This window comes from Gobius niger, assembly GCF_951799975.1.
Source record: "Gobius niger genome assembly, chromosome: 4".
Lineage (NCBI taxonomy): Eukaryota > Metazoa > Chordata > Actinopteri > Gobiiformes > Gobiidae > Gobius > Gobius niger.
The window spans coordinates 9,199,046-9,271,134 of NC_136855.1; the positions used below are offsets into that span (position 1 = coordinate 9,199,046).

At 42.9% G+C, this 72,089-nt stretch overlaps 1 protein-coding gene across 1 annotated transcript; it reads left to right on the forward strand.

Annotated features, from left to right (window-relative positions):
• Positions 1-23,183: 23,183 nt before the first annotated feature.
• Positions 23,184-51,691, forward strand: hsd11b2 (hydroxysteroid (11-beta) dehydrogenase 2). Its single transcript, XM_079555042.1, has 5 exons — positions 23,184-23,592; positions 40,945-41,157; positions 44,888-45,073; positions 47,581-47,718; positions 51,115-51,691. The coding sequence occupies exons 1-5, from the start codon at positions 23,316-23,318 to the stop codon at positions 51,531-51,533; spliced, it is 1,233 nt and encodes a 410-aa protein (XP_079411168.1). The 5' UTR covers positions 23,184-23,315; the 3' UTR covers positions 51,534-51,691.
• The last annotated feature ends 20,398 nt before the right edge of the window (positions 51,692-72,089 follow it).

Here is a 72,089-nt window from a genome sequence, read left to right on the forward strand (position 1 = left end):
CCAATTCGGAGGCTTCTTATCATGGTGGACGCTGACGCACATCTAGTTTGGCGTTAGACCTCTTACTAGGGGTGTAACGGTTCACGGGGATGTATTGAACCGTTTCGGTTCGGCCTGTTCGGTTCGGTCCACTTGCGTACCGTTTCGGTGTATTATTTTCATTAAATAATCTAAATTTATTATTAGCGTCATATTAAAGGAATAGGCCACCGTTTTTACATACTAAGATATGTTCTCACCTCACTTTAGACGTGTTAATATATCCCCGTCTGGTCTTTGTCCGTGCGCTCTGCCATGCAAATGGAGCACATACGCAGCCTCTTCCACATGTCATATAGCTCCAAAAAAGCTCACGATAGAAGCTACCAAGCTCTTCCACGTGTTCCCTATTTAAATAAAGTTACGTGAAGTGTTTTCATGCGAAGTATATTTACACAGAAATGTAACATGTCGATTTTATAAGCAAATAAAAAGGGGGACTATATTGTGAGGCGTAATGATACGAGGAGCACAGCGTCCGCGTAGTAACTCCTCAAGACTTCCCCCGCTCACTTCCGTCAATAACCTTTAGGAGTTACTGCGCGGACGTTTTGCTCCTCGTATCATTACGCCTCACAATATAGTCCCCCTTTTTATTTGCTTATAAAATCGACATGCTACATTTCTGTGTAAATATACTTCGCATGAAAACACTTCACGTAACTTTATTTAAATAGGGAACACGTGGAAGAGCTTGGTAGCTTCTATCGTGAGCTTTTTTGGAGCTATGTGACATGTGGGAGAGGCTGCGTATGTGCTCCATTTGCATGGCAGAGCGCGCGGACAAAGACCAGACGGGGATATATTAACTCGACTAAAGTGAGGTAAGAACATATTTTAGTATGTAAAAACGGTGGCCTATTCCTTTAAGTGCCGCGGAACAAAGTTCCTACGCGAGTTTCCGCACGGACGCTATTGAAGCTGCATGAGTAGCTGAAGGCGTTGAAGGCGCTGGCTTTAAGTATTTGATTAAAAGTCTTGAGCCTCGCTACAATATCCCATCACGTCCGCACTTCAGCCAAAAAGTTATACCAGCGCTCAGAGCCGTTTCTTCCTATACGCAAACAACGCAAGGTGCGTAGTGTTGCTTCACTGATTAATCAACGCGTTGTTACGGAGACAGGCTCTTCCAGCGCGCACTCACTCTCCGCCTACTTCGCCACATATAACACCAAAACGGAGTAGTCTGCTGAAATGAATGAGCAGGAGAGACCGACCGCCTTCCCCCTGTCTCTTCCAAAGCGCGAGTGCTTCTCCGCTCGTGTCCCGCTCGGCCGTCTGTCTCCCGGTGCTTCGCCTCATGCGCGGCTCCTCCGCGGCTGCATCATGTCACCCGTGTCCCGGGCGCAGCTCTCATGTTTTCTCTGCGCGGACTCTGGGCCTCACTCTCATTTAAACTCTCATCTTATTGTGTCTGGTGAGTCTAGAGTATCCGGACAGTAGTTTGGCGAGTAGACGAGAGTAAAAAGCCGTTCACTGTGGCCTTTTTGTTGAGTTGAATCCACATGGTTCTCATGAGCGCAGTTACTTACAGTAACTCTGGTTCTCTGAATGTGCACAATCTAAAACGGATTGGGCGACTCACAGACTAATTCTCAGCGGTAAGACAGAGACAACAGTCAGGAGCAGGTTTCAGTTAGTTTTAAATCAGCGGTTCCCAATCTGTGGGTCAGGGACCAGAGGTGAGAGAATGGGACCATTTGCCATTTACTATTTTAAAAAGGGAAATAGACTAGTAGTAGTCCTAAATCCCAGTCTCACAGTGGTTTAGTGGTTAGTGGTCCTCACACAGGGGGTCGCTTTTATTTATTTTATGCAAGAATTCTATTGTGTATTGGCAGCTTTTCAAAAGAAACATTTTGTCAGTTCTTATTTATTTGTACCGAAAATTAACCGAACCGAGCCCTCCAAAACCGTGAACCGAACCGAATACAATTTTAGCGTACCGTTACACCCCTACCTCTTACCAATCTGCTCGTTTCGGAAGGGCCCTATCATTACGGTTAGTGGCTTGATCAGGGTTAAGGCAAGGCAAGGCAACTTTACTTGTAGAGCACAATTCATACACAAGGCAATTCAAAGTGCTTCACAGTTGAAAAGAAAATTAAAGAAAACAGATCAAATCAATAAAAACATCAACATAAAATGAATCAATTACAGTAAAAGGCAAGCGTGCAGATAAAATACTTTCAGATAAATGCATGGGCAACAATAACTGTTTTCAGCCTGGATTTGAACATTGTCAGAGTTGAGGCCTGTCTCACATCCTCATAAAGACAGTTCCAGATTTTAGCTGCATGAAACTTAAACGCAGCCTCACCATGTTTATTATTGACTCCGGGAACCACCAGGAGGCCCCTCCCTGAAGTTCTCAGGGCCCGAGATGGTTCATACGGCTCTAACAGGTCAGAGATATACTTCGGCGCTCAACCATGAAAAGACTTGTAGACAAGCAGAGCTGTTTTAAAGTCTATTCTCTGAGTGACAGGAAGCCGGTGCAGAGACTGGAGCACTGGACTAATATGGTCGTATTTCCTGGTTCTTGTCAGGACTCGAGCAGCAGCGTTCTGGATGTACTGTAGCTGTCTGACAGTGAGCAGGCCGTTACAGTCGTCTAACCTGCTGGAGACAAATGCATGGATAAGTCTCTCTTAGTCTGGTTTTGACACTATTCCTCTGATCTTAGCAATGTTTTTCAGATGGTAAAAAGCTGCTGATGTTATTGCTTTGACGTGGCTGTTTAAGTTCAGGTCTGAGTCCATGATTACTCCTAGATTTCGAATCTGATTTTTTGGTTAAGCTGACTGATATATGTATGAAGATATATGTATATGTATCACTCTCATGACTTGTGATTGGTTGATATACCAACTTACCTACAGAAAAAAAAAATGCACCCGGGGAACATAGGTTTGCACCGGCATGCAGGAGCTTTCCTCTGGGAGGGAACAGGTGCGCACAGAGCTGGCAGTCGACCGTCCAGACCGAACACAGCCCTGCGACGGGACATGCTTCGATCATTCCCCCCTCGATCAAACTGGCCAGAACACAGACCAGGGCCTCGCTCAGACCCAGGTGAGTCCCGGTACATGGCAGCGGCCATGGGTGTGAGGCGGGAGAGCCATCCGCACAAAGTTTGCGCTGCGGCTACTGTCTTTTGTGTTAAAAACAAAACAAAAATACCATGAGCATCTCTGTGCCACTGCTGCCCATGGTTCTCGTGTCTCTGATCTGGGCTGAGCTTCAGCGCTCGGACCCGTCGCGTGGAGCATGTTGATGCAGCGCAACACTGAATCAAAGTCTGTCCATAAATATTATCGCTGTAGTTTTCATGGTTAAATCACCAATGAGGATTACTGTAGGCCTATATATGCAATGTGGCAATGCAATTCATGCTGTTACAAACTGTGTTCCTGCTATTTAGTGTTTCCTTGAAATTGGTGTATACTGTACTGTACCTTCTGACCTGCAGGATTTGAGCGCACCGTGCACTCACGTCCAGATTGATAAATGCCAAAACAGGTGGTGATTTTTCCTACACCTCACATTGATAAATGAGGGCCAATGACTTGGTGTTCTCGATAGCCTACTTTGCTTTTTCGACAAATCTTTGTGGCAATATGTTCAAGAGGTTCAGAATAAAATGGAAAATGCACCTAAAATGTGACTTATCAAGTGCATATAGAAATGGGGAATCTTTTCGGGAGTTACTTGGAAAGGGCTATTGAGAGTTACTGGTTGGAGATTGCTGCTTTAAAACAACTCTAATTACAATCGCAAAACTTGATTGAAAATTACAATTTCATATTCGTCCCAGCCCAATCGTCATTGTAAAGTTAAACGATTCTACATCCTGGCCGACTGCTCCCTGCGGGCACAAAAAAGCCTTCATTACCTTGACCGCGCATGACATACTTTCCATCGCCTGAGGTATTTTGAAAGAATTCTTGCATTCCCTCCAGCTTAAGTGTGACCATCGGTGCAACTACAGTCTGAACAATCTGACCCTTTTCTTCACCTAAAAAAATATCCAATTACAACAAAAACAACAACAACGTCATGTGGACTTCCAAGAACCGTGCATTCAACCATTCCCTTTCGCAAAGCAGTCAGTGCTCGGTCACAATGCAAAGTCAACCTGCCTCTGAACCCGATAATGGGCCCTTTGTCCTGGTCCCACTGTCTCCAGTCTCTTTAAACGCATCAGTAAAGGGCTCATTAGGACGTAGCGTGACATGAAGGACCCAATTGGAAATCTGTCAAAACACAGCGTGTCCGCCGTAAACAGGAAGGCCCACAATAGCGTCGCGTTCGCTTAATTTAACCATTTTTGCGCTGTGGAGCGGGCCGCCCGAGACAGAATCTGGGTTACAATGAATCTGGGCCAGCATGTCTGTGGGTTAATAGGTTTCTTACGCAAGTGACGATGGAGTGACTGGGATGTTGGATGTGTGTAATGTCAGAAAAAAACACTGAAAAGTGCAGTGTGGCCTACTAGAGCTGCATGTTTGAAGAGCCTCTGATCTTTTGTCTGGTGACCTTTCTCCAGATCTTGAAACCAGACCTTGAGGGGACAGTTCTAGAGCGGGTCGGTTAAACCCCGCCATTCCGACACCCCCCACTCTGACATTGAGGTTTAATTGTCGAGGTTTAATTGCACACCGGCAACGTCCTCCCATTCCGACACACAAGATAATTATTAAAATACGAGGGCCGACCAGAAGTAACACTAACTTTACCTTAGCCCTAACCTTAAGGATAAGATAAGATAATACTTTATTGATCTCACAGATGGAGAAATTACATTCGATGAGAGAGCATCCCGGCAGCAGCACCCATTCAGTGCGCACCACTCTTTTCTTTCGAAAGTTACAGAAAAAGTAAAAAGCAAGTCTTAAGCACATACACACACATTAACACATAACACATTTTTTGGATGATACACAGTACGTGCGGAAAGCACGGTGGAATTTTTTCGTCGATACAGAAAAGGGAGGGGTGGTGGGGGGCTAGAAGTGGTGAGGCGGACTCAGAGGGAGGGGGGGTCGGATAGGGGCGGGACATTTCGTGTTGTGCAGTATGAGGCATTCTCTGCAGAGAAAACCTTGAGATGTTTATGTCTGTGTATCAGCCCGGGTCAGTCCTATCAGTCCTTTCCCCCGTGGCTTGGCCTTGGTGTGGGATGTAGACATTGCACAGGAAAGATAACGGCCCAGCTGCTCTCCTGTGTTCCATGGAGGGTGAAATTCAGATTTTAGCTTTAAGTAAATCAATGTGATTTTTCACCAATCTTCAACATTATTCAGACATCCGCAGCCGGTAGTGGCCTTCTCAGTCCATCCAAAGTTCTGCAAAGCCCCGAGATCTGTCCCAGGACCTCCCGAGACGTCTCCCCTGACTTTGCCAAGATGTAATCCATCCTCCATAATCCTTCCTCGTAACGAGAAGAAAGGTCCTTAATCAGTTCCTCACTTTTCGCTACTTTCCGTTGTAACTCCATCATGCTGGCGCTTACCGCTTCAAAACGTTCTTTAATTTCGGTTGACAGCCGCGGGGTCTCCTTTTTTGCTGCCAATTTGCCAACTTTGCGATAAACCAGGGCAACTCCTAGTCCAATCATCAGGTACCCTGTTACCATAAGCCCAAAAAGATTGATGTCTTCGACATCTTCCACCGAGAGGGGGGCCAGACATACAACCTTCCACTTGTTCCAAGAGTCGATCCCATACCCGGCCGGAAATGTCCCCTCTGGACAAGTAGGCTCCCCCACTGCCCCATTCTTTGTGAAAAAATCTTGTCATTGCGTTGAGAGACCAGTTGATCAATTCCATGGTTAACCGGTTTAGGAGCACAGCGAGCAGGGAGTCCAGAGAAAAATGAAGATAAGTCAGACAAGACACTAGCAGCAGCAGATAAAAGCGGGGGCAGGAGAAGTCAGAAAACACGTCCGCTCTCGACAGAGGACAGGCAAGAAGGATATATATATATATATATATAGTATAGTTTATATATATAGTTTACTGGCTTTACTTTGTTTCTATGTTCAAATAGTTTCTTTATGTCCGAAAAATAATGCTTAAGAATAATTTCCCCATTGTCTATATGTCCATATCTATGTCAGTTCTTCATTCATATTCATGTTGTGGGCATGGTATAAGGAGCGTGTGGACGTGGTATTGATATCTGGAGCTCCTTCCTACAGAGTGCTGGCGAATGCACTATACAGCTGTGATGACAGTATGAGTGGTTATGTGCGCTGCTTACCAGCTGTTCTTCCACAGTTTTTTAGAGATCGCCTGCTCTGTCTTTGGGCTCGGGTTGGATGCGCTCTTTTGCCCGTGCAGCTTGCGCCAATCAGTCAGTCGACTTCTGTTTCCCACCCGGTGTCTTAGTGCTGTCAGCTGTGTGTGGCACAGTGCACGGTCTTCATTGCATCCGGGCGCGACATGTTGGTTCCGTCTGCCGCGGGGGGAGGGAGGTGAAGACAACCCCCCGAAGCGGTTCTACAGAGCACATATTGGGTCATGCTTTGAGGCCATACCATCTCTGTAGAACGGTCATAACCTTGATTCCACAATAGCTTATAAATACTCTCACCGAGGAGGGTCTGCATCATTATTGTAAGGAAACAATTACCTTTGCAGTGACATGGCTACTTAGTATTTGAAAAGCAGAAGGATGTAGTTCAGCTCCCTATTACAGCTGTTTGACTCGATTCTACCAGAATCCTGCCTCTGCTCTAAAGGTGACATGGTATTTGAGTCGTCTTCTGTACTCAGTGGTTGGAGTCTCGAACGTTTCGCCTCTCATCCAAAAGGTTTCATCAGCGAACTAAAGGTGCGTTCACACCAAATGAGGCCAAGCATCAGGTTTACATTGAAAATACATGGAGGACGCGCCACAGGCAGCATCAAAATATCCCGCAGCGAGTCACGCGCCTCCTGTGCGGCGCGTTTTGAAGCTTTTCGTGTGTGTTAAGCTTTTGATGTGCCTCCAGGGCGTCCAGCACGGCCCACGCTAGAGTTGGGAAATGTTGAACTTTTTGGAGAAATTTGCGAGCGTCGACCAATCAGGAGCTTTCCCCAGCAGTGACGTACGTTGTAGCTGAGCCACCGGGGCAGATCCAAGAAAAAAAAGATGTTATGCTGGCCCGCAGATGTCAACAAGTACGGAGGATTAGCTGCATTGTGAACCGGAGCGTCGTGTGACAAGCGTCTGACTTCAGGTAAACACAAGCGCCTAACTACGGGCTTTAGGCGTGTTTTTGACGCCCGAAAAGCGCTTGGTCTGTACGCACCTTAAGGTTCCGTTCAGCCCGCAGCCTAGATAAAGACCAAAAGATAAAAAGGTCTTTATCTAGGCTGCCTTTGGTCTTTTATGAGCTCCGGGTGCTTCTCCGCCTTTCAGATTTATACAATCAAACTGTGAATGCCAGTCAACGCCAATAGAACTTAAATATTGAACGGGAGTTCAGGAGCTTGACCGCCTGATGGCAATGGACCTCTTCAGTCTCTCTTCAGGCAGTAGTTGGAAGAGTGTGTGGCCGACTCCAGACACCGGCGCTTTATTATAATCAGAAGGACACTGCCCCATGTGTTCTGTTCTGTAGACCCCACTACTCTCTGTAGGGTCCTATGACTGTAGCTGCTACACTAGACCGTGATGCAGAGCGTCAGCAGGCTCCCCATGGTGCACCTTCATTCTAGGGTGGTTCTGATACTGAAACTGGTATCAGATCTCACGCCGATACTAGAGATTTTTCAGGTATTAGTATTGGCGAGTGTCTAAACCAAAACCTATCGGGTTTGTAAAAGAGGACCCTGTACAAATGCAGCTGTGCCACTGCAAATGCTCACATCACCTGAAATACTGGCTGCGGTGGCTCTGTAGACACCAAAACCTCCCAGATCCACAGCATTTTTACCTTATTTCTACACCCCATGAGCCCTTGCGTCTCAAAGTCAGTCACGTTTGGCATGTTCAAAATCATCCTGAAAATTAACTTACCTTTCTCTTTCTTTGGGGGTTGACCTGTTTAGAAAATCATCTATAGACATGTTCAAGCAAACCAACCAATAAGGTGGAAAATTGGGATTGGAAGAAATGGTATTGGAAGAACACTAGTTCATCCAGCTTTCTCAGGAAGTAGAGTCTCTGTGAGGGTTTCTTCACAGAGGTCTCTGAGTGGGGTGAGACTGCAGAAATATAGAAAGTAGCAGTAAAGCTGTACATTTCTTTGAGTTTCATGTTACAGCGTCTTATTGGCTTTACATTCATTATGAGCTTAGGCCACTACAAATCCATGACCTGCTGCTGATCTTACAGGCTTATGAATGTATAGGTCAGCTGCCAATGATCCAGTACATTGAATCGCATCAGTTTGTCATGTAACAAAAACCACCTTTCTTTTTCTGAAGAAGGAAACATCCTCACATGAATTCCAAGCAAACCTTCTCTACACCTGCGTAACTTGCGCTCGCTCTTTTCACTTGCGTACGCCGGCGTGTTTGTTTTGACGCACAGAACCGAGCTTGCCTCAGATAGCCGGGCAAGATTCCAGACTTTTTGTTTCGAGTGAGCGGTTGCATAGGTGCAGTGCTGTAGTGTAAGCTCTGTGACACAGTGACCTAAATGTGAGGCCGTTCTTGCGTGTCCGTCACATGGCCAGCCTCCTCGACCCTCATGCTCTCGTAATGAGGAAAACTGCTGGTGCTCAGGCCAACTTCCCGTCACATACAGCCAGACCGTTAAACAATTCATTATTTCCCAGAAGTGATGATGTAAATGCTGTGAACTGTTTAGATACTGCAGTGTTGTATAATAACTGAATACAAGCTCAGTGACCCCCCTGTCTACAATAAACTGGAAGGGACAAAAAAAGATGTTTATGACTTTAGATAAACATCGGAAAAGAAAATTGTTAAGCCGTATTATGTAATAACAGCTTACAATGCAGTAAATGTCCGCTTCATTGTGTCATAAAACCATATGAATTTGGCAACTTTGCATTATTAAGCAATTTGTAATGCATTGGTAAACGCTTCATTCATAATTTATAAAGCGTTTGCACATCATTGTTTACCATTTATAAGCACCTAGAGGGAAAGTTAGGAATAGGCTTTGGGCATTGCTTTATAGATTTTGAACATATTCTTGGTCTGAGCAATAAAGGTATTTACAACTTATCAATGATTAACAAATACTGGAAAGCTAAGTAAAGTTTAAAAATCATAATTCTTTACATGGTGCACAGTCATCAAAGTGTCACATGGGGCGACGGTAGCTCAGATGATCTGATGCAGCTCTGAAAGAAGTTTGTATGATCTTTTTGCTTAAGAAAGTGAGTGTCCTCAATGTTCCTAAAGCCTGTACACATTGACTGGACTAACTGTGATCACTTTCCGCAGGCATTAAAAGTCAGTAGATCATTTGTGCCAAAGTCAAGGCCTTGCATGTCATTAACAACAGGGTCATTTAGTTAATGTGGGCTCTCCTGTTCTGGTCAGAAGTTTCACGGCTGAGGTTTGGACCAACTGCAGATGAGCGAACTCTTTCTTGTTCAAAGACATGAAAGGACTGTTGCAGGAATCCAACCGCGAGGACACAAATGATCATGAATGATGAATGATCATTTCCAGCTCTCCTTTAGTCATCATAGACCTGAGCTTAGCAATGTTGCACAGCTTAAAGTAGCAGTTCTTAAACAGTTGCCTAGAGTGTAGTTTTAGAAACATGCTCTCATCAAAGACCATCCCAAGATTCCTGAGTTTTGCTTTGGCTGTGAGGTTCAAATTGCCTAAGTGCTTTTTAAAGCAGTACTAAGTAACGTGTTTACCTTAATAAATCCTTTCCGTAGTCCCTGTGGGGGTAATACAAGTGTTTATGGGATGATTGGAGGGTTTTTCATCTCCCTCTGGTGTCTCTGACCAGAAAACCATGTTTGCAACTTGACTGCCACCGGACCAGAGCCACCAATACACACTAATGGAATCACGAAGAAGAAGCTAACATGCTAACGGGCAAAGCTAACTGCGGGCTAACGTCACTTTAAACAGTATTTACAGCCAAGTTTGAGTGAAAATAAATATTTCCATTGTATAATTGGATGCACAGTAACCCTCTCCCCCTTCGCCTTTCCTGTCGCTGTAGTATTTACTCTCCAAGACAATTAATAAGTTAAAAAATCGTAACTTGCTACGACACCTGCAGTTGCACTTATGGCCTCTAGGGGGAAGAGTTACTTAGTACTGCTTTAATAGTGATGGCTCTGTCTAGGGCACATGTGTCAAACACAAGGCCCGCGGCCCGCACCCTTTGTAGAGCAAGTCTCGAGCCCATGTGCTGAGTTATGGCTTTTATAGCAGTACTAAGTAACTCATACCTCTAAAGGCCATAAGCGCCACTGCAGGTGTCATAGCATGTCACGTTTTTTTTCTCATTAATTGTCCGTGAGAGTAAATACTATGCTGACAGAAAAGACGAAGGGGGAGAGGGATATTGTACATCCAATTACACAATGGAGATATTTTTTTTACGCAAACTTGGCTGTAAATACTGTTTAAGTGGCGCTAGCCCACAGTTAGCTTTGCCCGTTAGCCTGTTAGCTTATTCTTGATTCTATTAGTGCATATTGGTGGCACCTACCCGGAGGCTGCAAAGTTGCAATTGTGGTTTTCTGGCCAGAGACACCAGGGGGAGATGAAAGACCCCCAATCACCCCACTTGTATGACCCCCACAGGGACTATGAAAAGGATTTATTATGGTAAACAAGTTACTTAGTACTGCTTTAAAGAAATGCCAGAATGCTCATTCCAGCCACTAGGGGGCAGATAAAATTTAAAAAGGAAAGAATTCCACACGTGTCCAGCAGAAGACACAGAGATCAGGATATAAGCATCTTATTATAGCCATGTGGTAATATATGCACAATATATGCCCCTGTGACCCGCCTTGGGGGCTGAATTTCGGCCCACAACCCAAACGAGCCTGATCTAGGGCAATCATAGGTTTCTCGTTATTTTCAGAGTTCAGTTGAAGACGATTGTCACTTAGCTACTGCTTTACTTGTGTCAGGCAATTAGTTAGTGGACTCAGTTTGTGGACCTCAGGTTTTAAAAGAATAGTACAACTGGAGGATATCAGCAAACGCCCTCCTGTCCGCTCCCGAGCCTCCTGCGGGACTGTCCTCCCCTGGCCGCCCGAGGATGTCCCATTCCCATGGATCCCAACAAGATCCCCCTGACTGAAAAGTGTCATAGATATTAAGAGACTCCAGGAATGATGCGAGTAGAGAAGAAACCAGCTTTTCCAACATATTGGTCAGAGGGGGATGTTTAGAGATTTGGTAAGTTGGTAAGATCTGCATGGTCAAGGTTTACTTTCTTGAGTTTTGGTTCCACATTGCTGGGCTTGAAGGAGCTCGGAAACACACCAGAGGAAAGCGTGAACAATGGAAAAGGAAAAACCTCAGTGTCTGACAAGTGCGACAAATGTACGCTGCAGTGTCTTTAGTGGGAGCGCAAACTGGGGCACTCAGAGGGAACCTGCACAGACACCGGGCCAACATGCAGAGTCACAATGTCCTCGGAGCCACAGCCGTCCGAGCGCTCGCGTCATGTGTCTAAACGTGTCATGACGTTTAAATCTGATTATGATTTTTATTTCCTTTCTTCCTCGTGTTACATTGTTATCATTTCAATCAAATTATCACTGAAAACAGAGGGATCACAAACCGCAGAGCAAACCATGTTTTGTCTAACACGCGGGCGAGAGCATCAGATCGTTGCTAGGTTAATAGAATGAAAAACAGTTTGCTGAATCCCACGGGAACTTAACATTATTGAGAAGGTGCAGCCCTTATGTAACTGCCGCTGATAATGGCAACGTTCACGTCAATAAAGATGAAGTCACTGCTTTGAAACAGAAACACAGTGAAAACAACAATTCAAGAGTTAGTGCAGCGAATGTCCGCCGTGTTTTTAATCAATTCAAGGTGAGACGAGATGCTGCAGGTGAAGACATACAGAGGTGCGAAAAAGTGAGTACACTAATACCAATAATACCACCCAATACCACCCAAACATTTACATTTGATCATACTTTTATTGGCCATATGTAAACATTCACAGGAGAGCGTGGAATAAGTAAGTACACCCCCTGAATCTCACTGAACTGCAACAGTTTTGTAAAGAGGAAAAGTCCAAGATTCATCCTGATCATTGTGAGCGTCTAATCTGCAACTACAGGAAAGCAGTTATTGCTGCAAAACAAGGGTCAGCCAGATATTTAATACAAGGGTTCACTTACTTATTCCATGTTGTTGTGAATGTCTCAGGGTTTTCTGCAAAATATCTTCATAAACTTGTGAATAAATTCTTCTATTGATGACATCACGTTGTCCAGGCCCTGAGGCAACAAAACGGCATGATTCTCCTGCTCCAGACTTCACAGTGAGGAGAGGGTTTTGATGTTGGTGCTTTTCCATATGTCCTCCACACATGACGCTGCATTTTCCTCCCAAAATATTCAACTTTGGCTCCAATAGTCCACTGAATATTTCTGGAGCATCCAAGAGCTCTTTCACAAACCAAAGTTGAATAGTTTGGGAGTCATGTCACAATGTCATGTGTGGAGGACAAATGGAACAGCACATCAACATCAGAACCCTCTCCCCACTGTGAAGTCTGGTGCAGGAGAATCATGGTGTGGGGCTGTTTTGCTGTTTTGTTGTCCTTGATGATAGGACCACGTGCTATCATCAATGATAAAAAATAAAAAAGTTTATCATGATGAACTTTCTGTCGCTGCAGATTAGACGCTCACAATGATCAGGATGAATCTTGGACCATTCCTCTTTACAAAACTGCTGCAGTTCAGTGAGATTCAGAGGGTGTACTTACTTATTCCTCCCTCTGCTGTGAATGTTTACATGTTGTGGCCTATAAAAGTATGATAAAATATAAATGTTTGGGTGGTATTAGTTTAAGCAGACACTGTTTAATCATTTCCGTGATTTTGATGAAGATCAGACCACATTTAGTGACCAATTTAGGCAGAAATGTGAGAAATTCCAAACGGTGTACTTACTTTTACTCACCACTGTAAATTGGTCAATATTGAGATTTTTTGCAAGTTTTACAATGGCATAAATTTAATTTGAATGGAACAGACCGAGTTGAAATTGTTTAGTAATAAATCACATAAAATATCACAAAATATATTGTTGTTGCAGTATTGTAACACCCACCAGCTGAATATTGCTTGGCTGCCTCTACAAAAAGTGAAAAAAACAGCTCCTCCTCCTGATGCTCCTCTGTGTCTGTGAGAGCAGCATTAGCATTAGCATCGATCACTGCGAAACTACAAGAGGAAACTGAAAAGAACAACATGACAGAGATGGCCTTTATTTCAGTCACGAACGACATGTTTTATGGATGCTTTAAAATGCTTTTATTTTTGTGTGATATGACTTTGGCATAGAGTAAAATGGGTTTTCTGTGTTTTCACAGCTCGATGAGGACCTGGTTTCTTTGTTTAGTCCCAGATTTTCTTTGTTTAGTCCAAGTTTTGTATTGTTCCATTTTAAACCTTGTTTTGGACAACCTTGTTTAGTTGCTGATGTAGGAATAGCCACCATTTCCCCCTATTGGGCCTAACTCAGTTGTTGAGTTTTAACATTTTGATTTGAACAATGAATCAAAAGTCTAAATAAATCTTGTATGACGTGTAAAAATGTAAGGTACAATGTTGGTGCAGGTCCGTGATGAATAACACAAGCTTCCCCTGTTTGAAAGACACCACTGCTCTGGGATGAGGAGTCCCTTGAAAAAGAGATTCTGAAAGGTCAGTGGGACTCTTCTGTCGAGAATAAAATGAATAAATTGGAAAAAGTCCTACTCTTCTCTTGTACAGCTGCTTCCTCTTCTTTTGGCGAACATCAGCACTTTCCGACTGTGAAAAGTTTCACGCGAAGGACCATCAAATCACTTGGAAGTGATAAGTACACATTTCCTGTTGGCTACGTAGAAACCTTATGGCTTCTCAGTAACGCTAATCCCCTACAAATCTGTGAAAAATGAACATGTCAGGGGAATAAGCTTCCCCTCTGACAAACACACAATCACAGCCCGGTGGTAACTTCCAGCGGGAGACGAACAGTATTTTAATTGTACAAGGAGGTCTGATGATGTAAAAGCTACCCAAATAAACCCCACACTGGACAAATTGTTTTGACATTTTGCTGCCCTCATTTCCACTTGTAAACTTCCTTTCTTTATCCAGTGCTTGTCTCGAGTCTCATGATGCAATTATAGCAACTATGATACTAGTAATAATCATTGAGCCTAACAAGATGTACTGGCTCGACAATGGTTTATTTCAAGCGTGATGTAGCAAGCCATTTTACCCGCACCTTGCATAATGACAGAAACACTGGCTAACAATTGACTAATTATATTTAAAGATTAGCACGAAGAGTGGAAGGAGTGCAGGCCGCTCACTGCAAAGTCACGGAGAAGCATAAAGCTGGATTAGGTTACCAAAAGGTTTCCAAAGCTGTGAACATTTCTCAAAGTACAGTTAAATACACCTTCCAGAAATGAAAAGAGTCTGGCATCACTGCAAACCTACCAAGACATGGCCGTCCCCCTAAACTTACAGACCGAACAAGGACAGCACTGACCACAACTGTTGATGAAGCCACATGGGGGATACAGCAAACACGTGGAAGAAGGTGCTTTGGTCAGATGAGACCAAGATGGAACTGGATGCAAAATGCAATGTTTGGCGTAAAAGCAACATTGCACATCACCCTGAAAACACCATCCCGACTGTCAAACATGGTGGTGGGAGCATCATGCTCTGGGGGTGCTTTTACTTCAGCAGGGACAGGGGAGATGGTTCCAATTGATGGGAAGATGGATGGGGCCCAAATACAGGGTAATCTTGGACGAAAACATGTTGGACATGTTGAAACTGGGGCGGAGGTTCACCTTCCAGCAAGACAACGACCCTAAACATAAAGCCTTTAACAAAGAATATCCATGTGTTAGAAAGGCGGAGTCAAAGTCCAGACCTAAATCCAATCGAGAATCTGTGGAAAGATCTGAAAACTGAGGTTCACTACTGTTCTCCATCTAGTCTACCTGAGCTTGAGCTGTTTTGCAAAGAAGAAAATCCAGTCTCAAGATGTGCAGGACTGGTAGAGACAAACTCCAACAGACTTGCAGCTGTAATGCAGCAAAAGGCGGTTCCACAAAGCATTAACCCGTGGGATATAGATACTTTTGCACGCCCCACTTTTCAGTTTTAAAAAAAAAAGTTCAAAATCATTAATTTCACTTCACTTAGTGCGTGTCTTTCACATACAATTTCAATCATAATATTTATGTTTGTGACCCATAGCGTGGCAAAATGTTGAAAAGTTAAAGGTGTACGGATTCTTGTGGAACCCACTGTACATTAAAATGGAACCTAGATTTCATCAGTTCATGAAAATATCTAGAGATTTCGTAATACACTGCCTGACCAAATGAAAATCGCCACCTGGATTTAACTAACTGTTCTGACCTGGGTTTGCCACAGTTGGTCAGGTCAGGTTCAGCCACACACACAGACAGCATATTTGGAATTACCCGTACGGTCATGTTCGAAGCAGCCAGAGGGGGAATACAAAGAACAGAAAAAAATGAACTTTCTCCCATTTCTCCACCATTACTACAAATGCTGAATTATGAATATACTTTTCAATTAAGTAAAATTACAAAGACACCGTGAGGAGCAAAATGGTTCAACAGCCCATAAAACGCTAACGTTAGCTTCATGCTATGTGCCATTTTTTTTCTTCTCCTGAACAATTTGCTGTGAAAAAATATCCATATGGACCCGATTTTGACTTGATTTTTTTGTGTATGATAAATATGTTTATAGTCCGTCAGAAAACGGCTAAAAAGAGTGTAAGATTGTGATTGTATCTATGTGCCCAAAGGATGAGATCAGCTGACGTGAACATCCTGAATGTATTCCATCCTATTCCATCACTGGATTTCTCGTGACTTTTCCCGGTCAAGTTTTCGACCCGTGCCTTTAATCTGTGCTTTAGAGTCACCTCACAGCCTCCTTAGGCCTGCCTGCAGCAGGACGTCCCGTAGATAGGTGACTGGGACACGTGAGTGGGTGAGCAAAGAGAGTGAGAGGTGTGTCAGGATTAAGGGAAAGGGGTTAGGGCTGTGACGAAGCAGAGCGGTACTTAATCATGTCAGACAGGTGTCCCTGTCCTGAGAGCTTACCTGTGCTAGTTTGTCACGTAGCCTACTGACTGTCAGTGATATGAAAATGATACAATTTGGCCAATGAGAAACTCCTAAAAACACACTTACAGTAAATTCTCTAATACTGGCCTGTACTCCAGGAACCCGGGCCGATGGGAACGCTGCGTGACTTTGACACAGATTTAGCCACTTTTCAAACCTCCAGTGAGTATTTGTGGAAACAGGGCAAGAAACAAAGTGTGTGACCCTCCAGGGTTTTAATAAAGTCACCATCGCGTCTTCAAAGCACGTCCAGCTGCTCCGTGTGCAGGTCAGTCCCACGCCTCAAAATAACTCCTCCGATCAGCGCGAGTGTCTCGTCTTCTCTTGGGTCAGTCTCATGATCGATCACAAACACAAACGCTCCGTCTAAACTCGCCTCTTACACGAGATAACAACAAATAATCCGGTCCGCGGCAAAAACGAAACAGAAACCTGCAGTGACATTGATGTCAAAGCTCCGCTAACAGCAACGAAACACTTCCTGTTGTCCCGACAAAATAAAAGGCCTCAATGTTCCAGCCGCTGGGAGAGGGTTTGTAATGTTAATTAATAAATGAACCTAATATTTTTAGGTCCAAATAGACACAAATCTCGTTTTTCTTCATTTTCCTGGTTGTCCGTTTTGCTCAAATAGAAATAAAGGCCTGTCTCTAATTGTGACCTGGTTCCAATAAAGGCCTGGTCCTAGATGACCTTGAGTAAATAAAGGCCCCGGCCTATATTAGAGCATTTACGGTAAAAACTTTCTTTTGGAGGGCTCAATAATTTATGTTTTATAATTTGAAATAATGTTTCTGTAAGTCTAGTAAACCTGAAACACAGGGTCCAGAACGAGGGAGGGGTTTGCCAGGAGCTCCCCCCGCAGGCAGCAGTGGGAACAACTTAGTGAAAACAGTTTCAATGAACGCCGCGTTTCGCAGCTTCTCGAGGGTAAGATAGACACACTTTAAGGCGAGAGACGGCGGTCACATCTTTAGCTGGTTTTATTCTTTCAACACTCACATCAGTTAAACAGTCAGTTGGGCAGTTGCAAATGTCTGCGTCTGTGTATGAGGTGGGTTAACATGGTATATTTGCCAGCCAATTCATTTTTTTAGTATAGTATGATGATATGTTGTCATGACGACGTGAAAACAGGAAGCAACCTCCCTCTCTCCCGGTACAGTTGATTTTTTTTGTCTTTTTCTGTGAACTGCATTTGTGGTTTCTGTTCCACATTGTTTTTTCTGGATTCTTTTGTACGTCTTTGTTGTGTTTTTGTGGAGGTTTGGTGGATTTCTTTGTTTTGAGAGTCCAAAATGGTCATGAAGAAAGCAGCCTGAAGAGGCACCAAGAGCCCCCACACTTGCAGCACAGTGAGGAGCTATAGGAAACAAATAAGGGCCAAACGAGGAGATGGTGAAAGGACAAACAAAAAAAGCCTGAGAAGGGTTGCCTGGTCTGCCAAACTATATGCTTTTTCATAGATATTTCAAAGACATAAAGTCTGGGAGCAAGCATGATCTCAACGCTTTCCCGGTGGGCGTGATTGACAGACGGCATCAACCAATCAGAGCAACGCTAGATACGTCGCAGCAACAAGCGGCAGGAAGCCTTTCCAAAAACGTCCTTTTTACGAGGAACGCTTCGAACGCTGTTTCTTGCTCAGAAACAGAAAGGAGGAGTGTCTGGCCAGGCAAAGAGAAGGGCACACAACCCACTCCTACCACTGCTTTGACAAAGGACGCAGTTCAAAGAGGAGGAGTTTTTGACCATGAACCGAACTAGAACGAATTTCTAGCGAAGGCGATGACAACATTGTAGACGTTCATTCCCATCAATACAACCCAAATTCCTCTATGGGGACAGAAGTGTACACCGTAACCTTATCAATCGCATCCACAGGATATTAAAAACATTACAGATTCAAACTGCTATTAAATTTTAAACTGCTATTAACTATTTAAAGCCACACTGCATAGAATTTTACCCAATAAATTCAATTGAAGTACAGGCATTTATTTTATCACAGACATTTTCATAATTGAAAACTACCTCATAAATGCACAAACAAACATTATGATGTGAGCGGCTCAGCTCTCCCAAGACAGGACTGTAACTTTCAGTCTCCAGCTCGTTTCCATGGAGATGTGACTAAAGTCAGCAGAATTTGATATTTAAACAGGTTAAGTTCTCATCCAAATCCATTCTTTGATTCCCCACTGCAGTGATAACATTTTCAGTGTTGAGCTGGTCATTAGGAGCATGTTTTGTGTTGATGGCAACAGTATGGTCCAAAATGTTATGAAGTGTGCCTTTAAGTTTCTTGTAAAACAATGACATTGCTCAACTTCAACGTACAAGTTTGTCAAAAATACCAGAGGCACGGTCTCTAAAACACATTCACCTGTTGTTTTTGCTGACATCAGGCACTTTTTTTCTCTCTAAAGTTGTCAAAGTTGTGTCCAATTTTCTTCCCCCTTTCTTTTCTTTTGAATATCAAAACTTTGCCTAATTCCGAGCTTTGATGGAATGTTTGCAAATGCTATCTTGTCTGTATAGCGCTTTTCACACGACACAACTCACCCAAAGTGCCTGTCTCCAACCCTGAAAGCTCACAGCCTGTGAGTAAACTGCTGTTAGTTGAGGACACACACTTTGTGAGAGTTCAGCTGTGTCATGAGGCTACACGAGTTACTTTTTTGTTGTTGTGCCTCGTCTCTTTCGCTCCCTCTCTATGTAAAAGTGTGAAGGGGTGACTCATGACCAGCTCATCTCTGACCACTAAAAAGTACAACTGCGGCTAAAGTCACGACGCGAAGACACAACAATCATGACAACGCCCGTCCATTCAGGAGTAACACGTAATGTTTGCCGCCATTTGGTGCAAAACAATTGGACACGACCTCTCGGAACATCGTGTAAAGTCAAAGTGAAGAGCTGGTCATAATGACAATATGAATAATTTCAAAAGAGGTGGCTACTAAACTTTAAAAATGTTTGGATTTCTTGATTCACAACTTAAACTAATGCAAAAGTGAAAGTATCCGACTGGATTTGTCAGCAGAGGGCAGCTTTGGGGGAGTCAAAAACAATAGTGACAAGCATTAGTCTGTAAGAGATGCTGTGTAGTGGCAATTTGGGCGCTGAAAGTGAAGGTACACAGATAGATGGACATTTTCAAACAGCACCTCTCAGCAATTAGCAAGACTTTGTGAAAGCAGTTTAAGCTGAAATAATAATGTCATGTCATAGATAGAATCCAAAAGCACTGATTTGCTAGCATGCCGTTAGGTAAAAATGGTGCCTCGCATATGACTTTTAGCATGTTTAATCCTGCGGGCTGCCAGCAGAGGGCGCTACAACCAAACATTGAGACACAAAATCAACATGGCCCTACAAAAAAATAAAGGACTCTATTCCACACATTTATTTAACTGTACTTAGAGTTTGTGAGGACCTGTACTTAAAGCAGTACTAACAAACTTATTTACCTTAATATATCCGTCGTCCATCTGGGGGTAATACAAGTGTTAATGGGATGATTCATCTTTCATCTCCACTTGGTGTCTCTGGCCAGAAAGCCACATTTTCAACTTCCCTGCCTCTGGAGGCCCCAATACACACTAATGGAATCACGAAGAAGAAGCTAACAGGCTAACGGGAAAAGCTAACTGTGGGCTAGCGCCACTTAAACATTTTTAACAGCCAAGATTGAGTGAAAAAAAAATATTTCCATTGTGTAATTGGGTGTACTATATCACTCGCGTAGTATTTACTCTCACGAACAATTACTGAGTTAAAAAAATCACAAATTGCTACGACACCAGATGTTGCGCTTATGGCCTCTAGGGGCAAAAGTTACTTAGTACCGCTTTAACTTTTAGAGTGTTTCTGTTGAGAACTTCTACTCTTATCCTGCTACATTTGAAAAATGTATTTAATATAATCATATTTTCTTCACTACATTTTCATAAAGGCACCAAAGTAAAATGTAAATTTGGCCAATGTTAGGCTTAATTTTAATGCCTAATAAAGCACACTCCAGAACAGCAGGTGGCGCTGGGCAGATGTTCAGTCAAATATCACAGAGAGAGAACAACATTTCACGTTGAAGCTGCAAATTTAAGTATTTTCTACAGCCAATACTTCAGTTCTTCTACTTCAATAACAATTTAACTGAGCAACTTTGACTTTTATTGGAGTAATGCTTGACCGTAGTATCTGCACTTCTGTGTTACAGTCACATGGCATTTTGTCCAGTGTTTGTAAATGGCTGATGCTGATCTCCACATGTGGCCTGTGCTCCTGACCTTTCCAAGTTATAACACTCGATGTGGGTCAGACGACTCACCTGCTGAGTCATGGTTGGTGGGACATTTATTACCCGGCGCTATCTGTGCGGTTGTTGTTGTCTTTTTGTCCACGATGCTACTACTTTAATTCGAATGATAGGCTTATATTTATTCAGAATGTTGTTCTTCATATTGTACTAAGTAGAAATCAGATTTCTTTACATGAACAATGGAGCTTATTTGTGAAAAGAACTGGATTTCTTTCTTCTGTTTTCAGGCAATTTTACCCAGATGTCCCTTAAAGCCACAACGTAACATTTCACCCAGTATGTTTTTATTTTTTATTTTATTGCAGATGTAAGGCAGCCAAGCATAGAAATAAAAAACTAGTCCAGGCAACTTTTCAGAGTCCGTTAGCCTGCTCAATATATTTTTCCTATAGCTGTTAGCGTTAGCCATTACACATTGCACATTTGTGAACGATCCAGATGCTTTCAGCTGTCGTCAACCATTGACCACATTTAGATCAAAGCCTGTAGAAACCATTAGTGAAAGTACAGACCTTTTTGAGATTTTACTTCAGGTACAAATTGGCGTATGGAAGTATCCACTTAGCTAAAACCTACGTCAAATTCAGTCACGTTTCAGCTTTTTGTGAGTCGGATTCACATCCAGAGGCCACAAAACATCATTTTATAATATGTCAATGATAAAGAAACCACAGAAATGATGTAAATGCCATGAAACCTACAAAACCTACCTTGCCGTACTTTAGTGTTGTGCCTGGCTTCACCTGTTGATGTTTTGTATTGCTGGTAACAGTATAATCCCAAATGTTACGCGGTTATGTACCTTTAAAAAGGCTAGATGCAAGTTGGCCATTTTATACTCGCTACTGCCACCACAGGTCATAGGTGTAACTGCAGGTTCTATATTACCAATAGTGTTTAAAATCTCTTATTTGTTTTATTTTATTTGTCTGTGTCGTCTTGTTTATAATGTCTTTTTACAAACCATTTCATATCTGTTGTCTTTTGTTCTGTGGCCTTCCCCATCTGAGAACAGCAACCTGCCCTGGGACTACAGATTAAAATCAGCCATTGTGGCTAACTCTGGCATATTTACATGTGGACTTTGAGGACTCATGTTAATTAATATACACTGTCCCATCTTAAATAAATAAATAAACTCGTGCATGACGGCACTTTGGACCCGAAGTAACAAAATTTTGAGCGACAGTGCAGGATTTTAGAGGCAGTTGTGGTGAAAAAGTCTGGGCTCATTCTACACATTAGGACATGGCTGGAACATGTAGGGAGAGGAAAATACAACATTTAGACATTTTAATCTCCATATAGTCCCTTTAACTACTTGAGTTGTATTATTGTAAAGTAACAGTATCTTACATGAGTTAAAAGTAAGTGACAAAAGCTCAACATTCGAAAATGTTTCACATTTGTATTTATTTAAACTTTCATTAATATTCTCATATTTGTTTTAAGATCGGGTGAGGAGCTCAGTTACCCGGGAGGAGCTCGGAGTAGAGTCGCTGCTCCTTCACGTCGAAAGGAGCCAGCTGAGGTGGCTCGGGCATCTGGTCCGGATGCCTCCTGGTCGCCTCCCGCGGGAGGTGTTCCAGGCATGTCCTAGTGGGACAAGGCCTCGTGGAAGACCCAGGACACGGTGGTGGAGGTGTGTGTGGACCGGGAAGTTTGGGCATCTCTGCTGAGACTGCTGCCCCCGCGACCCGGCCCCGGATAAAGCGGAAGTAAATGGATGGATGGATGGATTTTTTTTTTATCATGTTTTCATAATCTGATTTTAATTGAATATTCTTTGGAAATATCTTCATTTTCACATTCATTTATGTTTTGTTTTGAACACAAATCAGATTTTTACACTGAAGCTTAACAATCAGAACTCGCCAGAAATACTACTATAGAAACTACAGGGTCTGGTGTAGAACAATCTGTTTAAATAAGTGCAAAAGATATCTTTGCGGCGTCAAAAGACGAAAAATTGCGCCTGAATTCTCCCGCCTCAACTTCAGTGGCATTTGACAGTACACCTGCACACAGCGCCACCTACTGTTCTGGAGTGTGCATTATTAGGCTTTTGAAATGTAATCTTTCTTTAGATCCTTTTTTTTATTTTTTATTTTTTTTAGAAATGGAGTAGAAAGTGTTATATTAATCTTTCAAATGAGAGTAGCAATTTCTCAACATACTCCTCAAGTAAAGTACCGATCCTCATACCCACTTCTGATAATGCCTATTGTACTGAGGACTTCTAACAACCAGCCTCGTCCCTTCTGTCCCCTCCTAAGTCCGCTTTGAAGACTGTTCCTTTCACCAGCCGGCACGAGGAGAGAGAAACAGAGAGAAGGAGGGGGGAGAAACATCTTGTCCGCGGCGCACGGTAATCCACTAATGATTATTTATGAGTTGTACAGCCGGGGCGGACCTTGTGACTTGTGCCTCTCTTAAACTTTGCGTTCGTTGGCTGGAGATTAGATGCTGCTGCCTTCCCCCGGTCCCTCCCCCTTGTGCCTGTATATATCCACGAGCGCACGGCGCGGGGGAGAGCACAGAGCCGCTGAGCACTCTGGCTTCCCACCAAACAAAACTTATACCTCAAAGTGCCGCGGCTGCCTGGTCCGAGTCCAAAAGCAACAACAAAAAAACAACAACCATGGAGGACTACACCTTACCTTTCGTCATCTACCTGTGCGTGCTCGCCGTGTTCCTGGGGGGCGCCGTGAAGAAGATCCTGGCGTCCCAGCTGAGCGCGGCGTCCACCTTGATGGCGTGGTTAGGCGCCACCGTCCTGGTGGAGCGGCTGTGGCCGTTGTGTCTCCCGGCCGCGCTGCTCTTGGCCGTCGCCGGGTCGGGCTGGTGGCTTTACCGGAACGTCAGAGCCAAGCCCGAGCAGCTCCTGCCGGTCAGCGGGAAGGCGGTGTTCATCACAGGTAAGACGAGAACTCCCCCTTGCAGGCCAGGTGTGCAAGTCAAAGACCCTGCCTTTCTGATTTCGGTCACTCGGAGTTTTTACCGAGCTATGCTTTGGGAAAAGTTGTGACAAAATGCTATGAATGTGCTGCTTGTAGGACTTATTGGCTCGAAAGTCTTGCTCTGAAGTTGTCAGAAAAGTGGCGAAAAAGTTGAATCTGAACTTGATTGAGAGTCCTTTGATTGTCTGCGACGTACAGTGCTCTTTACTTTCTCCCCGGGAAAAAAAGGAGTAAATGATTGGTCTAATGAAATAGAACTACATGAAAAAAACACACATTTAATTGTCCCAATACTAGTCTATCGTGAGACATGACATGATTCAGACATGTGGACCAACCAAGTTACCACAGAATGCTCTAAAGTGCTGCGTGTTGGATGGCTAACTGCTTTAATTTATGGCATTTGGCTGATACTTGTTGTTCCAGAGAGTCCCGGTGTTTGAGTGGACCTACTTTTTTTGTTGTTGCTGTTTGTCACACCGTTTGGGAGAAAGAGTCAGGAGCCTAAACCACAGAGCTTTAACTTAACGAGTCACAAGTCACAATATTAAGCGCACGAATCAGTGTGCAGCTCATGCTTTGTATGTTGCGTTGCATAAGAAGAAGCATTCTCACATTTTTTGTCTTATTTTGCACTTTAAAGGACGGCAAAAAACACCAATCGGAAGCTTTTCATCTGCCACTTCCCGTATCAGATCACTTCTCGTTTGTCTCGCCGGCTTTAATTAATTTGCGGCTAATGAGATTTACGCCGCATCGCACCTGTTTGCGGCCGGGAATGAGGCAAAAACTATAGCGCCTTTACCTCAGTCGCTCAGTTACACAGTTAAGTCCTGTACGCGGCGTTTCTTGGCTCAAAAACAAAAGCCTAATCTGCTTTTACTCATTCTCAGTAAAGCAGGTTTTGGGACATCTGACTAAGTAGCAATTATTAGAAACTAACGCTAATCTTAAATCTGACTTTGGGATTCGACCGATGGGGCCGAGACGTACTGTACCAAGCTGTACAAAAAAAAACAGGAGGAGTGGGGAAATCCGATAGTTCACACAGGGCTGGGGGGAGAGTGGTTTTGGGTCTGGGGGTTGCGGTCGACTTAACACAATGTTCATTCAACGGGACTGTCCCACTTAATGTTATTAGAGCTGCCAACACAGGTGGACAGTCAGCACTTTGCTTGTGTAGGACTTTTGTTAAGAACTTTCTACTTATTCTTCACTACATTTATACTTCACTACAAGGAGGAATAGATTGCTTTCTGCTCCAGAACATTTATGCAAAGTAAAAGTTTGGTGAGCAAATGTATCTGAATGTGGGAGCGAGCCAAAGGCAAAATTCTGACATCATTGTGCATGGTCGACAATAAAAGTTTTCTATTCTGTTCTATCCTGTTTGGGGGGGGGGGGGGGAAAGGCAAATGTGTTTTGTTGCTTTTTGTCCACATTTTTTTCATTTTTTTGTTGTATTTTTGTCCCATTTTGTCCCGTTTTCATTTTGACCAAAAACGCAACGTAACAGTCGTAACAAGGAGGAAGTTTAGATGAGTTCTGCATGTCTTAGCTTTCAAATGAGGCCTTACGCTGGTCTGTAAACTCCTGTCAAGAAGCTGTTCGATTTGGGTAAAGCCGGACTGGTGAAAATCGGTTAAGGCGGGGGGAAGTTTACAGGTTAAAAGCTTAATAATCCACACTCCAGAACAGTAGATGGCGCTGTGCAGATGTACTGTCAAACGCCACTGACTCACAAAGGGGGGGAAAAAAATCTCAATTTTCAACCGCAATGATCATGTTTTTGAAGTTATTTTTCTGAACACTTTGAACTTAACTACTTTGAGTATCATCAACAGCAAATACTGCAGTACTTCCACTAAAGAAATGATTTCAATGAGCTACTTTAACGTCGATTGGAGAACTACGTGAGTGTCTGAACTTTTACCCAAGGAGCGAAATCACGATCAAGTACTTTGACCGTGAATTACTTACAACTTACTCCAGAAGATGTAAACGACTTTTTGACAGTTTGAACAATAAACAGGGTTACGGACGCTGCCTCAATCACACTCACAAGAAAAACACAACCGTTTCAGGTCTAAACCCCGCCGAATATCAATACGAACAAGGTGATGATGAGCCAGGAGTGACAGATAAATCACAGGGAAGCACAGACGGTGTAATCTGATCTAATGAGGCGTGCTTTAATCCTCGTTTAATTTGGCTGGTTTTGTCTTGTGGCTTTTGTCGACGCCCTCTGCCGCATGATCAAGTCGCTATGGTCAAATCCCAGTCATTCATAGTGACGCCTCTTAAATGTGGAAGGTCCTCTCTCTCAAATCACTCACGAATATAATATAATAAGTATCACAATCTCACTTTGTTGGTTAGAAAATGTATTATTTATCTCAAACAATTGAAACAAACTATCCAGTTTCACTTCCTGATTTTCACATCATCTCACTCGAAGCCCCTTCACGCAGCAGGATAAACGAAACACAAAACTACTGCTGAGCCTGAACTTTTCCCTACTGGATAACTATTGCCCAAACCATAATTGACCGACGTCTCACTGGCCATACCGTCTTTTCTCTGCCCAATCCCGTCAGACCTTGGAAGCTAAGCAGGGAAGGGCCTGGCAGGACTTGGATGGGGGACCGTTTAGTAACACCAGGAAGCCTAGCGAATGTAGTGAGTGAGTTAGTGGTTGGTGGTGGTCGGAGGGGCTGATGGCGCAGACTGGTTGCCTCGCTTCCGTCAGTCTACCCCAGGGCAGCTGTGGCGACAATACTAGCTTACCACCACCAAGTATGGAGTGAATGAATAATGCAATGTAAAGTCTGGCCAACATACTTGCGATTAATGATATTATCACGATATTTGCCTATGGTTTAAAAAAATCACTGAATCTGCAGAAGTTTCAGTTTCAGTAGAAAATCTAAAATTTTAGCGATATAGTGCAAAACATAAACAACACCAACACCTGTATCTACAGCACCGACAGTGACTTTACCTCTTTCATTTGTTAACGTAAAGAAAATGCCACATTAGATCATTTTTAAAGTATCAGTTCAGCATAAATTATTTTTTAAATCAATTTCTTAGATATACCTTTGTCGATGTCAACAATCTTTGCAATAAAAGTTGGAAAACGGGTCGATGATGTGCTACAACGCTCTGTGAAACACCAGGACACCACAACAGTGTTTCCTTAAAGGGACTATACGGAGTTTAACAATGTTAAAATTAAGTATTTTCCTTCCCCTACATGTTCCAACAATGTCCTAATGTGTAGAATGAGCCCAGACCCGTTCACCACAACTGCCTCTAAAATCCTGCACTGTCACTCAAAAAGGTGTTACTTCGGGTCCGAATTGCCGTCATGCACGAGCTTAATATAGAAGCTGCATTTACACATATGACCTGAGGTGGCAGTAGTGAGTATACAATGGCTAACTTGCATCTAGTCCCTTTAACTTTGAGAAAGGAGTGAAACAGCGCCCCAATTTTGTGATGTTGGCCAAATCCATATGCATCCATATTTCCCATTGAGAATGAATGGGAGAGTTCGTAATAATCATACCGGCGCAAAAGTAGTCACGCTCTGGCGGGCCAACGGAACTGCTCTAACTGTTACAAAAGCATTTCCTCGGACCACAGGTAGAGCTTGTTGGGAGCTGCCACCACAGTTGTAAGCCTCAGGAAGACTCAAAGATGAGTCAAAGATGTGCTAGCGGCTCAACACGCAACTCCAGGTATGTTTTTGATGAGGGAACAACACTGTAGCATGGATCGATTTTGTACAATACCCCACATTTAAGTTTATCTTACAATATGCTGTTATATTTTATTGTCTATTGTCATCATCACTTTCTAGTTGCAGATTCTCAAAATTCTGAAAAAAAATATACACAGAAGGAAGCAAAGCCAGTTTGGGCGCCTGCAGAGTTAATGCCCCAATTATAGAAGCCATTTCTTACATTTTCCACCAGGATTTGTTGGAAATGAATCGATTCCATTCCATTCTTCGTTCTGCCCTTCGTTCTCCTCTGCAGGTGCCCAAACTTTTGCTGTGGCCCTTTTCCCTTTAATGTTCTTTTGAAAAAATCCGTCACAGCCTGTAATAAATGCTAACCCAAAAAAGCTATCATCTGCTAAAGTGAATCTGTCTTGCATTTATTGAGAATGAAATACGGCGGTCCCTCTGAGAGCCATATCAGATGCTAAATCCATGTTTTTCTTGGTCTGACGGCGAGGATTGTAAAGCGATTTCCTCTCCTTGTTTTATGAAGCTGTGGATCGCGTTACCGCAGGACCTCCCATGGACTCTGAGCAGAGGTGTGGTCCGAGCTTCCTACACCGGAAGCCGTTTGATCCAGAGGAAACTAATGTAGGCTACACAAGCAAGTGAGGCAGCAGATGCGGCACCGCGTCAGCCAAACTCGGCCCCGTGCGCTTCAGTCTGTATTGAGCCGTGTGCGTAGACCTACACTATAGGTTTATATGGACAGCAGCAAGTCAGACCTGATGCAAACCTGTGCATGTTTAATTTCTTGAATGTGTTTTTAAATGCAAAATGTGTAGAGCTTTTTGATGTGTCACAAAGATGTTCATATCATTCATATTTGAGGCGGCCAACGAAATTAAAACAGTAATTGTACATCACTATAAAATGATGGACAATTTGACTAAGTATTTATTCATCGGTTTCTGGATCCATGTAATCTGCTTTTGTGTGGCTATTCTCTGCATTTAAAGATCTATCTCCACTGCATTGTTGAGCTGCTGTTTTTTCTTTCATGTGTTGCTCACATGCATTTTCAAGGCCTTTCACTTCCACTGAAGAACTTCCAGGAACCCTGAGTGAAAGCACTTTTACAGCATCTTTGAATATAAAGTATAGGACATTAAGTTTGACCTTTGAGTTGCTGAATTTTGAAGTGGCAATTTGGCATTGCACGTGCGCAATAAGCAAACATGGTCACGTGCGGGAAAATGTGTAGACTTTTATCTGCATCATTATTCAGCACTCATGGATCACATGTTGTAAGGCGGCATTGCACGTGTCCAATAAAAATCTTTTTGCTGTTATTTGGAAAAGATTCTTTGCTGATCATACACACAGCTGACCGGCTTCAGTTTCAGCTCGACCACAACATGAAATAGACTTGGCAATTTTTAGGGATGAGACACCAAAGCCCAGTATCGTAACGGCCCCGAGGCCACGCCTGCCGGTTCACCTGGACCGAAAAGCTCCCGCCTAATGGTCCTCTAAGCTGAGGGTTCGCGCTCTTTAAAAAGGCTCTCTCCCCTTTCACGGATGCATGTGGTGCTTTGTCTATAGACCACTTAAAAGGCTTTGACAGAAGTTGAGCTTGTTAGTCATGAGTTAGTCTATGGTTTGAATTAAGACAAAACAGCCACGGAAAAAACACTTTTAACCCTTTCTACTCTGGGTTTATTATATTTAGTCTTAGAGCTTAGATCTTTGCTTTTGGTCACATGATTGGCTTCAGAGTTACTCTGTAGGTCAGACACCGTGAGTGACAGTAACATGACGCTAAATAGTGAGCTCTTTATTTTCTGTAAAAAGTCTGAGGCCACATTGCTCTTCAGTCACAGATTGAGAAGTGAGGAAGGAAGTCATGGAGTTTCTGCTTAAGAAAATTGCGCTTCTGTTAGATGTAGCAATAAAAGATTTATATTTGATTATTCCCTACTAATAAGTGTGAAAATCATGAATTTATGTGATTAAAATGTCAGTTCATTATCAACTGACTGTCAGTCTACAAAAACAAACCCTTGTCATTTGTATCTGCTGTAGAGTCATGTCTGTCCCAGTTCCTCTGAGTCGTGGTGCAGCAGGACTGATGTGGACAGATGTTGCAGAAGAAGCTCATGAGGTTAATTTCTTCAACAGTTACTATAGTAACTATTTTCTCCAAAGCAAAAGTAGATCTACCACAGTCCTGCCCACATCTGTCATGGTCCACCAGGACCCACCACGGCTCAGAGGAACTGGGACAAACATGACTTTACATCAGATAATATCTATGGATATTTCTTCAACCTTTATAAGCATCAATTATGTGATTTAAAAAATAAAAAAAGTGTAATTACAATTTTCATTTCATTTTTTATTTAGTTGCGACATACTTTAGTTTCAGGATTGTCCACTTACAGCAGAAGTCTGAAGTTCTGTCTAAAGCACAATCTCCATGACTTCCTTCTTCACTTCTCAGTCTGTGACAAAAGAGCAATGAGGCTTCAGCCTTTTTACTGCAAACAAAGAGCTCACTGTATTTAGCGTCATGTTACTGTCACTCATGGTGTCTGAGTCTAACTCTGAAGAAAGTTGATTCACATTTACACTGAGAAGGTTGGAAGGGCGCCCCCTTGTGTCCCTTTGCGTCCAAATACCAGGACCATAACTGGAGCCCTTTAGAGTAGAAAGGGTTAAGTTGGTGAAGCTTTCACGTACTAAAGGCAGTTTTGAATGTCTTCTAAGGGATCATCCCAATTAAACTCACAGTCTGGCACGACATTTTCAAATATTGATCTGCAAGAGGTTTGCTGAACACCTCAAGTAGGCTTCAAAAGAAACAGGAAAGAATTGGTCCTAAATTTGTGTTTAGTTTTAGTTTTGTACCGTTTAAAAATCCAAATATCAATACTTTTGTTAAAATGTATTGGAACGTAATGTGATGAAATGGTTTAGTAAAATTCTATTATTGAAATATCCTTTGTGAGTTCGCCTTTTGATGTCGCTCAATGTCTCTCCAGTCCTGACCCCATTTCCACACTGGACAGCAACTGAAGTTGGGACCAAAACATGAAACATTTGAAAGATTGTATGATGTCCTCAGTCCCTGCTGTTTGAACACATTGTCAATTTGATAATGCGCTTATCTCACAGAAGGCTGGAAACACCGAGATAATCTGCTTTAAGAGCTCGTAGTTAAGTGGCTCTGTCTCCTAAACTCTGCTCCACGTCTGCACAGGTTCGCCTCGGCACAGTGGCATCTAATTAAACTCTTACACAAACAGCTCTTCTATTTAAGCGGCTGAAGTCACAGGGGCCAAGTTTGCTGAGGTTTGCATTTTAGCATCGCGTTGGCGAGACTTTTGCAGGGCTCTGGGAAGGGGACAAAAGTCAAGCCAGCGCGATGCTACTTGTTTGAATGGGAGTCTGTTTGCCTGCTCTGAGGTATAGAGCTGTACAATGGGTCGCCTTCTGTGGAGACCGTACATCATGCACTTAAAGAATCACATGTTTGTATATTTGAACGCCCGCGCATCAGAAGGGAACTGTAAAGGACATGTGAACAGGGAGTGCTTTTTGTTGATTATTCTCAGATTTGCATGTAACATAAGAGCTTGCGTTGATCCGCTGCTTCCACATGACCTTGTTGTTTGCGTGGACGAGATGATGTTTCTTCCCTTTTGAATGGCATAAAAAAAGCTGCTCTGCCTCTGCACACGGTGAAGACTCATAAAGCACAAACAACTGACAAATGATGACTCCTGATAATACCTGAGAATCTCACCACTTCAATGTCTCTAATCCACGTAGTCTGCATCGAAATTGAAACGGCTGTGAGACTAAACAGGCGCTGGAGCTTATGAAACATCTCTGTAATTACAGCAATGCCCTCTCTGACGCACATAACCGCTACCAACGCGCCACCGTGTGGGTCATGGAGTTCTGTGGACACCTGCTCGTGTCCATGCAGGCTTTCATTATTATTTTTTTGACCACACGAGCGAAGAATAGAAGGGGATCCCCGCAGCTCAACAGTCCTGCCAACCGGCGCTGGTCGAGGAAGTCAAAATCCCGGAAGCTAACGGGCTGTGCGCTAGTTTTTGGCCGCAGAACAGTTTACACGAAAGTAAGTGCCACATACTTGAGAATACCGGGAAATGCTTTGATCTCTTTTCAGTTTACAGCGTTGCAGATAAATCTTTTTCATCCAAAATGGTCTGTTTCACGTCCGTGAGTTTACACGAGGCGGATGAGCAGTCACTGTTTCTTTTAACACTCTTGAATTATATACTTTTCGGAAACTAGGGGAGTGCTCAATACGCAGGGGGCACCGAAAGAGGAAGAAACTATCAATACGCGTTTTTGTGTTTGCCATCTGTGAATGGAGACCAGGAAGTGTTTGAGGTCAAAAGATTGGAATTATGGCTGAACGAATAATTACACAACGCAATTTCGAAGAGGCACCGAAGGCCGTGGCCCACCGAAGTGATTAGATTGTGCGTGTACAGTATTGCCCTTTTCTCTGTTAGCATTGCATTAGCGACTGCGCTAATCACTCCATTCAGAGTCCCGGGCGCGATTATTTTTTATGCGTCTGATTGGCTAGCTAGTCAAGCTAAACTAGCTCTAAACCCAACCCTCACCTTAAAGGAACAGGCCACCGTTTTTACATATTGAGACATGTTCTTACCTTAGCTTAGACGAGTTGATGTGTACCTGTTTGGTCTTTGTGTTAGCATTTTTCCTCTCCCAGCAAAGGTATAGCTTACCTTAAACATGTTGATTTTCTAAGCGGATAAAAAGGGGAACTATATTGTAAGGCGTAATAACACCTGGAGTACTTTGGCGATATTGCAGCGCGGATGTGGAAGTCCATCCATCCATCCATTTTCTTCCACTTTTCCGTTGCCGGGTCGTGGGGGCAGCTGTTGGAGTTGACCAAATCACATTGCACCAGCCCCTTATGGCGCCCCCTGCAGGTGGTGGGTCCACAGAAGGACGACCTCACGATTCTCAGGCCTGTTGGTCTCTCATAAGGGGCTTCTGAACCTGACTGTATTTAAATAGGGAAAACGTGGAAGAGCTTGGTAGCTTCTAACTCACCCCAGTTTGGAGCTATACCTTTGCTGGGAGCGGCTAAATGCTAACAACATGTGCGTGACTGAGCAAACGCACAAAGACCAGACAGTTATACAACAACCCGTGTGAGCTAAGGTAAGAACATATCTCAATATGTAAAAACGGTGGCCTGTTCCTGTAATGTGGGCCAGTAGCAGAAAGCATCACCCGCTATGCCGGATTATTCATCAAGCGTTTAAAGTGCAAAACGAGTCGCACGTAGTAAAGCAGCGAGTCATTTATGGATATTGTACTCACACAGCATTCTCTCATCAGATTTGGGGATCTAAAACTGCAATACCGGCCGTTTGAAATGGTAAATTTGGTGCGACTTGCCCCGAAAATAGCTACGCGCACCTGTCTTGGCAAATGAACCCATGGTGTACAGTAGTTGCTTTAACAAAGTCATCTCGCGTGAGGCTACGACTTTTCTGACTGAAGTAACCGATGACTGTGCAGATGTCAGTGGGTTCTTTGTGTGAACGGACTGAACCGAAGACGAGAGTTTTTCCCAGGACACTCTCTCTGCACAGCTGCGCTAGCCCACGTCCAACAGAAACAGCATTAAACACCATTACTGCACTATTACAGGCCGCTGCTTCGGCCATTGTGACTATTCTGAGCCGCTCTGGACTGTTTCACCTCACTCGCCCCCATCTGCGAGGGTGACCTCACGTTACCCTGTCATAAAGAAAGACTGCGGTTTGGATTCGGAGGAGATCTGAACCCGGTAATTATCAACTGGAGGGTGAACTGTACAAAGGCGGTGTTTAGTTTCATTGTTTACTTGCATTTTGCCCTGCCTTGTGTAAATAAATGACGCAATATGCATGGCCCAGTGGACACAACTGTTATGCTTTGTTCAAGATGGTTGCAATAATGAAAATTACTTTATAGTTTTGAGCATTATTCACTTGAGTGCTGCTATGTCTCCCGTTAACCAAAGATGTTTTCAATACACTAATCCTCCAGCAATAAAACAGGCTCCAGATCTGGAAATGGGGCCCTGACATTGGCATAACATATAATAGACCTCTATTCCTCACCCCATTAACATTAATGATGAGAGTTGAGAGAGAATTCAATTCCAACAGAGCATTTTCCACAAAAGGGAATAAAGACTAGCTCCGTGTCACGGGGAAATCCTCAAACTTTAAAACTTCCCTGAACAAACTCCAGCGTGGTTAAATATCACACCCCCTTCAGAGTTGTCACAGCAGGAAGCTCTATTTTTAGAAAAAGTAAGTTGGTTGAGTTGTTTTTGGGCGATGTAAAAGTCTGCATAGGATTCCATGTTATAGCAAACCTTCTCGAGTCGCCCCTGGCCACTAGGGGGTGGTATTGTAGCAATGTCAGCATCCCGCAATGAGGACCAAAGAGAAGCTTCATTGAGTTTGCCCACTGCACGGATTTCCCTAAATGTATTACTCTCAGGTAAAAGGACAGAATCACGACGGCCAATTGGCGCTATCTGCCCTTCTCACTCCCACCTATCACTCATTTGACTTGTGGACGAATGCTAAACCCACTGAGCCACTTTTTTACACTTTCATTTTGAAATTGATGATTGCGAAAATCGGAGGTACATTTTGAGATATCAAATAATAATAAAAATAGGTAAATGAGGGGCTGCCCAAGTGCTTTACAAGTCCCTCATGTCATACATTATTTTAACACAGTGATGTTTTGGGTCACTCGTATTGTTTCTTCCACTCCCCTGCCGTCTGAATGGCTGCAGTCCCAGTGTTGTAGCAGCAGGTGCACTTTGGAGAGTCGTTCTAAATGCATACACAGACTGCATGTTCAATTTCCTTCCCTCTACCCAGAATATCTCAGATTCCAGTATGAAAACAGCATTGATAGTGAAAAAAAAAAAAAGCAGCGCTGATGTTTTCATATCTCAGTGTGACACAGCGGGGGAGAAGGATGGATTCAGAATGTCCTGTTCTTGTGTTTTATTATACGTTTGCAACTTAAGCATTAAGACAGATGTGAAAATCCCAAAACAGAACGCAGTAAAGTAGGATATGAGTGTCACAAAGTCCACTTGCCTTGAGCAAGTTCTATGTTAATGCTGTATCTTCTTCAAAAACAAAGCTGATGCTGCATAACTTGGTTGTTTCTTCTTCTACTGCTTGACACTTTCCTGCTTTCCTTTCCTGAACAAATATTTCAGAAATGAGGAATTGTTCATGTCATATAACAATGTCAAGCATCTGTGATTGTCCGTATGGTTTGGAGATTTAACTCAGACATACTTATTGTGAGATTAGAGTGTACGTAGCTACAAAGATCGCCATGACTTTTGGCAACATCTCTAGATAAGAAACCCATCTTTTCTCAACAGCAATGAAAGAGGACAAGGGTAATGTTTTTGTAATGTGATTAATAGCGGCATTCTTACAGTAAAACATACACTATCTATATAATATGTCTCTGGCTTGTGTTTGTGAACTCGAACATAAGGAGCATATCTCAGTTTGTAACTTGCCCCTTTGAAGCTTTACGATGACAGTTCTCACGCGCTCGGCTGATAACAGGACAGTAAACAGGGAAAGTTCTTCCTGGAAATCTAAAACATACATTTTAGTAGTTTTCTAGTAAAGAGGCGGAATGTGAGTATATATGTATTTTTTCTGCGTTTTTCGTCCAGCTCTGCATATTTGTCTCGTATAAGCAGTCGTCAAATCCGAACAAAAGACACTTTAACCTCTGTCAATCAGCGCCAACGTTCGTGACCAAAAGACGATCGTAAAAACACGGAAAAAGAGCTTTACGGTCATCGTCATTGCCGTCATGGTCTTATCAACAAAAACAATATTCACGCCTAATCCCGGCCCGCACCTGGCCCCCATATCTCGGACGCGCGGCAGAAAGTATTGGCGTGGTTTTTGAAAGTGACGGCGAGCGCAGGAATGTAGCTTTATTGTTATTGTAAACTCTCATGCGACATGCGATATGACGCGATTTATATCTTTCATTTGGGGCGAGTTTAAAACCCAAACGGACCGTCTGCGCTGCTCCCTTTGAGGCAGCTGCCGACATATCAAAACAAAGAGAGATTCATTCGGTACGGAGCACACGGCGGAGAGATCGGGAGTTTGGGGCAATTGTGCTAAACTGACTTTTGTGACCCTTTAAACCATTGACGCTCATCTTAATGTTATTTGCAATATTGCGCTGGCAGACAGGTTTCCATTTCCTAAACGCACAAAGAAGTATTTTCCCAAGTTGCACTCATTACGCAATGGCTCTGATCCAACTTCAAAGTGGGGCCTAAAACTACAGTATGTTACGTCCATGTCCCTGCCTTTGTTTTGATACTGTATGTTTTATTCCTACAGAAAACGCAGACAGGCCTTTTAAATAACCCACTCAGTTGACAGCAGTGTGATGAATGCTCTCAGGCTCCGTCTTATCTCCACACGGGAAGCACATACGAAAAACATGCATGAAAAATGGCGGTGTTGCAGAGCCAAATAAGGAGATGTGCGGCGTTCCCATAAGGCTATAGAAGTGAATACAGTGTCTGAGCTGACTGAGGAAAATAATGAAAAATAGTGTCCACCTGGATGTAACTGTTCTGATCTGGGGTTGTGACGACTTGGTCAGGCACTGTATCTGGTGAGGGCTGAGACAAATGATCATATCGCAATTGGTGGTTATTGTCCAGGCTCAAGCGCTGCAAACTGTGATGGCCTTCTCGCTGTTGTGTCTAGCTTGGCATGTCAAGCCATTGTCTTCACATTTTCATCAAATCAGACAACAAATATACGAAGAGAAGACATCTCAGTGATAGTCGAGGTCTGTGATCGTCTTACACGAACATATGCGGCTTTATCGCGGACTCATTTATGGCACAGGTCTGAACACTCAGCCCTTGATCTTTCCGCAAAGGAGACGTTTTGTGTACATTTTTCGGGCATGTTCCACTTCAAAGCGGTAAAGCGCTTCAGGCTCACATGTTATAGACATTTGGAGAATAGAGACAGATGTAAGTCTGACCTTATCACCCCCTTCCTTATGCAACACCTGCCCTCCACACCAGCTACCACCACTCCCCTTCTGAAAACCCATCCTCTCACACTGCGATGACCAGGTCATGCCATCTTACAGATAAAGAGATCTTTTGGAGCTTTTTACCGTGTTACTGTTGTTAATGTTGTAAGTAAGTAAGTAAGTAAGTAAGTACGTAACATTTATTTATATAGTGCTTCACAAAATTACAATAGAAATTAACAAAATACATTTTCAGTCACACAAAGTGATGGTCAAAAAACAACCCTTAATCCACTGTAGGTTTTCAGTTTGCTCTTAAAGACATCAACAGAATCAAGCAAGTGCAAGGAAGGCGGAAGATCGTTCCAGAGCGTCGGCGCGACAGCCTGGAAACTCCTCTGGTCCTGAAACGAGTACGAGGGACCATGAGCGGGTTCTGATCCAGAGACCTCAGCCTCCAAGAAGGGTCTCTAATGTAGGATGTTGTTCCTTCATCAAAAACACACCCAAAGTTGTGGTTGAGGCACATGTTTGAGTAATCTTTGAATCCCCTCCCGATCTCTTCCAAAGTGTATCCCTCCATCGCAGGAGCAAAAACATCCACCGACGCTACAGCAAAGCGTGGTATTGACAGCACGGTGGTGTTGCATCTTCTGCATTTGAGTGACGCGTTACAAATTTGGCGTCTGTGATCTGCACCAAAAGACAAAGTGAATAATTCACTGCGAGCCAAGTTTAAGACATCCCCTCTTTTGAACAGAAGGTAGGGTGTTTGACGAGGCAGTTCCAAATGCTGACGCTTGCATTCCAACGTTGACGGCTGAAAATGGTCCGTGTGAACTTTGGGCGAGACAATCAGCAAACACCAAGACTGGGAACGATGGAAGAGGTCAGGAGTTTCGTAAGCGTCTCCTGCGAGCTGCCCTACTGACCGACTTCTAGCCTTTCACGAGCCCCAAGAGAGAGACACCTGAACTTTTTCATTGCCATAAAACATCAAAATGTGAGGCTCCTGGAACAGAACACCTCGAGAGGCACACAAATCACACCAGGGATCTCCGACCAGTAGCTCTCTGACCGTCTCCAACGAGCTCCCAAAAAGTATTCTTCGTTTCTACTTGCGCTTAATGAGGTATGAGAATGTTGCATTTTCTGATTGTGTCGAAGATATTGAACACAATCTGCAAACATTTGGGTGAATATATTAATGTATAAAGAGGAAACCGACATCTCCAGGGTGACAAACTGAAGATTGATTTGTATTTTCACAAAAACATGGAGTAATTATAAGGGATGCCTCTTGGCTATTGTATAATTTGTGCAGGGGACTCGTCCCAGGAAGTAATTACTGTTGAAGCGATTGGGATTTTGATCCGAGTCCAACGGTTGCTGTCAGTGTCAGTGAAACTTGGCTTGGAGTTGCACGTTTTATATAATCTGCGACAGTGTGAACATTTCAGTTTGGTCATTCAGCGGATTTACAGTAATCGAGAGATGGTTTAGGCCAGAGCGATGTCCAAAATATGGTAAATCTTTTTATTCTCATAGGTAAGGTTGCAAGGAATTTAACTAGCGCCCAAGTGCCACCTCACCCAGAAAGGCCCAATTCTTTTTCGGCGATGAGATTATAAGCTTATTTTCACAACATTTAGGGTCACTGTGACATTTGTCACTGCACTTGGAGATTGCTTTGGGTCCTTCGTGTAGAGTTTGCATGTTCCTCCTGGTACTACAGTTCCTCCTCTGAAGACATGTACATTGTATAGCACAGGTGCTATACAAATAAATTGCTTCCTTCTTTCCTACCAGGAACATATGTGTATACAAGAACTTTAACTTTGCAATTTCTCCATCTGTGAGATCAATAAAGTACCATCTTATCTTATCTTAAAACTCATTATTTGTTATTAATGTGAATATGAGGCTCTTAGAACATCATTTTAAGATCGCTGCAACTTTGCAGAAAGGTGAAGACTTGCACTTACCTCATCTGTGTAAAAGCATCTGTTATATAAAACCTCTGAAATGTGAGCTGTTGCAATGTGATCTTTTTTTTTAGTTTGGTAAACTTGTATTATTCTTATATATTCTTATTCTTATCAGCATTTACCTTATATCGGCTTTACCTTCCATCACGGTGGTCCCTCGGATTCTCCAGGATCAATTGTTTGGAAGGTTTTCTCTGCTGACCGAGCATCTCGCCAGAAAATCTACAAAACAATTGATCCTGGAGCGATGTAGAGACTGCTGTGATTGAAAGTAAAGGCGCCATGCTGACCACTCATACAGATGCTGGGTCACTACAAGGTCAAAACGCACAAATATCAACTTTTTTTTGCATGCATGCACTTTTAAGTTGTGCATGATTCATGAATAATTTGAAAAGCTCATAATACACTCCTTTCTCAGAGGTTTGTAATATATATCTATATATATGTATAAAATCATGGTCAAATTGATAGTATCATGTAAAGGCAAGGATATTTCTATCTATCGTAAAAAAATGTCAATACTATACATAAAATGTAATATCAAAACTCCCACAATGTCCGTCTGGAGCCCTGAGTAGTATCATCACGATCTCCCTCTCAGCCCTGCACGTTTGGTTGTTTGGCTGCAGAGTTGGCTGCTTGTTCTCTGTAAACAGTGGCAGTAGTGTTACCTTTACTCGATCTCTGGCTTTTGGAAGCTTTCCCAGGACAAAGCAGAGCCGTGCCAAACTCTCTGACAGGTGCTACAGTTACAGAACACGCCGTCCCGCCTCTGAACCGGAAAGCGAGAGACGAAACCTCTGAGGCGCAAATAAAACTGCACCAATGAGAAATGTATTTTAGTGTATTTCAAGATATGAGCAGAGGAAGAGTAGAACGTGGCTCTTCTTTGTTGATCGGTTCCAAAAAACGCCGATGATGTATAAGGATAAATAATTTTGATTTCTATATTGACCTCTGAAACCTATTGGACTGTTAATACATTTTATCAAACATTTTTACGCATTTTCTGTTTGCGTCAGCACAGCAATTTGGTCGACTCAGAAGTTCCTTTAAAGAGCTTTTATAGTAAATAAATGTATTTGTTTACTTGATTCTGTGCACGCCACTTCATCAATCCTCCTTTTAAGGACTGTACTAAATATAGCAAACAGTTATGAAGACAATCCAAGCACACCTCCTTGTCTCGCGCCGTTTCAAGTACGCGATGTTCCCCATTTAATTACTGTATAGCGCTCGACAGATCTACCGCTCCGCCGTTGTGACTCAGAGCAATCAATTACTCTTTTGTCGGTGATAAATAAACACATCTAAGCGGCGTTTCCAGGGCTTATTATTCAAATGTAATTCTTCAACAGGAACATGGCATCTGTCCCGACAGGATTAAAAACGGCTTGATCGCATACTTTCGCGCGTGGGCCCGCGGAAAGTTGGCGCGAAGTTAAAGCCGCTTTAATAGCGTGCACCTGTGGGAATGTGGCAACAAACAAACGCTGCAGGTCAAAGGTCAACATTAGAGATCGGAGAAGATAATGCCACAATGGCTCGTAATGCGCTCCGTTTTTCGAGAGAAACAATCGGGACGAAATCTACTCTGAAACTGCATCCTCTAAACCTCCTGATTGGACCTGAACTGAACCAATATGAACTGTGATATGTCTCGAGTCTCATTGTCCCCGAGGCCTCTGCCTGACCCTGGGTTTGTGTGGGTGCTGGCTCTCGAGGCCCCAGACCCGATAGATCTGCGTTGTGCTGTCTTTCTGCTGGTATTAACTGAAGCGGGGGTTTGTTTGTGGAGCGCAGCGTGGAGCCGCACTCCGGCCAAGTCGACACCGCGATGATACAATGGAGCTTTGGACGAGTGTGCGGCCGGTGATGTAATATTTTTATTACAACAAACAAGGGAGAAACACAAAAGGACTTCCCTATTTTGTAAAATATTTCTTTGGATCGTAGACAAAGGTTCTGGAGCCTGGAGCTGGATGTTTTTGCCTCTTATCCAGCGGCGACACTAATTAACCGTGTCGCTGACGTAGCTTCTTGAAAAGAAGAAGCGTTGTCCGATCCAAAGTTCGTGCATTGATTTATTTAACCTTTGTCTGTGATTGCGCTGCTGCCTCTTGGCCACCAGACAAATTAAGATCTCAATTATTTAATGGTTCTAGGCCATACTTTGTGGTCTTTGTGTAATCTGTCTTTATGGTTTCCTGGTGGCTCATAGTTGAGTTGCACAGTACAAGAACTCGAGCTAATCAATGCAATGTCCTCTTGTACTTTTGTGTAAAGTTGCTACCAATGGAAGGAAAAAAGGGTGTCGTCTGTATTGACTGAAATACTCAGGACTCTTTCCATGTACGATTCGTAGCATTGATTGTGTGTAGTTTCATGGTATTTGCATTTTGATGAACAGTGTCCAGTGTCCGACTTGACCTGTCTCTTCTCCCTCCTCAGGTTGTGACTCCGGGTTCGGTAAGGCCATTGCGAAGCGCCTGGACTCCCTGGGCTTCCAGGTGTTTGCCACAGTCCTGGACCTGAATGGGGAGGGGGCCCAGGAGCTGCAGAGGACCTGCTCTTCCAGACTCGCGCTGCTGCAGGTGGACATCACTCAGCCACAGCAGGTCCAGCAGGCCCTTGTGGAGACCAGGGACAAGCTTGGACTTGAAGGTACCACTGCAGAGATGTTTGCTTGAAGGCCGGAGATTTGACTAATCCTCCCGGCATATTTTCTAATGTGCTATTGTGACTGTACTTTATAGGGACAAACAATACATGGTCCCCCTAAAAATACATCATGCTGTGATTAACTACGATACTTGAATTGTGAAGGTCCTGTTGGAAGTTTTCTCCAGTGTACGATGAACAGGCACCATTCCCAGATTTCGGTTGTCAGTTACAACCCAGTCCAGTTGACAGTATTTGAAAATTGCTACAAAGTTTGAGCCGAAATAATATAAAAAGGGAATAAAACGAATCTTACAGTGGAAAACATTGATGTACTTGGCCAAAGGGTGTTATAATGGCCTCACAATGGGGCTCTTTGTAGTTTGCCAAGGGTTATGCCAACAGTGCTTCAAGAAACGTGGTCCTTTGTCATCTGCTGCAGATGTTTCAGCCTCACATTTTGGCCTTTGTCGAGTTCTTCCAGTTGCTTCGCCCACTGCTTATGTTGTCCACCTTCATGTTTCTTGCCTTTTGGCTGCCATTCTAATAAAATCTTCTGAATCCTGGAATCCTCCATCTGACTAATCCTTCTCCAACACTTCACTCTTCTCTTTGCGATTACACTCAGGAGTTTGGGGCGCTGACTTTTCTGTCTTCGTTCTTCAGACGTCACATGATCCTTTACTGGGACACCGGTTTTCCTTTTGAGCATCCGATGTTGGAATGCTTCTAGCTTCTTTTACTACTACTACTACTACTACTATTTGGTTTCAGCTTGTTCCATTCAGGCAGAGATTGTAGCTGTTTGTCTTTCCCAGGTGTTTTCTTTTCACAAACTCCAGTCAAACAGTCCACATCTGGATCAGGGATTTTATTTGAGTATCGTTTTCTAACATAAGTGCACCACTGTGCGCCAGACACCCTTTTTTTTTTTTTTTTTTAGTTTATTTGAGCAACAGATGCATACAGGTAGAGTATACATATAACATTTTTCACAACATAAGAGGTATTAGTGCTGCTCAAAGGGAGTAGGAAGAAGTTAGTTATAACTTATAAGGCCCTACCCCTCTTTTCAGACTTACACCTTAGACTACTGCTCACGGCACAATCATTTGTAATGTATATTTAGGCTTTAACCATGAGATCTATGAGGCAATTCCAGACTGAGGAATTGCCTTAGTAGCGAATTAAATCAACGGCTCCTCTTAGCAAATCCCAACCAACCCTTGTGACACAGGATCATATGGTTTTTTTGTTGTAATAATGATCCCGCATAAAGGCTGTGCTGGTTTTACACAGTCACCTGAGGACATGAGGCCGGCGTGGGCGGCTCGTAAAGAGCGGAGTGAAAGGTCGATTTGTCTGTCACTCGGGGGAAATGCTGTGCTGTGTTCATTCATGTCTTCTGCAACAGCAACAAGCCTTTCATCTCACATCTGTGTCATGAAGTCCCACGTATCATGATGATTACAGCCGCCATAACTTTGTAGTGCAAATAGTAGTCTAAAATTAAGTGACACATACTTGAAGTGAGTCAGTTTGTCTGTGATCTGTGAGAAAAGAGCTAATCGCACTCAAGATTATGACAAAACATTTTCTTAAGTTCTGTGTACTAAGGCATTGATCATTAGGCAGACAAAAACTAACATCTCCTCCTCTCCCCTCCCCCTTCCATTCCTCACTCTAGCTCACTCTTTTCTTGAATCTTTGTGTAAGCTGAAGCGTGTAGGAGTGTAAGGTTAAACTCCACTCAGATAAGCGGGGCAGGTTCTCACAGCAGCAGCGTGAGTGAGTGAGTGAATGAGCCATATCTGCGCAGAAATCATAATAAACACAGGTAAACATTGACAGTGACACGGCGCTATTGCATAATGTGTGTTATTATTGTAACGGTTCAAGTGCAATATTCACCTGAAACAGGACGATTCAAATGCACTCATTTTTATTTATTACGACATTCTTAAAACTGCCGGAATCTCTCCTCTTGAACTTTTCTCATAGTGGCTCCCAACAGGATTCACACTGGCATCGAACTGCTGCTGTCCTCGGTCGAGACAGTTGAGCCTTAAAGCTGAATGTCTAGATGAGTTTAAGTGATTCTGATTCCGAGAGGGTCTACGGGGTCTCAAGCGGTTGTGTCGCGACTACTTTACGTTTTGAACCAACTTTTTCATCCTCCTAACCCCAGATGGGACGTCTCCAGACACACGACTCCAGATGAAATAAAGCAATCGATGAGACAAAAGACACTAATTTGTCTAATAAAGTCAGAGCAAAAAGGTAAAATCCGGCACTTTATTGGCTCTGACGGAAACGCGAGTCATTTTACGGCCCTATAAAGCCGTGTCTGGGTTATCAACAATCCAAACCCTCCTCTCCTAATGAAACCTAAGATTTTGTATTTGTTTTGCCAGGGCTGAGCTTCTGTGGACTATTGCCACATTTACAGATGGCTTGCCAAATACGAGGTTCACGTTCGGTCACCCGCATCGGGTCACTTATCTCTGTTGTTGCATCTTTTCCATGGACTCCCATATAACAAAAAAAAAAAGGAATGTTGATTTTAATAATTTAATTGCACCATTATGTTGCTCCATCTCAATGCAACTCTAAACAGGCTCGGAACTGTCGCTTTGGTTGCGGAAGAATGGAGTTGCTGTGGGTTCAGAGAAAGAGGATCAGGCTTTAGGACAAAACAAATAAGTTCTTTGGGGGTCAGCGTCTCAATTAGGATAATGCGCTTGGATTAGGAGAAACATGAATTATTCTATAGTCAAAAAGACAATGATCATGATGCATGGCGGTGGTGCAGGGCCATCTCACTGTTGGACGTTTCTGTGACGTCCCTGCAATGTCTCTGAGACCTGTCAGACACCAAGGAGATCAAATAGAGACTAAATACTATTCAAAGAGTCTTAAAGGGGGGGTATTATGCAAAATCGACTTTTTCAAGTCACTCCCTGATTAAAAACATGCCTGAAGTGTTGCCTTGGCACATTCAAGTATTTTTGAGTAATCTGTAAAAACTCTGATGGCGGCCATTTTAGGGATAGGTTTGCCTGAGTCCTCCTAGGAACGCCCCCACCTCCTGGAGACGCCTCCGAGCTTTCGAGACCAGCCGAGTAACCAACCACTGCTCCTCAGCAGAACCCCCTCCCCACTGATGCCACAGACAGCGTGTGGAGGGGGCGGAAGGGGAAAGGGTCAGAGGTTCTTAAAGAGACAGAGGCCTATTTCAAGACATTCACTACAGCCATTTTGAGAGAGCAATTTTATACAATGCAGTTATTCTCATTTACTGCATTTACAGACCAACAGAAGGTTTCGTCATCATTGTAGTGTGATATAGACTGGTGCTATGTGATTGAAAATAGCATAATACCCCCTCTTTAAAAAGCATCCTGCCGTAATTTCAAGGTTTTGATATTTTCTGGCTATGGTTCGCTCAAAGTGCTGATTAGCTTCCATCATGTCCTTAAACTCTATAGAGGGTCTGTGGAGTATCTGAATGGCATTGCTGCTCTGCGTTCCTCAACCTTTCAAATGTAATTCGATGCTGTTCTGTAAAGCACTATGACTTACTTTGGGGGTCATTCACCAAATGTTGCAAAACCGGTATCACATGCAAAAGTGGATCTGCAGCAGAGACGTTCATGCCTTTTCTCATTTTGAGCGTACACTGGTTATGTCTCGCCTCGCCTCAGGAGCTGACCCTTTGCCCTTGTGGTCGCAGGTCTGTGGGGTCTTGTGAACAACGCCGGAGTGTGCGTGAACTTCGGCGACTCGGAGCTGACTCTCATGTCCAACTTTCGTGGCTGCATGGAGGTCAACTTCTTCGGGACGCTGGCCGTCACACAGAGCTTCCTGCCACTGCTGCGGAGGGCCAAGGGACGGGTCGTCACCATCTCCAGCCCGGCAGGTAGGTCCACTATACCGGGGGGGCTCATCTATCACATTACAAACACCACATGCACACCCAGCGAAATTGAAACTCATTCCCAACTTTCCTGATGAATTTCTAGCATCCAAATGTGAAGAAAAAAAATAGGTATAGGGCCTTTAATGCTCACTCCAAGTAAAAGTAGTCTCCATTGCGTCTCAAATTTTACTGTTACCATGGTAATCTGCCATGTTTGTAGGTGGCATAGAAATCAAACATATTAAATAAAACTGTAGATTGGACATGACTCCTTGACATGGCAAATGTGGCAGCCATCTTGTGACTGGGCAGCGAGGCCAACCCCTGTCGCAAACAATGCAAAACCAGGAGCAACATTTTCATTGATTCAACGGTAGAGTGTGAGCAACACTCATTGTAGGGCTGCGACTAACGATTATTTTGGTAATCGATGAATCTACCGATTATTTTTACGATTAATCGATTAATCGCTTGGCTGTGAATAGTGTATGAAAATTGTATTTTTTCATTTATTTTTAATCACATAAAGCTAAAGTGGCATCTCTTGAGGACATGTTGATGGAGTAAACTTAAATTGTGTTGTAAAGTGTTTTTGTAGTGCCAGTTCTGCTTTATTAATTGGATTTTCAATGTACAAAACTCTACAGACCCTAACTTGAAAAACAAAGTAGGTTTCCATCAAAAATAAAAAAATGTTCATGTAATTTTTGCTCTTTTCAAGTCTGTGTTTACTAGAAAACGATTAATCGATACTACTAAAATACTAAATAATACTAAAATAGTTTCAACAACTATTTCAATAATCGATTAGTTGTCGATTAATCGATTAGTTGTTTCAGCCCTAACTCATTGTTTGTGGCTTATTACTTCATCGAAGTATCACAGTCAGGATCAGCTCATTTCTTTCTTCTTTAGCCGCATCAGCATTGTTTTCTCCATTCATTCCGTTCAGTGGTTAGCATTCATTGTATCACTGTCCCATGTTAAATAAATAATGGTAATGTCATGTTCAAAAGAATTACTGTTTTAAAGGAACAGGCCACCGTTTTTACATACTGAAATATGTTCTTACCTGAGCTTAGACGTGTTGATGTGTAACTGTCTGGTCTTTGTGCGTGTGCTCAGTCACGCAAATGTTAGCATTTAGCCTCTCCCATAGGTATAGCTCCAAACTAGCTACAAAGCTAGCAACCAAGCTGTTCCACGTTTTCCCCCATTTAAATACAGTTAAGTGAGCCTTTACACGATCCAATTCTAGTCACACAAAATTTAACATTTTTGATTTTTTAAGCGGATAAAAAGCGGTACTATTTTGTAAGGCGTAATAACATAGGAGCACTTCGACATCCGCGCAGTCATATCTCACTTTACTGTGCGGACGTCAAATTGCTCGTATTATGACGCCTTACATATATAAAGCCACATTTGGGTGAGGTCAAATCTTTCATGACTGTTCAGATCTTTTGAGATTCTTTAGATAAGAGGCGAGCTGGCGAGTCACTGTAACACACTAAACACATTCAATTGGATGCCAACTGGCCTCAAATCTAAAAGTTTAGAAAAATAATGATGTTGCTCAACTATTTTTTGCTGCATGAATTTGTTAAAAACACATTGAGCTGCAGTTTTGGCTGAAACTGTACACATTTTCGTCCTGTTGTATCCCATTTGCTTTCCTCATTCCTCTGTTTGCAAATCTTAATGAATGAGACATGCATTGATTGATTATTTTTTGCGCTTGTGGCATTGGAAATATAGTATATGGGGATTAAAATGCACAGTCTGAGCAACACCAAGCCCTCGCGTTGCTGCCTTTGTTCTTTCATCGTGATCTGATCCCGTACGATCCGCCGTAACCTCAATTAACCCAGTATTTCTGTAACGCGATCCACCAAACAAATGCGTTGAACCGGCCGCGCTCCCGTCTCCTCGCTGAGGGGCAGGTCCTGACTTGGCACTTTATTTACTCACAGATAAATCGCACTTCGATCGAGTTACTTCCAGCTGGCAAGCGCGTCTGTGTCAGGGAAAGCCTGGCGGCGCATTGTGTTCGCAAGAGGCCAAAACCCCAGCCAAAAAAAAAACGCTGCGGTGCCGTAAATCAAGAACAAGCTTCTGGGAAACGGATCGCAGGTGGTGCAAAGTTACACGCTTTTTTATCAATCGACTTTTCACGTGCAGCGTCGCGTATATAAATGACAATCAAAAAGTAGAAATAAACAAACGCAAGAAGCCAAATAGAGTCAATCTTTTTTTTAAATATATGTGTAAAACGCCTCTCCCATTTGCAATAAAGAATGATTGATTTATAGGAGGAGACTCGGCCAATTATAGTTCAGTTTGAATCAGACGAGCGGCAAAATGCTGTCGGGATCCTTCTCTTTCAGAAAAGCTTGGAAAATCTATTTAAAGAAATGTATTTAAAAGAAATTGGCATAAAGATGTCACAACATAAAAAAACGAAAAAACAAATTGGTCACATGGCTGTTTTTTTTTTCTTCCCTCAGGAGACTTGCCGTTCCCGTGCCTGTCGGCCTACGGCTCGTCGAAAGCCGCCCTGAACCTCTTCATGAACACCCTGAGGCACGAGCTGGTGCAGTGGGGGGTCCACGTGTCCACCGTGTTTCCGGGCGCCTTCAAAACAGGTATTGGACCGAGCACTCCGAAACAAGCTTTTACTGTTCAGGATGTTTTTTTGGGCTCTCACCTCGCGAGGCTCCATCAGCAACCACCGATCTTTATTGCGATTCAGTCCAATCGGCTTTATTGCCAAGTTCACGGCATGCAAAGTTCATGCAGATTATCATCTTTTCTCCCTCTCAATCCATTCATGCACACGTTGACAGATATAATAAGGCACCGGAAGGGAAGGGCAGAGTTCAGCTTCCAGTGCGAGAGAAAAGCAGGCCGCTGTGTACCTTGAGACCAGTTTAGATAAAAAAATGTTTTGTTTTATTACCCTTATCGGTTTGTTGATGGAAGTGAGATTATCCCGAGCTGTTGAATAAACATTTACGCACTCATCATCATGCAAGATTACAGGTCGCCTAGTCCAAAGGGGGAACAGACAGACGGTCAGTTATTGCCAGTGCAAATCCAAGACAAAAGCAGCATGTTTCCACTGGCAGGCCCCACTAGAGCCAGAAGGTCCAGGGTTCGATTCCCACCAGGACGGGGGCCTTTCTGTGTGGAGTTTGCATGTTCTCCCCGTGTCTGCGTAGGTTTCCCCTACCACTAAAAACATGTACAATAAGCCAGGATGAATGATGTGTGTGAGTGAATGTATGGTGGTGGTCAGAGGGACCGTTGGCTTTCTTCTTCTTCTATTCCTTTTACTCCACAAATAAAGGCTTCAGAGTAAAAAGCTCAAAGTCGGCTGTTTGTTGAAAAGCCTTATAATGAACACTCCAGAACAGTAGGTGGCGCTGTCAATGCCATTGACTCGCGACAAGGAAGAAGTTTTCACCACAAAAACGAATCTAGAAATGAGTAAAATTAAGCAAATTTGCCCCTAATTTGGAGAAAACTGTCCATGGATCAAGTTTTGTACATTTAAAACAAGTAAAAATATCGACAACAATCATATTTTAAAGGTGCATAATGCAACGGTCTCCGCAAGGCAGCTGGCCATCGACTCCTGGTCACTGTTTGACGCGGTGAGTTTACGTGTGAATTGGCTTTACGTTACAGTTTGGCTGCTCGGGCCTAATTAAACAGGGACCCGTCACTCCTGATCCGGGTTCTCTGCATGGGTGAGTGATTTATAGTCCTTGCCCTGACTGTGGTCTTATCAGGACCCTCTTAGACCTCCCAACGGAAACAGGGGCGGGTGTAATAGATCCCACATGGAGCAGGACATCTGGCATTGACTATGTGGCCTGACAAACTGCTGAGTGATCAATCTCAAGTCCTGTGAAAAATATTAGGTGCAACGTGAAGCCGACGGCCACCGCGTCTCCATTACGCCCCCCTCCTGACCCCTCTCATGTAAAGCCATTTGTAAAGTTGACGTGGAGAAGCCTGTTATTTGATTGAATCCAGTGGAAACTTATTGAAAGCAGGATTGATTTTAGCCTTTGAAATAAGTGTATCTCTACGTGTTTGGAAATAACACAAACATGCGCTTTTGACCCCTGCGACTGAAGTAGTGTTTAGCATTGATGCCTGTAGCAACAAATATGAAAGTGTTGCCACCACAAACAATGAGCATCGCTTTGGTGGTCTGACCTGATTTGACTTGTGTCTGAACACACTGCGCCTCATACGCCAAAGCTTTTAATACATAAGCAAAGCTGGAACGGGAAAAAAGATATCATTAGGTAATGATGACTACAACGTTTTTTTTTTTTTTTAAAGAACTTTAAGATTAAAGGCGTCAAAGTAAAGCCAAAGCACTTTTTAACAACTTTTTGACAGGGAAATCTCTGTAAGTAGTTCGTTTTCGAGCGTGTTTTGCCCAACTTTTCTGTGACCAATTCGGACGTCAACCAGGAGCTCTATTCAGCCAGCGAGCAACTCCGAGATTAGGACTCAAATCCTGTCTGAGAAACCTGTTCTTCTCGGATTAAAATGGAAAATAGTGGGATCAACTGTGCCGGAGCACGACTTCCATGCCCTATTCGTCACCGCACACCCACACAGAGCGCCAGGCAAACCCGAGGTCAGACACTCCACTCAGCCTGTTGTTGCTTATCTATTTACTGGTTTATTTGGTCGGGACAGTGCATGTTAATGAACGCACATGGGTCTCATGCATGTAAACACACCACACCAGATTGTAGCCTTCCCCCATGCGCACTCTCATTCGTCCTGGCCTATTGTACATGTTTTTAGTGGTAGGGGAAACCGGAGTGCCCGGAGGAAACCTACACATACACGGGCAGAACATGCAAAATCCACACAGAAAGGCCCCGTCCAGGTGGGAATGGAACCCGGGACCTTCTAGCGGTGAAGCACGAGCGCTAACCACTGTACTTCCGTTTTAAAGGGGGGTATTATGCAAAAAATCGACTTTTTCAAGCTTTACATCATGTTATTATGTCATTCCCTCATTAAAAACATGCCTGAAGTGTTGCCTTGGCACATTCACGTATTTTTGAGTAATCTGTAAAAACTCTGATGGCGGCCATTTTAGGGATAGGTTTTGCCTGAGTCCTCCTAGGAACGCCCCCACCTCCTGGAGACGCCTCCGAGCTTTCGTCACCAGCCGAGTAACCAACCACTGCTCCTCAGCAGAACCCCCTCCCCACTGATGCCACAGACAGCGTGTGGAGGGGGCGTGTCGGAAAGGCTCAGAGGTTCTTAAAGAGACAGAGGCCTATTTCAAGACATTCCCTACAGCCATTTTGAGAGAGCAATTTTATACAAGGCAGTTATTCTAATTTACTGCAGTTACAGACCAAGAGAAGGTTTCGTCATCATTGTATGTGATTGAAAAAAGCATAATACCCCCTCTTTAAATCAACCTCATAACTTCTGCATCCTTGGTCACAAAAACTGCAATATTAATCAAACTGAATACTTTGATTGCACCTCGCAGAAATCAAAGTCATTTTTCAATGGAGGCAAAACACTATGGGCTTGATCTTGTGTTTCTAAACGCAGGCTGTAGATGAGATTTTCACGCTTTTCTCTGTGACTTGTTCAGCTCCAGACTTAACGCAAGTGGGTTGAAGCCAGTGATATGTTCTCTTTCTCTTGGGCTAATGTTTAACTCACAGTGGAATGAAGTTTGTAGTTTGTCCTGTAAGAGCTTGAAAAAGATGCAGCGTAAATGCTCAAGGAAGGAGCTACATGAGGTCACTTGCGATGTTGATGTAAAGATGAGTCTATGAAAAAGGTCAGGGGAAGAAAAATTTTATAGGAAATTTTATAACATGGTTTTAAGCTAAAAAAAAAGAAGAAGTTGATTTTGCAAGACATGTCTCCTTGAGTATGCTGGGGACATCAAACGAACACCGTTTCTTCCGCTCGATCTCACACACACGTCGCGTCGCCGTTACAAACCCGGCACTGACTCCGCTCTCCCCTCCCTTTCGCAGGTCAGTCCAGCAACCACGCCTACTGGGAGCGGCAGTACAAGACCCTGCTCCAGTCTCTGCCTCCGTCCCTGCTGGAGGAATACGGGGAGGACTACCTCACGGAGACCAAGGAGCTGTTCCTGTCCCACGCCAGGACGGCCAACGCGGACCTCAGCCCGGTCGTGGACACCGTCGTGGAGGCCCTGCTCGCGCCGCGCCCCCACCCGCGATACTTCTCCGGGCCGGGGGTGGGCCTCATGTACCTCATCCACAGCTACTGCCCGTACATCGTCTGCAACAAGTTCCTCCAGAAACTCTTTGTGCATAAGAAAGTGATGCCGCGGGCGCTGACGAAGCAAGCGGCGTTCGATCTGAGCGCGGACTTTCACAATGACAATAACAACAACAACAACAACAACGATGAGAAGTTTGTAAAGTAGAAACACATGGACTTACGGTTCCTACAGACCGGGCGAGGGGGGGGGACAGGAGACTGAAGCTGTTTTACTGTTTGAGCAGCGTGGCTATTCCCATCTCATTTAGTATTTATTTTGTTGTCCTGCCATAAGGGAAATCAACACATTCAATTCATATGTGTCCAAAAAGTACTTTCTGAAGCTCCACGGACAATGTTGTGGGTTAGGAGGTCTCGGATTCTGTGTGGAGTGTGCATGTAGGTTTCCTCACAGTCCTCTGGTTTCCCCTACCACCTACAAACATGTATAACAGGCCTGAATGACTGAGAGTGTGTTTGAGAGTGCGGCGGAGGGACGGAAGTTCATTGACTTGCACTGTCCCGACCAAATAAACATGAAAGCTTGGGCACTTTATAGACATAATGTGTGTTTGGGTGAGGCAAGCAGACGTAGTTTTTAGCAAGTTACTGAGCGGCAGGACCTCGCCCCTGAAGGAAAGAAGCACAAGTCCAGACGTAGATTTCTCTTTCTCGTCCCTCCCCACGAAGTTTGTGACCCCTCTGTTTGTCTGCGGGGAAAAGCACGCGATCCCAACTCACCTGTCGAGCGACGCCTGGTGTGTGAACTCCCGCAGTACACAAATACTGCGTGTTTCCGAGTGAGGAAGATCAAAGACCTCTGAAGAAAAAGGTCTCTTCACAACGCAAGCTTCGGACGCGAACACATCCGGGAGAACTGGGTGGATATTCTCGCGCGTGGCTTCAGTGCGGTGCTGAATTAGTAAATGAGCCGTTTCAGGAACACTTTTGGATTCAGGAACCAGGCCAAAACACTCTCGTTGAACTCCATGACGTCATCTCAAACCTTAGCCGGATCCTCCAACGATGAGGGATCAAATCAAGCGCCGCTTCAGTGTCTTTGTCTCGCCTTTTTGTCCACCGTGGACAGTTTTTTGGACCACTCGTGCACCACTCAGAGTTTCGTTTTTCTTTGTAAATTATATTTGTACAAAAACAGTTGAAGGGATCAAAATAATTCATGATGCGTTGTCCTTATTTCTGGGCGGACGGACACCACAACTGCGGATGGATATGAACTAAACCAGAGACTTCAATGGACTCTTTGATGCTTTATTGTCCGGCCACTGCAGATACGTGTCTTCAGGCCTTTCCCCTTGAAAATAAGAATTCAAATGTTATTGCTCATTTCTCTGTTGTGTAACATTATTTTGTTTCATAAAGGCAGAAAGGCGCACACAAACCACTATCAAGTTATCAAGTATCAAGACTTTCGCCGTGACCCTTTCCCGTGGTTAAGATGATGCAAAGATCCATGCAATTGCCAATATATTTCTGTTTTCAATTTACATAATGCGCTTATAATCAATTACACATCCACCTTAATGTTTTTCACACTCTTTCTCGGATGTAATTTCTGCCAGTAAAACGTTCAAAGCAAAAGGCACGTGGTACTTTTGCATCATCAATAATAAAAGTGACATTGTTTGTGTGTTGTAATGAAAAGAATCATGGAAATATTGTTTTTTTTTTATACTTGTCTAAAGCACAACTTTGTAACATTGTGCGTTCTCACATCAATATTGATATGATTTTTTTTTTACAGCACAAAGTTTGTTTCTCTCAAAATCCGGTTCCATCTTTGTTACTCCGGGGATATTCCACTCTTGTGTATTTATTATGATGTAATTTTACAATGTTGACTTTTCTTTTGCACACGTGAAATGAGTTTCCATCATTTTAAAAACACTGAACTCTGGTCACCTTTTTCCAATTCAGTTCACTTATAATTATATGTATTTTTCCACTTATGAATTAATGTATTTATGATGTATTTTCCACATGAACTGTGAATTTTTGTATAAAATAAAATAAAAAAAACTAAAAAAAACAATGATGAAAAAAGAAACATGTTCACTTTCTGATAGAATAAAGATTAATTTTTCAGATATCGACTCATGTCATATTGTTTTTGAGGCAAATCTTTATTATTATTATTATTATTATCATCATCATTATCATTATCATTATTATTATCATCATTATTGTTATTATTATTATTATTATTATTATTATTATTATTATTATCATTAACATTATCATTATCATTATTATTATCATCATTATTGTTATTATTATTATTATTATTATTATTATTATTATTATTATTATCATTAACATTATTATTATTATTATTATTATTATTATTATTACTATAGCATTGTATAATAAATGTGTTAGAATGTATCGAACCACTCAATCCCAATAAGGACTTGCTCTCCGACACTAAAGTGTTTGGGTCGGACAGTCAGCTCACTATTTTGTCCTTGACTCTGGCGATTCTGGAGTTTTCAGTGGGTCACTTTTCACAGGAAGCATTTCTTTCAATATTAAAGTGATAGTCTGTAAGATTGCAAAATGAGGAGAGAGAGAAGTGATCAGGTCTACACCCCCTACCCTCCTGATTGGACCTGACAGGACGGTTCAGAGGAAAGCTCGAAAAAATATCCAACCAGTCCAACCGAAACCACGGCCTTCTTCCGGTGAGGAAAAACCACTAACCCACCATTCCACCTTGTTGGTTTCCAAAACAAATATTGACAATAAAGGCTAATATAAAAAAAGTCAGAGTGTTGGGTAAGCCCTGAAACTCTGTGTTTACGAACATGTCTCTACAGCAGTCGCCCCTCGCCACAGGCCTGGCCCATTGACCTAAATCCAGTCTCACCTCATGCGGGGCCTGTGTGAGCTGTAACATATAGACTGCATTAATATTGAACAGCTGTCACAACATGAACTGCTGAGATCAAAATATTTAAAAAGTGTGCTGGTGCTCATGAACCACAAACACGTGTGTTCTATCGACTTCTGCAGCAGCTCATTTATTCCCGAAATACAACCCCAACGGGCTTTAATTGGGATTTATGGACAGATTTATGACAAATAATGTGGTTTGCCACTCTGAGGTTTTCCATTAGAACTACTTATATCCGTGCATGGTGTTCAGCAAGAGATTACAATCTGCACCGAGTTGATTACACTTTTGCTTTTTGGCAGACTGTACTTTTGACTGTTTAACGTGTGCGGGTTCCTTTTTACGGGTCGTATAGTATGGGTCGCCCGGCCTGCGCATCACTACACTGCGTTCCAAATTATTAAGCAAATGACATTTTTCTAAGATTTTCTAAATTGTCCACTCAAATGAGAGTCAGCATAATTTTCAAGTCTTTAACTGGTAGAGGATCATTTAAATGTGGTGGAAAAAATTTCCTAGTGATAACAGTATTTAAAAAAAAATATATATATAGTAAAAACCTCAAAATCCACTGTTCCAAATTATTATGCAACTCATCATTTCGATACATTTTAAAGCTTGTAATTAACTGAAAATGGTCATTTGTTGAATTTGTAGCATTAGGAGGTCATATTTACTGAAATCAAAAGCTATTTCAATCAAAAACATCTTAACAGGTCAAGTTATATTTTACCATAGGAGCCCTTGTGTGATAGCAGCTTCAAAATTCTTAAATCCATTAAACTTGTGAGTTTTTGGACAGTTTCTGCTTGGATTTCTTTGCAGGATGTTAGAATAGCCTCCCAGAGCTGCTGTTTGGATGAAAACTGCCTCCCACCCTCATAGAAGTTTTTTTTTTGTTGAGGCTCCAAAGGTTCTCAACAGGGTTGAGGTCAGGGGAGGAGGGGGTCCACATCATGAGTTTCTCTCCTTTTATGCCAAAAGCAGCCAGTGATGCAGAGGTTTTCTTTACAGCAGGACATGGTGCGTTGTCATGATGAAGAGGATTTTGTTCAGGAAAACACGGCTCTTCATTTTGTAGCATAGAAGACTGTGGTCAGTCAGAAACCCCACACATTTTTCAAAGGTCATTTTCACACCTTCAGGGAGCCTAAAAGTGCCTAATGGGGCCGACCAGCTCCTCTCCCCATGACTCTGGCCCAAAACATGACTCTGCTACCTCTTTACTGACGTCACAGCCTTGTTGGGACATTATGGCCATTCACCAACTATCCACTACTCCATTGAGTTGACCATCCAGGGCTACACGGCCTCATCAGGGAACAAGACTGTTTGAAAACGAATCCTCATGTATTTCTGAGCCACTGCAGCCATTTCTTTTCATGAACATTCAATTAACCGTTTAGGGGAGGCCCCAGCAGTTTCAAATACCTGTATGCTGCTTTGTGGCATCTGTTCTCTTAATCTGATGTGTTTGTCTGGCAGAGTGTGCTCTGAATCATCCACAAATCTCTTATCAGTACGATGATTACGCTTAATCTTTCATGAAATATCGAAGGTACCTAGACCAAGGCATTCAACTATTTCATGCTTTTCATCAGCAGAAAGACCCTTTTTCTTTCCCATATTGCTTGAAAATGATGATCTGCATAATAAAGTGGAACATCCTTTTTCAGTAGTTTTTCCCTTAACCGGGCTTAACCTGAAAACTAATAATCCCAGGTCTCTGAGATTAATGTCAGTGATTCATAGAGCCCCAGGACACGATACCATCCATGAGTTTCATTATTATTGTGTTTTTTTTTACCTTTTTGACACACAAATCCAATTTGCATAATAATTTGGAACACAGTGTAGTAGCGGACCAAGCCCTGAAGCTGAAATGGCTATCAGTCTGCTCTCAACATTTCCAAAGACCTCCTTTTATCTGAACTCGAACGAAAGGCCCTCCAAAGAAACCTGCTCTTTATGTATCCAAGCAACCTCTGTATCCACAACACTTGCAACACACTTAAGTAATTTTTCTAGCTTGTTGCAGTTCACTCGAAGCCAACTCTGCATCTGTTTGGTTTTCCATTTTACACTTATGCCAATCGCTTCACACCCAAAACAAATGTTATAGTGTACATTCGCGGTCTAAAAATCCACTAATGACACAATAAAGGTTCATTCATTTAAGTTTAAAGTGTAAACAAACCACCAAAGATGTTAAATTGGGATCTGCAAGCACTTTTGGATATTTCATATTCACACTAATTGTTTCCTCATGCGCGATCTCTATAGAAGAGAGAGAAGTTGCTTATCCGTCTCCGCAAAGTGGCAGAACATTTGTATTTGGTCAAAACCAGCCTCGAGGGTCGTTTTAATTATAAGGCATCAAGTACACTATGTTCCCTGGATTCAGACGGATTTCCAAAAAATGTTTAGAGCCAACGTGATAAATCCCAGATACGTGGACACAACGAAAGGAAAGGTTGAGGCCTATAAGCATCGAGGACATGTCGAACGTAGCCAAAAGGAAGCCAAAGTTACCAGATGCTTTTCTAAGGACGTCTGCAGAGCTTCACAGGAATAGTTTAAACATCCACTGACTCCATGGGGAATAGAGAACTACAGCGTCAAACCAATTCTTTACCACAGTAGAAGTGGTTTGCAGGAATTTGGAGAAGAATGGTCTGTTGCTGTAAACTGTGTTTGTCCCCATACAGGGACTTACTCTCTGCATTTAATACATCTACCAGTGCGCCGTGCTATCCTGAAGTAAGGTGTCCTCCTGTGTCTTGTGCTGACAAACAAATTGATTCTGGTTACGAGGCATCGATACTCACAAAGTACTCGTTTGGCATCGCTGTTCAGATCTGGGGTTGGAGTCGCAGTTGGCCGGGTCTGGGTTCTGCAACACTATACAGTAGGAGCTTTTCCACTGGCACACAAAACACAGGCCAGTGCCTGGTCAACCCGGTTGGGCGAGTTTTCCGATTTTATTTCACATCATACTACAGTTCGAAAAGAGGATTTTGCCGCTGTTTAGATTCAGATTCATTTTATTGGCCATTTGCAGTTTGAAAAACCACATTGGAAAAAGATGTGCTAATATAAAAAACAGAACAAACAATGCCACATTAAAAGACTATGGGCAAAATACTGTACAATAAAAGTCCACACAGCCAAACACATATTATGTCCATACACAATAAAATAGAAGTGCCTTGTTTAAAGTGCCTTGTTTCAAGTGATCACAGCTTGAGGAAAGAAACTGTTAATATGTCGATCAGTAGAACATATAGTTTAGTTTAACATATAGTTTAGTTTAGTTTAATTTATTTGAGCGACTACATTTTCCTGATTTACAAATACACATTAACCAATCACAGATGCTCAAAAGGAGTCGGCTGAAGCAAGAAGCTTCTGAGCGCCTGCCCCACATTCAACATAATAAACGTTTACAATTTACAGAAATACATGAGGACTGCATCCACACCCAAGAAGAAGTTTGCACATAAAAAGGAAATGAGATTACATGAGTGGAACGCATGGACTCCATTGCTTACATTTCCTATTGGAAACTAAACAAGTAACAAGGAAATAAGAAAATTCATGTATTCGATTTTCCAAACCCAGGCACAAACAACTGTGTTTAAGATTTACATTTATGCTTTTGCATACATCAAAATGAGAATTATGATCATACAAACAGATGCATTTGTTATTATTATTATTAATATTATGAATGTTATTACCATCATTACAATTATTTGTTTTATTATTTTTGATGACATCCTAGATAGTGCGAATGTAATAGTATAATATTACAATATTATACTATTATACAGGCATATTTAATATTCAGAGATTAAATGGAATCTTGTTTACTAGACACAGAGATCCTGATAAACCATTTGTTGTCATTACTATTGCCACTACGATATTTTTATGTACAAGTGTTGGTTGTTTTATTTATTTTTATGCCCAATGGTGGTGCATTAAAAAACCAGGAACGCAACGTGTGCTGGTGTTAGCATAACATTTGCTTACTTTCATAGTTGTCTCTTGGCTGCTTCTTTCCTCTAGTATTTAGTCCCAAAGAATGAACTGATGACCTGAACATCCCAAATGACCTGATTATTCCATTAGTGGACTTCTTCCAAGATGAAAAAGCCAGGATTCCTCGGGCTCACATTGCAGAAGAGTATTTCAGGGAGTATGAGACATTGTTTTCACACACAGAGTCCAGATCTTAACCCCATTGGCAATCCTTGGGATGTGCCATCAGGGGAGCGTCACACTGTCCCTGTTCAAATAAAAAAAGCTTGACCAACATTTGTCACTCTATCCATTCAGGAACTGTTCCTCATAGTTGCACCAGCAGCAATGATAGCACACAGTAAACAGCACATTATGCAATACCCTGCGGTCTCTCTTGAGTAAAAACCTCTCTGTTTACAATTGGCCGAGACGGGACTCACTCCATCACCTACATGTACACACGCAGCAGAACATCCAGACCGTTGCGTACTCCGAAATGCGGCACTTTAGTTTTTCCTCGAAACAGCTGCTTTGGGACAACAGTGCCTCGACAGAGACAGATGTTTTTTTCCATAGTGTTTGGAATATACGCAGTGGTTCATTTGCTCTGCTTTGGCCCACTGACCTCCTTCTGCAGGGGTTTCAAACACTTGCAGCTCGACGGAGCCAAGAAAATGTTACTACTGAGCATAATCATAGCGTACAGACTCATTCAAAGGCCCCGAACGCTGCAAGTGTTCCAACAATAATAAATGCTTCCTCATATGGATTTCCACCATGCACATTTCATGAGCTCCGCTGTAAAGGTCAGACTGCTTCTGTTATTGCAGTTTACTGTATATGTACAATAAGGTCCCAAAAGATTAATGTTTTTTTTCTTTTTTTTTGCATTCAACAGGTTTGGCGTAAGACATAGTAAATACTGCCTGTGTCCGAAGTGGGCACGTTTGTTTTCTGGTGTGCTGATTTTCTTCCTTGTCAAATGACTAAGGGTCGCCCCCATCGTGGCCCATAGTAAACACCACTCTCTTCAAATCCCATGGAGGGTTTGGGAGGTTGCCCCTCAGACATTTCTAAGGTAGATACAATATTTTCAGCATTTTTAGAGAATTCTAATAGGTATTTGCTCAGGCTATATCCACACGAAGACAAAACGCTCATGTTTTGTTTGTAAGCATGAAGCCAGCTTAGTAAATGTGTGCGTCCACATGGGTCGACTCAGGTCTGTGAAAACGGTGCAATTCATCGTCCAGGCCTGTGTGAGGCGCTGTGACGCTAACACAGATAACAGAACAAGATGTAGAGGGCGCATGCGCAACAAACTTTTGTGGAATGTAAACAGTGAAAATGAAACTGATTCAAGGATTAATGATCTACAGAAGAGACGAGGAGGCGAGTTTATTCTTCAGACGTAACTTTTACTGTCAGTCCAAAAACACAGACTAACTCAGCCGTGTTTTTCTACTTGTCACCTGTGGCTTGTGGACGGCAGTGGAGCAAAGAGGAGCGGAGTAAAACCATCATAGATCCATGAGTAAAACTCATTATTAGGTCAGTAGATTATGGATCACAGACACCACTCTGGTGATGTGATGTCATCATTTTGGTAAAAGTTGCGGAGACGTTGTAACAACGGCGCCACGTAAACGGCGTTTTGAGATCTTTCCACTCTGGGACCTAGTTTGGAAAATGTTCGTTTACAGACCCCCAAAACGCCAGGCTCGTATGGATGATACACTGGATTGATAAAATATCTTTGCGTTTGGTCCTCAGCTTGACTTCGTATGGACAGGGACTAAGTGATGCGTGCAATAATATTTCATCTTGGGAACCAGAGGTTCTATGCTGGAGGGACTTGGCGTTGCCTCCCTCTGCCCACCAAAGTGCACCACAGGGATCACGCCATTGAGGACAACAACTGAAAGTGACAGGTCTTTGAACGAAACACAATGAATGAAAGAAGCAACTGTTTTATTCATGTGTGGCATATTTTTCAAGAACCAACCACTTAAATATAAGTTGTTACTATGAAACGATTTACAATGTACTTTTTAGTTTAAGCTGTTAAATGATCAACAGCCTCCCCGCTCAGGCAAAAAGGCTATAATCCAAGCTATCCATGTTAAACAAAACATTACTACTGGCGTTTAGCAAACTTCGTGTAGATGTGGTGCTCTCAATCGGCTGACGAGTTTCTGCACACCGCACCAAATGTGACCTGTGGTAAGGAGAAACAAGTGCATGTCCAATATCGCCAACAAGATGAGTGCACTGTATGGTTTACTTACTATAGTGGGGCACTGTAAATGAGGAGTTAGGGGCTAAGGTGGACATCCGGACACAGCCAATGTTTTTTTCTGGACTGTCAGTTGGGCAAACCAGTGGCAAAGGGCCAGCCGGGATGAATGGATAAGATCCGACGCTGCGTTCTTATTTTACAGATTCTTCCAGCAGCTTTAGCCTTTGTCTGACCTCCTTCTCACTCACCGGACTCCCTCATTACGCTCTCATCACAGCTCCGGTCATTACCGAGACAATACCGTTTGGACCATGTGGCTTTGGCGCACCTCGCTTTTGGCTTAGTTTTGGATCCTGTCCTGTTCTGGGTCACTCTGCCCTGGACCCGACCCTCCAAAACCCCTGATGAGGACACTGACTCGTATTTCTGCAGTTTCAGACGACAATTGACATGGGGGCAATAAAAAGGAAAAAAAAAAAAAAAAATTACAGTATTTGTGATGTTATTAGTCGTCTTGTTGGAGGGCGGCATACGCTTTTGAATTTCCACCAGTCAGAAGGGTCGATCTGATGTCACCAAGTAATTAAGGTGGTCCAGGTGGGAGTGTTTTATTCCCGTCAGGCAGTGTACATTATGAATTTATCTTCTCTTTCGTGAGTTGAGCAGGGCAAACGCAGTCTGTGCTGGTCTACTACCCCGAGCCCGGGCCGGCAGCCACTGAGATCACTGTACAGGCTGATCCTGACCACACACCCACACAACCCTCTGCTTTCGGGTGGCTGCTGACGGGGCACTTGAAGCACTGGGGACAAAGCGACAGGTCAGATTAAAGGGCCTATATCATGCAAAATCGACTGGAGCTTTTAGCCATGTTGTTATGCTATTTCGTTATTTACCAGAGTGATTTTTGGCTTCATTCATACAGTTCTCAGTGTAGCAGAGCGAGGTTTTTGTTTTAACCTTAGCTTTAAAACACACAGATAAGTTCCATTGAAAAAGGGCACAAGTGTTCCATTGGTTAAATATAATTTATTTGTTACAAAATGTTTTTCTTTCATTGCATTTCATAAGTATGCTTGATTTAAAACCTTTAGCACAGATGTTTAGTCCATGAGATACAGATTCCACATTTAGGATAAGAGTCCTCCAAAAAGTCCCCGCCGACCACTGGACAGACCCAAATCACACACGGACATTTAGAGTGAAGACAAGACAGCGATGGGCAGTGCTGGTGCCACTGCCTGCGCCTATTAAAAAGGAATGCATATTATTTAACAGTTACATACAGTGGTGGCCTTTGCTACCCGCCGCTAGAGTTGAAAACATACCAGTTAGCGCCACCTTTCGTGTGCTGTACCAGGGAACACGCTCATCAACAGGACCATCAGGGAACCGCACGCCCAATCTACTGCGATGCTACAGCGTTGCGCCATGACGCGCTCCCGTGAAGGGACCCACAGCAACACTAACACGAGGAAACACTAATCAGGGCGATTGTAAAGGATGAATTTTAAATAAATGCTGCAGAGATATCTACCTGTCGGACAGAGCACACCAGCGCCAGCACCGGGTACAACAGGCAGCAGGAGATACACAAGGTCAGAGGGCAAGCAACACTAACCCGAGGCCTTTTATAGTGCGCCCCTAGTGGCGCGCACAGGAACACCACTACCACAAGTTACTCACATCACCACATCAGCAATCCTCCTGAATCCTGCTCTCTGAGCAGCTGCTCCGCCCTCTGCTGGAAAACGTTGTGACACTCTGACGTTTTTTACGTCATAGTGTCAAACAGGAAGAGCACGACTTCTGTAATGTAGTGCATTATGGCCTGATTTTAATTTATAAAACAGCTTTAAAAAAAGGAAGCGCTTCCAGGTCAGGGCTGAAGACAAACGCACCCCTGAGCGTCTGAACAGTCATGTTTGCACTGAAGGATGTGAAGATGGAGCTCTTTCTAAACTACTCTGAACACGCCTGTTCTTTATTCTTACCTAACGATAATGTCGCGGAGAAAAGCACGTTTGGCTACGAGAGGTGCAGGACTTTTTTCAACCTTCCTAAAGAGGAGGACACTCGCCAGAAGTTGGAATTTCTTTCCGGGATTCAGCGACAGCCAAAGTAGTGTTTTTCTGTGACTGTCTCTTGATGGATGTTTGGTGAACCTTCTAACTTTTATCACCAACGCAAGTCCCCAATGTGATGAAGGGGCCAGGACAGAGCGGTGGTGAGTCAAAACGCGTGTTAGCCGTTTATGAAGCTGTGTTTCAGATGTCAACTCCTTATAACTCCATCGTGAAGTAACTTCACTTATTGCTGTGATATTTATATTTATTTGACTGCTTATAATGCATGGGCAGATCCGCTGAGAGAGAGAGAGTTAACTGAATCGAAGCGTCTTGTCTTCCGGGTTTGCAAAATACCCCCAGAAAATACTTATATTTCTCACAAAAAATAGTACTCAATAGCAGTAGAGGTACAATATATCATATAAATGCCTATACTTTACTTTGGGATGGCTAAAATAGCATGATACAGATCCTTTAATGTTATCTAACCTAATGGATGGACACCATTGGAGAATAGAACTCTCGGTTTGTACATTGAGCCCCTCACAAACTCATCTGGAGCCACTGTGAGGTCATGCCGAGGAGAGATTATTCATGTAGGACTTTAACAATAAACATACGTTCAAATTCGGCAGAGACTGGGCTGAGGAAAGGCAATTTCCAAACCTCACCTCACCACAGCATGCAGTCAGGGATTGCAACTCAACTTGAACCTGGGTTGTTTTTTCCTGTATAGCGAAATCCAGGTGTTTTGGAATTAATTCATTAATTTCAGTGGTGGGACTCGATCGAATGTTTCAATTAGGACTTTTGAAATGAATTACTTGCAATTAATCGCACTTAAGCATCATCTATTTAGCTATATTTTAGATGCTTCTTTGTACTTTCCTACATTTTAACTTCAAGTGGAGATGTGAGAACACAGACAAAAGCAGTTTGATTTATTTTGTCCTGCCCCGAGTCATTGGAGAATGATCTTTATTTTAAAACAGTACAATTGCTTTTGGCTTCACGTCATGTTCAGTCCTTTATTTTATTTACTTATTTATTTATTTGATAGGGACAATGCATATTGATGAACAGTTGCACATGAGCACTGTAAATATGCCAGATTATAGCAGGGATGCTAATTTCTATCTGTAGTCCCGAGGCAGGCAGCACATACACAATTTACAATTAACAAAATGTAACAACAATAAATGCAGTAACAACTAAAAGTGTTCACAGGCCTGGTTTTCCTTTAGCCACAGTTTAAAACGTGCTTTAAAAGTGGCCAGAGATGGAGTCTCTCTGACTGATGAAGGGAGACTATTCCAGTACTTGGTGTTTTATACAGAGAGCACAGTCTGTCCAAAGGAGGTTCTCCTGTGTGGAACCTCACAGTCTCCTCGAGCTGATGCAGCAATGTCTGTGTGATTCATTTGGATCAATATTTTGATTGCACTAAACCTTATGTAATTAATGAATCCAAATTAACCGCAAAAGGTCCCGGCCCTAATTCATTTGCTATGCCATACGTCTTTGAAAAGGGTTTCTGTAATTATTGATATTGTACAATGGCCTAAAACCCGACTCAGGCCCTGTTTTAAATTAACCATTGGTGCGTTACAAAATCACACATAGCTCGCGTTACATGCATTGTGGAGGTCAGGGGCCCTGTCCGGTCTGCGAGTCCTATAGCCGCGGGTGTCTGGGAGCAGCAGGCTAAGTCATCACAGCTCCGCAGCATGAGGCCCCACTCTTGAAGAGCCGAGGAGAGAGGAAGATGTTCGGAGGTTTTAAGAGGCTTCAGGGGCCGGTATCGAGAGTGCACCGGACGGACATGTCATGTGTGTGAGAGAATTTACTCAGCCTCTTTGTTTTACTGACCGAGGGGTCTGCGCATCAAGTCAAACATGATCTGCAAGAGGAAAGTTCGTAAAGGTAGATAGATCAAGCTCAAACCTTTTGCTCTTGTTTGTGTTGGACTGAAACCCTTTTGCGTCAAAGAGCCGCCTCTTCCTCTGTCAGGTCTTTCAAGTCTTTTGAAGAATTCACATTGTTTTTGTGCATCAAACTGGGACAAAAGAATTCCTGTAATTTCTTACTATTACAGTAACATAAATTACGGGTGACTCATTTTCAAGCACGTAGTCACACAATTCAGACGGCTTTATTTAAAACAAATAAAAAGTATTTTTATGTCTTTTATTCCTGATTTATTTATTCTCAATGATAGTAGATACTGGTACTTCAGTCACCGTCTATAATGGAGAAGTTAAACAGTTGACTCTGAATCTGATCAGAAGGTCAGGGTTTTGAATCCCATGTCCTGAAGATGCACACTGTCGTTGTGTACTTGGGCAAAACACTTCACCCACCTTGCCCTCCAGTGTATGCGTACATTATCATCATTCTGCGCATGCGTCGGCGTTTTCGTTGCCAGCTCAGACGAGCTCTTACACAAATGCAGTTTTAGCTGATTTTAACAAAACTTTCTGTTAAACCTCAGGGTTCGCGTTCGTTTTTAACGTCGTATTTACCTGGATCTAAACTTTCACAACTTTTAAAGGCTTCCTAACCTCAGCGTGGACTTGTGCTAACCGGCGCCTAGCGTATGGCTACACTCACCTCCACGCCCAGGCCCAGGCCTGTGCTGGTCTGAGCCAAAGATTTGCTGGAGCAAAGGATTTCCATGTTGTTTAAAATTCAGGAGGAAAGGGACTCGGAGATAATCGTGGGCTCAGGGCTGCAGAGAACGTTTTTAAGAGCAGGCTCAAGACCCACCTTTTTAGCTTTTAACTGACTAATCTATTTATTTAATCCTAATATATAAAGTATATATATGGGAAGTTGCGCCAGGCGTATTGTTTTAAATGTTGTAATCTGTAAAGCACTTTGTGATACCTTTCGTTATAAAAAGCGCTTTATAAATAAAGTTTGATTGATTGGTTTAAGTCACTTGATGGCCGGGGCTGTACTGTCTCGCTCTGACCCACTAAAATCAATATTCTCTGACTGCTGCAGGACTCCAGATTCGCCTCTGGGATTGAATTGACTTTGGAATTGATTTTGGGGGAACCAAATTGTGATCCATGGCTTTCTCAACTTCCTCACTCACTCACTGTGACTTGGGTTTGAGCCCAGACCACATCAATCTGCACTAGCTTGAACAGCTACTGTCAATATGTCCTCAATGTCAAATTAAGACCCTCTTTGTGGGGGGGCGACAGTGGCGCAGATGGTAGAGCGGGTCGTCTCATGATCGGAAGGTCGGGGGTTTGAATTGTGTCCTTGGGCAAGACACTTCACTCACATTGCCCCCAGTGTCTGCGTACACTGGTGTATGAATGAGAGTATGAATGGGTGAGTGGATCCTTGCTTTGAGTGCCTAATGTAGGTGGAAAAGCGCTATATAAGTTGAGACCATTTGTACATAGCAGGGGTGGGATCGGGAGGGAGACAGTGTCCAAGACCAGGGGATGAGAAAAATGGCACATTTAAACTTTCTTTTTTCACTGAAAATGTTTTGTTTTGTTTTGTTTGAATGACAAGTAGTCAAAGAAATCCCTGAGACGGTAATGTTCCCGGATGTGAAGCCTTTTTTTTAAACCCTTTACATTTTAAACTTTGTTGAATGCAAGCCCCAAAATGTACCGGATGATATTCACACATCAATGATGTCCAAGTACATTTCCTGTAGGCTTCCTATACTATCCTATAGGCATTTAGATGATGTATATTGTACCTCTACCACTATGGAGTACTCATTTTTGTGAGAAATAAAAGTCTTTTCTGGGGGTATTTTGCAGGAGAAAGGGTCGGGCATCTTGTCAAAAAGAAACTCATGTCAATAAAGGTCAGGTCATGGTCAAACCACATAAGGCCACCTTTTATACATTTTTGCAGTTTTAAACATTTTATCTTTTACTAGGTCATATTCATATCTCCGTGATATCCAGGTAATTTTTCTGTTCCTGGATTCTTTTCAGAAACAAAATAGGAGCCAAAAAGACTTCAATTTGCAAGGGAAATGACTTGAAATGTATTCCCTCCCAATTCTCATAGAAGTGCTCGTTTCACCCCAAAATTTCAAACATCCCGTGATGTTTCGACCGACTAAAGCTAAAAATCCTAGTTATACATTTTCACCCAAAAAGATTGGTGTGACACGAAGAGACAGTCGCTTTATCATTGGATTGATACTTACTACTACTTTTTTTTTTTTTTTTTTTATATTTGAAAGCTTCCCACGAGATAACGAAAGGAATTTGAGAGATGACATTTCTGACACCACAGAGTGTGAATGGGTGAGTGGTTCTTGCTGTAAAGCACTTTGGGCCTAATGAAGGTAAAGCGCTATATAGTGGGGAAAAAAAGTATTTGGTCAGTTTCCCATAGACTTTCTATTGGATTTATTGGATAAATACTTTATTCCCCCACTGTATATACTGTAGTACGTGGGTTGTACCATTTTATTTGATATAAAGCATGACCAAAAGTGACTGTATTGGACCATCTTATAATCAGACGGTGGAAATTGCAGGTTTTCCAGACGCTTCTGCATTTGAAAGAAAAGGTAGGAGAGGCTAGATCCCCAGGCCATAGGGAGATCCTGACGGGAACATGACAATATGTGCCTTCTTCGACTGACACACAAGCTACTTAATTGGTGTTGATGGCTGTTTTTTTCTTGGGTCCACGGATCATTGTCCACACCTTCAACAAGAACTGGTTCGGTCCAAGCTTGGTTCGACCCTCAGTGAACCCCAACACATAATTACCAGTAAAAATGCAGCGCGATGGGGCTGGCCTTCCTGTTAGTAATCACGTTTCTATATTTATCCAACAGTTATCAGCCGCCGAGTGACTTTTATAGCTGCAATTACAGCCTTATCAAATGAAATGAAGATAAACAGGGAAAAGTAGAGCTGAAACTCCACTGTAGCTCAAAGTCAGTACTATGGCAAGTACAAGTTTCAAAATAGTAAGTGATTGGAAACCTATTTGTCACTGGAGGAAGTAACTGGAAAGTGGGAAGTCGAGACATCTTCGTCACTTGGATCTTGGATTACACAATCAAAGGCAAACAGAATAACTGATGCAGGGTTACAGGAAAAGGCAAGTCCAATTTAATGCTTTTTAATGCCCAAATGCTATATTACAATGACACAAGTGCAGAAAAAAATCAGCACATATTTAATTAGAGGAAAGAACTGGACAAAACTGACATTTATTTTACTAAAAAATGTGGTAAATTTCAGCCAAAACTGCAACTTTATGTGTTTTATATTTATTTCATATTTACACATTTGTTGAGCAATGTCATAATTGTCATAATTTTCCAAGAAATTTAGATTTAATGCCAGTTTAAATCCACGTTAATGCTTTTTAATGACATTTAAAGGAATAGGCCACCCTTTTTACATACTTAGATATGTTCTTACCTGAGCTTAGACGAGTTGATGGGTACCTGTGTGGTTTTTGTGTGTGCTCTCAGTCATGCACAACGACCAAAGATGTTGTTAGCATTTGGCCTCTCCCTGCATATTCCTATAGCTCCAAACGGGGGTAAAGTTAGAAGTGACCAAGCTCTTCCACGTGCACACACAAAGACCAGACAGGTACACATCAACTCGTCTAAGCTCAGGTAACAACATATCTCAGTATGAAAAACTGTGGCCTGTTCCTTTAAGGCCTTGATTTTGGCACAATTTATTTAATGGCTTTTAAATTCCCCGCGGAGACACTGTGATGAGGAAATTGATTTATTTCTTCTTCCAAAATCCAACCCAGGCCAGCGGGCTTAAAGAGGGGGTATTATGCTTTTTTCAGCCACATAGCACCAGTCTATAGCACACTACAATGATGACGAAACCTTCTGTTGGTCTGTCAATGCAGTAAATTAGAATAACTGCCTAGTATAAAATTACTCTTTCAAAATGGCGTAGCAAATGACTTGAAATAGGCCTCTGTCTCTTTAAGAACCTCTGACCCTTTCCGACACGCCCCCTCCACACGCTGTCTGTGGCATCACAACAACACTGCGCTCGTTGTCTCAAGTATTGAAACTACGATCGGTGCATTTTAATTTTTATTGTTGGAAAGGAGCTACTGTTTATCACTTTGTGAACAATGGCCACACAGGATATTATTTGGAAACGAACCTTCCACACCGGACGCTTGGAAGGGGCTCTTGCCTGAAAAATAACTGCTGTTCGGAGGCTATCTCTTTGCATCTGCCATGCCCTATGGATCTCTAACTATACCCCCATGGACGACACCAGGATCTGCAGGAGCCCATACGATTCAAAGACGGACATTATCTGTGCAGGTGGACAATGGTTTTTCGAGGTTACCCGTGAGCTTGTTATAATCGACTACAGCTCATTGTTGATGAAAAGTCTGTAATAAACCACAAATGTGTAAAGCCAGGCTCATTGTGTGATCATCGTAAAGGCTGCTTCGAGTAGTTGCTGCTTTATTGACGTTATTTGTGCATAATATGCTGCCTGTTTTCAATGAATGTTGTGAAGGTGAAGGTTGTTAGCTTGTCGCGGCTAATAGTGCCTTAGCTCCGAGAGAAAACCACTCGGCTACGACTCACTGTAGATGAAATGTGAGCAATAAACTACACAATCAACAAGCCAGGCTCCGTGTGTCATCATCATAAAGGCTGCTTCAAGCAGTTGCTTGTTTTAGTGACGTTTTCAATGCATAATATGCTGCTTGTATTCAGTGAATTTTCCCGTTAGCTTATCGCGGCTAGCTTGTTAGCTCCGGGAGAAAACCACTCGGCTACGACTCACTGTAGATGAAATGTGAGCAATAAACTACGAAATCAACAAGCCCGGCTCAGTGTGTGATCATCATAAAGGCTGCTTCAAGCAGTTGCCTGTTTTAGTGACGTTTTCAATGCATAATATGCTGCTTGTATTCAGTGAATTTTCCCGTTAGCTTGTCGCGGCTAGCTTGTTAGCTCCGGGAGAAAAACACTCGGCTATGACCCATTGTAGATGAAATGTGAGCAATAAACTTCCAAATCAACAAGCCAGGCTCTGTGTGTGATCATTGTTAAACGGTTCTTTATGTGTGTGGTGGTTTTATTGACTTTATTTGTGCATATTTCTCGTTTTCACGTGATGACTTGAGGTTTAGCTTAGCATTAGCTTTCTCCGGAGGCTCTGTGCATCATCAAGGCCCAGCGCAGAACCAGACACTGAAATAAGTGTTCTTGTCACCGGTTTGAATCCTGGGTGTTTCGGTAACAGAAACACTGATGTGTGTCTTTGTAAAAGTCTGCTGTGGCTCTGGTTCACAACACATGGAGCTAATCCTCCATGATGACTCTGTTTACATCTTAGGGCTAGACACTGCGGGGAGGGGGTTCTGCTGAAGAGCAGTGGTTGGTTACTCGGCTGGTGACGAAAGGTCGGAGGCGTATCCTGGAGGTTGAGGGCGTTTCCTGAAGGAATCAGGCGTTTTATCCCTAAAATGGCCGCCATCAGAGTTTCTACAGATTACTCGAAAATACGTGAATGTGCCAAGGCAACACTTCAGGCATGGTTTTAATGAGGGAATGACTTAATAACATGATGTAAAGCTTGAAAAAGTCGATTTTGCATAATAGGCCCCCTTTAAGGCCTGAACCGATCCGAGCCGGACTTGACTTGAACTATAGGCCCAAGCCCGAAATAACCGTCGTTATCAAGACGCTGGCCTCTCCATGCTTCAGGAACGTGACACCCTTTGCAGCACGTCGTTCTACAAACAGTCTGGTACCGATCCTTGGAAGAAAAGGGATTGGGGGCCAATTGGTGAAATCAACAAAAATATCTTGAAGCGGGCTCCGCGTAATATCAAAACTCTGCTCCCTGCTTGGCCCCAACTCGGTTGTGCCGATTTGGATTGCAGTCTCACGAGGATAGATGGGCACTGTGCCGCGCGGGTTTGGCCAGTGGAAAAGGTGCACGTTTTACTGTGTGGGTTTCCTCTGGGTGCTCGAGTTTTTCCCATTAACCTTAAAGGGACTATAAGGAGTTTAAAAATGTTAAAATTAAGTATTTTCCTCCCCCTACATGTTCCAGCCATGTCTTAATGTGTAGTATGAGCTCAGACCTGTTCACCACAACTGCCTCTAAAATCCTGTACGGTCACTCAAAAATGTGTCACTTCGGCCCGAATTGCCGTCATGCACGAGCTTAATATAGAAGATGCAGTTACACATATGGCCTGAGGTGGCAGTAGTGAGTATAAAATGGCCAACTTGCTTCCAGCCCCTTTAAACATGTGTGGCATTACCAGCAATGTACGTTTTATCAAATGTATTTCAGTACATTTATACTGTATAAACTTGTGTATTTTAAATATTGAAACGGTCAGCAGATGGCGCCAGCGCTCAGATAGCAGTATCTGTCTTCCTCCCTGGCGTCTTGTGCGTGGTGTTCTACGGGTCCAGGTAACTATTGTTCACTTATTCCTTCTCTTAGAATATGGTGTAGCCAGCAACACATGTTTCATTTTAGCGTCGCGGATGGTTGAGAGCCTCAACGCGCATGGCTTTCTCGATGTGTTGCGGTCCGGGGGGGGAGGGCGCAATCGAAGCACCGGGCCGGTGTACAATCGAAACAGACGGCTGCTCGAGTTGCACTACTTCGAGTCTATCTACTATCGAGTCATTTTACATTCAGCCATCGAGTTCCGCTTTTTCAGCAAATAACATGATTTCATACATTTTACTGTCGATTTAGGCAGTCTATTCTACATGTGATTAGTAAATGACGTAGCTGCTAAAACAATTTGCCTTTAAATATCGGTCTGTTGAAAATATAGGCTTTAAAAAAATATTATGCAAGACAAAGTTTACCAGCTGTTAATAACTCGTTTTTAATGAGAGACAAAGACATGTGCACATGCGCGTCGATACTGTCAGTGCAGCTTGACAAAGAAGTGCATCTCGGCGTTACACCGGCCGAGAAGCGCTAGATGTGGGTGTGCGACGGTAGGATTAACCATGCCTCGTGGTTAGCCTTCTTTACGTCTTCTTCCACTAACCTGTTTTAATTTAGCTGGATCCAGTCGCTGCTGTCAGGCTTACACTTTTTATTTGTTTCTCAGCCGTTTTTTCCGCTGGACATTTGCAACTTAAACTAATTGTGTACATATTATTTTTAAACGAAAAGCAAGAGTCAACTAAATGTGAAGCTGTGAACCAACTGAAAGCTGTGAAATTAAACATCTAATGTGAACAAAAGTTTGAAACATGAACAGAACAAAAACATGCTGCCTCTGTCCTTATGGGTCGAACCTGTTATACTGTTTGTTATACTGGAAGTCTTGGCTTAATTCAGAAACCACTCGTAAAGCTACACAGGCATTCAAGGCTAATACATGAAAAGGGTTCACTGCTTCTGACATGTTGCCCAACATAAAGGATGGGTCAAATTTCACTGTGCATTATAATCATGCTTAACGCTACATGGGCATACCTGACAC

Excerpts from the sequence above, each read along its gene's own strand:
- hsd11b2 (XM_079555042.1), top strand. The coding sequence starts at position 23,316 with ATGGAGGACTACACCTTACCTTTCGTCATCTACCTGTGCGTGCTCGCC. Across the intron at positions 45,074-47,580 it reads CACCATCTCCAGCCCGGCAG|GAGACTTGCCGTTCCCGTGC; the intron begins GTAGGTCCACTA and ends TTCTTCCCTCAG. Across the intron at positions 47,719-51,114 it reads TCCGGGCGCCTTCAAAACAG|GTCAGTCCAGCAACCACGCC; the intron begins GTATTGGACCGA and ends TCCCTTTCGCAG.